At 41.1% G+C, this 72089-nt stretch overlaps 2 protein-coding genes across 2 annotated transcripts in view; one reads left to right on the forward strand and one right to left on the reverse strand.

Moving 5' to 3' along the window:
- The first annotated feature begins 5793 nt into the window (after window positions 1-5793).
- On the forward strand, window positions 5794-49956 carry LOC110493884 (vesicle-associated membrane protein-associated protein B). Its single transcript, XM_021568444.2, has 6 exons — window positions 5794-6093; window positions 13059-13211; window positions 46670-46773; window positions 47859-47939; window positions 48873-49055; window positions 49601-49956. The coding sequence occupies exons 1-6, from the start codon at window positions 6036-6038 to the stop codon at window positions 49754-49756; spliced, it is 735 nt and encodes a 244-aa protein (XP_021424119.2). The 5' UTR covers window positions 5794-6035; the 3' UTR covers window positions 49757-49956.
- Window positions 49957-66206: 16250 nt separating this feature from the next.
- LOC110493885 (protein APCDD1-like) overlaps window positions 66207-72089 on the reverse strand; it is a 13891-nt gene continuing 8008 nt past the window's right edge. Inside the window, exons 2-4 of the mRNA XM_021568446.2 lie at window positions 69111-69288; window positions 68280-68799; window positions 66207-67973 (exon numbers count right to left, since the gene is read on the reverse strand). Coding sequence (XP_021424121.1) covers window positions 67206-67973; window positions 68280-68799; window positions 69111-69288 — 1466 coding nt within the window. The 3' untranslated portion in view covers window positions 66207-67205. The remainder of the gene's footprint in view (window positions 67974-68279; window positions 68800-69110; window positions 69289-72089) is intronic.

Consider the following 72089-nt stretch of genomic DNA (forward strand, 5'->3'; position numbering starts at 1 on the left):
GCCAGCCCTCTGGCTATATATATACACTTCAGGTATGTGTATCACTGGGAGATGGTTCCACATTGCAGTTTGAATAGTGCTGAGGGCTAGTCATTTTTGTTATTTCAAGTAATCCTGTGTTACATGCATGTTATGAATTCACTACATGAAGTGACAATTGTTTAGGGGATACCTAAATAGGTGCACCACAAAGCTGTGTATTGGGACTGTGACTCTTCCCACATTTGCAGATATGGTTTACAGACACACCTACTGACATACAGACACATCATTTTTTTTTTTCACCTTTATTTAACCAGGTAGGCTAGTTGAGAACAAGTTCTCATTTACAACTGCGACCTGGCCAAGATAAAGCATAGCAATGTGAACAGACAACACAGAGTTACACATGGAGTAAACAATTAACAAGTCAATAACACAGTAGAGAAAAAAAAGAGAGTCTATATACATTGTGTGCAAAAGGCATGAGGAGGTAGGCGAATAATTACAATTTTGCAGATTAACACTGGAGTGATAAATGATCAGATGGTCATGTACAGGTGAGAGATACTGGTGTGCAAAAGAGCAGAAAAGTAAATAAATATAAACAGTATGGGGATGAGGTAGGTAAATTGGGTGGGCTATTTACCGATTGACTATGTACAGCTGCAGCGATCGGTTAGCTGCTCAGATAGCAGATGTTTGAAGTTGGTGAGGGAGATAAAAGTCTCCAACTTCAGCGATTTTTGCAATTCGTTCCAGTCACAGGCAGCAGAGAACTGGAACGAAAGCTGGCCAAATGAGGTGTTGGCTTTAGGGATGATCAGTGAGATACACCTGGTGGAGCTTGTGCTACGGGTGGGTGTTGCCATCGTGACCAGTGAACTGAGATAGGGCGGAGCTTTACCTAGCATGGACTTGTAGATGACCTGGAGCCAGTGGGTCTGGCGACGAATATGTAGCGAGGGCCAGCCGACTAGAGCATACAGGTCGCAGTGGTGGGTGGTATAAGGTGCTTTAGTAACAAAATGGATGGCACTGTGATAAACTGCATCCAGTTTGCTGAGCAGGTCATCTTAGGTTTCATTACATACAGTCGAGAAGAACTACTGAATATAAGATCAGCGTCAACTCACCATCAGTACAACCAAGAATATGATTTTCGCGAAGCGGATTCTGTGTTCTGCCTTTCAACCAGGACAACGGAATGGATCCCAGCCGGCGACCCAAAAAAACGACTCCGTAAAAGAGGGAAACGAGGCGGTCTTCTGGTCAGACTCCGGAGACGGGCACATCGTGCACCACTCCCTAGCATTCTTCTCGCCAATGTCCAGTCTCTTGACAACAAGGTTGATGAAATCCGAGCAAGGGTAGCATTCCAGAGGGACATCAGAGACTGTAACGTTCTTTGCTTCACGGAAACATGGCTCACTGGAGAGACAGAGGAGATCGGAGGCGGTGCAGCCAGCGGGTTTCTCCATGCATTGCGCCGACAGAAACAAACATCTTTCTGGTAAGAAGAGGGGCGGGGGCGTATGCCTTATGGCTAACGAGACGTGGTGTGATCACAGAAACATACAGGAACTCAAATCCTTCTGTTCACCTGATTTAGAATTCCTCACAATCAAATGTTGACCGCATTATCTACCAAGAGAATTCTCTTCGATTATAATCACAGCCGTATATATTCCCCCCCAAGCAGACACATCGATGGCTCTGAACGAACTTTATTTGACTCTTTGCAAACTGGAATCCATACATCCTGAGGCTGCATTCATTATAGCTGGGGATTTTAACAAGGCTAGTCTGAAAACAAGACTCCCTAAATTGTATCAGCATATCGATTGCGCAACCAGGGCTGGAAAAACCTTGGATCATTGTTATTCTAACTTCCGCGACGCATATAAGGCCCTGCCCCGCCCTCCTTTTGGAAAAGCTGACCATGACTCCATTTTGCTGATCCCTGCCTACAGACAGAAACTAAAACAAGAAGCTCCCATGCTGAGGTCTGTCCAAAGCTGGTCCGACCAAGCTGATTCCACACTCCAAGACTGCTTCCATCACGTGGACTGGGATATGTTTCGTATTGCGTCAGATAACAACATTGACGAATACGCTGATTCGGTGTGCGAGTTCATTAGAACGTGCGATAAAGATGTCGTTCCCATAGCAACGATTAAAACGTTCCCTAACCAGAAACCGTGGATTGATGGCAGACTAAATAACTTTTTTGCCCGCTTTGAGGACAATACAGTGCCACTGACACGGCCTGCAACGAAAACATGCGGTCTCTCCTTCACTGCAGCCGAGGTGAGTAAGACATTTAAACGTGTTAACCCTCGCAAGGCTGCAGGCCCAGACGGCATCCCCAGCCGCGCCCTCAGAGCATGCGCAGACCAGCTGGCCGGTGTGTTTACGGACATATTCAATCAATCCCTATACCTGTCTGCTGTTCCCACATGCTTCAAGAGGGCCACCATTGTTCCTGTTCCCAAGAAAGCTAAGGTAACTGAGCTAAACGACTACCGCCCCGTAGCACTCACTTCCGTCATCATGAAGTGCTTTGAGAGACTAGTCAAGGACCATATCACCTCCACCCTACCTGACATCCTAGACCCGCTCCAATTTGCTTACCGCCCAAATAGGTCCACAGACGATGCAATCTCAACCACACTGCACACTGCCCTAACCCATCTGGACAAGAGGAATACCTATGTGAGAATGCTGTTCATCGACTACAGCTCGGCATTCAACACCATAGTACCCTCCAAGCTCGTCATCAAGCTCGAGACCCTGGGTCTCGACCCCGCCCTGTGCAACTGGGTACTGGACTTCCTGACGGGCCGCCCCCAGGTGGTGAGGGTAGGCAACAACATCTCCACCCCGCTGATCCTCAACACTGGGGCCCCACAAGGGTGCGTTCTGAGCCCTCTCCTGTACTCCCTGTTCACCCACGACTGCGTGGCCACGCACGCCTCCAACTCAATCATCAAGTTTGCGGACGACACAACAGTGGTAGGCTTGATTACCAACAACGACGAGACGGCCTACAGGGAGGAGGTGAGGGCCCTCGGAGTGTGGTGTCAGGAAAATAACCTCACACTCAACGTCAACAAAACTAAGGAGATGATTGTGGACTTCAGGAAACAGCAGAGGGAACACCCCCCTATCCACATCGATGGAACAGTAGTGGAGAGGGTAGTAAGTTTTAAGTTCCTCGGCATACACATCACAGACAAACTGAATTGGTCCACTCACACAGACAGCATCGTGAAGAAGGCGCAGCAGCGCCTCTTCAACCTCAGGAGGCTGAAGAAATTCGGCTTGTCACCAAAAGCACTCACAAACTTCTACAGATGCACAATCGAGAGCATCCTGGCGGGCTGTATCACCGCCTGGTACGGCAACTGCTCCGCCCACAACCGTAAGGCTCTCCAGAGGGTAGTGAGGTCTGCACAACGCATCACCGGGGGCAAACTACCTGCCCTCCAGGACACCTACACCACCCGATGTCACAGGAAGGCCATAAAGATCATCAAGGACAACAACCACCCGAGCCACTGCCTGTTCACCCCGCTATCATCCAGAAGGCGAGGTCAGTACAGGTGCATCAAAGCTGGGACCGAGAGACTGAAAAACAGCTTCTATCTCAAGGCCATCAGACTGTTAAACAACCATCACTAACACTGAGTGGCTGCTGCCAACACACTGACTCAACTCCAGCCACTTTAATAATGGGAATTGATGGGAAATTATGTAAAATATATCACTAGCCACTTTAAACAATGCTACCTAATATAATGTTTACATACCCTACATTATTCATCTCATATGTATACGTATATACTGTACTCTATTTCATCTACTGCATCCTTATGTAATACATATATCACTAGCCACTTTAACTATGCCACTTTATTTACATACTCATCTCATATGTATATACTGTACTCGATACCATCTACTGTATCTTGCCTATGCTGCTCTGTACCATCACTCATCCATATATCTTTATGTACATATTCTTTATCCCCTTACACTGTGTATAAGACAGTAGTTTTGGAATTGTTAGTTAGATTACTTGTTGGTTATTACTGCATTGTCGGAACTAGAAGCACAAGCATTTCACTACACTCGCATTAACATCTGCTAACCATGTGTGTATGTGACAAATAAAATTTGATTTGATTTGATTTGAGTAGAGTATTGGAAGCTATTTTGTAGATGACATCGCCGAAGTCGAGGATCGTTAGGATAGTCAGTTTTACTAGGGTAAGTTTGGCGGCGTGAGTGAAGGAGGCTTTGTTGCGGAATAGAAACTACTACTATGGCTGACCCTGTAAAAACAACACATTGTCAGTGCACCTATCCATATGTGACAAGCATCAGTGTGTAGAAGGGAGATTCCTATATGTGAGAAGAAAAAGCTGTATGTGTTAACTGTAGGATTACCCATGTGCTGGAGTGTCCAGTGAGAGAAAGGCAGTTTGAGCCGGTTGCCAGGATCAGAGTAGTACAGAAGGTGTCGTATGCTGAGGCAGTGAAGAGAGTAGTAGAGGAAGATGGGTCCAGAGCGAGGGATCTTAAGAGGCTCCCTGTGAGTAGGCCGAGGCCAATAGAGAGGGATAGGAATAACGTGTTTCAGTAAGACTGTGTTCTTAGCGTTCATAGCCATGATTATCAACTGTACCGCAGAAATGGAATGGAATCACAGAAAATAGATTTTGTGGTGGCAGCTGCAGAGAAGTTCTTGGGTGTACGAGATTTTACTGCAGAAGAGTGTGTTGAACGATAGTATCCCATCCTCCCAGGCTGCCGGCCTGGTGTAGGATCAGATAGGGCCAAGTAGTGGAAAAGCGGTGAGGTTTTAATGGGTGTAGGGTTATTCGATAGGAATATTTTTCTTCCCTTATCCCCATCCTATTCCCCTCCCCTTTTTGTATAAATACAGTAGGTGGCGGTGTATACACCTTAGTTGGATGCGATCCGCCAATAAATTTAAAGGAGAAGAATACTCCCTCTCGCTTGTACCACAGAGTTTCTAAACTTGTACTGCCTGTACTTACCTACAGTACTGTCTCTGCCTGTACTCCTCGCATCCCCGCTTCACTCCTCATAGAGAGCAATAGTAATGGTGTATTTTTGTTAGCACTAACTCTGCCATGGTTCTTTGGACGAAGCCTATGTGGAAATTAATGGAGTTTTTGGATAAACTAAGAAAATAAGGTCTGTGGTAAACACAGGCTTAGGAAATCTTATAGGTTTTGTTCTATGAGATCATCTTCATCAGCTAACGTCACTTTTTGTGAATTTTTAAGCATTAATGTAATCAAAAGAAGCACAATAAAGGCTTCATAATTCATAAAGGTCATGTTAACTGACTGATATTATCTCGTAGAACAAAACATATAAGATCTCCTAAGCCTGTGTTAACCTCAGACCTTCTTTTCGGCGTCCTAAACCCTATTCTTTCCCCATTCATTATTCATTTTCCCCATAGGAACGGCTGAACGAACCAGAGGTAGCCTTACCTCATTTCCGTTTTTAGGACTACAAGCTTGCGAGCTATATAGAATTTTGATTACACAAATGCTTCAAAATTCACAAAAAGTGACATTAGTTGATGAAGTTTATCTCATAGAACAAAACGTATTAGATCTCTTAAGCTTGTGTTTACCACAGACCATCATTTTTGGCGTTTATCCCAAAACCCCTCCAAATAACCCATTAATTTTCCCATAGGCTTTGACAAACGTACCATGAAGGAGTTAGTGCCTACAAAAAGACGCCATTACAATTGAGTGGCTATGCAGGGTCAGTGACGTCGCACGAAGCCTCTCTCACTCTCACTCCCTTCCTGCTGCATCATCATCATCATCATCATCATCACAACAGCCGCTAGTAGCACCCTGTCTAATTGCGGTGACCGGGGGACTGGATAGGCATAACTAATTAGCATAATACTAACTCTAAACATAACACTAGTTAACATCACCATAACAGAGTAATCTACGGAAACCATTTACATTGAGCTACCCCCTTGGAACCGCTGGGACATGGCCAGGCAAGATCAGGTCCTGCTCTTGGAGCCACAGCACGAACTGAAATTCCGAGGTAAGAGACTGAGGGGAGGGCCCAACTCTGAAGGGAGGGGGGAGGTAGTAACAGGCCCAGCGTAATGAGGGGGGGCACATCATTCCCTTCATTTGTAAAATCTTAATAGTGAATTAAGGAGGATAATCATTTCGAATTAACATTGACCTGCGTTCCCTAGCTAGCCAACGTTTTAGCAAGTTTACGTTACCTTGACCAGGCAGGCCTGCTGGAAAAAAAAGCTAACTAACGTTGTAACTGCAGCGCCCTGACAGGTCTTTGGCGCTATTAATAATGTCTAGTTGACCTAGTATTTTAACTACTTAGCTAACGTTGGTGCATTATGTTTCACGTGCATTGTGGAATAGCGTTCCAGTAGGCCAGTCAGTCGTTTTATTATCGTGCTTGACTGACAACATAATGTCAGTGTAGGTAGCCCTTTGAGCTAGCAAGCTAGCAATGAATGCCAGATGATTGCCCCTACTTTCAAGCATAATGATAGCACGCTAACAGTAGTTTGTGTCCTAGCTAGCGAGTAGCTAACTTGTTCATTCGCTAGCTGTCATTCTAATGGCTTGCCAGCTTTCAGGTGGAACTAGGCATGAAATACCATTTATATCTGGAGGTTTTTCTCATCGGTGACCAGGTGTGGTAAGGAGCACAATATGGCTCAGGGTGCTATATGGACAGTTTGTACTGAGCATCCTAAGAATTACAATGTGTCCAGGTACATATGAATTTATTGACCCACTGAGTAAGAGCTTCTGTATGTTTCCTGAAGCATTATCACTAATTAATTTTAGGTCATTTTTGAGATCCAAAATAATAAATAGCCTTTCATCTGTACCTGTTGTATTAGTGCCTTTCTACAGACATTTTGAGATGCCCCACGGCCTTGGTAGACATGTCAAGCCAATATAATCCATTGCTATAACTGCCCTGCTTGTTGTGTGGGTAGGCTCTTTATTTGTCTTGGCTCATTGCAAGTGACATAATTTTTGTTTTACTCATACCAATATTTAAATCACAAGAAAGTCAAGACTTCTGTCAGGCAATGCACAATCATAGGCCTCTCCTATAAGCCTGTTGTTATTATTTTTGTTATTTAGGGGTCCTCTACATGAAAAAGTTTGGGAACCCAGGGCCTAAGAAATGATTTCCAATATATTTCCTTTAAATTATGGCCATATTTCGAGAACATTACAACACACCTGAACTAAGCTTTTCATTTATACATTTTTGATTAGGCCTACTAGTAGTGATTTTCTATGTATAGCCTAGTGGGGTGAGTAGTCTGAGATGGAGGTTGACATGGGAGTGAAAATCCATTCCCGTCTTGTCAAATTTTCCCGTACTATCCTGATCTCGCAACAGTTCTATAATCCAGGAACTTTCCTGTCCCATCCTGATAAAAATCACTCCCGTCCCTTGCTCATTTTTACATGCAGAAATCAGAAATATCTTCCTCCATTAGCTGCTCGTCTGGCTGTCCCCTGCTCGTCTGTCTGTCCCCTGCTCTGCATGTGAGTAATGTTACCCATAGATACTGCTCTGTTTGGCTGCTGCTCAGCACTCACGAGATAGTTTCCTGCCCTGCACACACAGCTGATAACAACCACATTACAAGATTTTGGCAGTGAAGGCAGCCGTTCTACTTACCCAGAGTCGGATGAGCTCAATTCCAGTCTTGAAGACTTCATAATTCACTGACGTACAGTACATTGGTAAAGTAGTGACAGCGCAGTGGCCATGGCTGTAACTGGAGCGGGACATTCGAGTGAGCAGATGGAAGGGGGGAATTTACAATTTATTTGTGATAGATCTGTATTAAGGTAAACTATATTAGGCCTACACACAGTTTATTTTTATGAAATGCTCCACACATGGCATATTTATAAGCATGTCAGTTTCCATTGCGCTGTAACACTTAATTGATTGTGATTCATTAAAGTCTTTCTGGACAGAGAATCAAATCACCTAGCATCTTAGGCTAGAATTGCCCATTGAAAGGTAGGCCTTTGGTGACAACAAATTCTGCTGTGGTCCTTTTGGGCTCAAGTGTTCACCAATGAGCTAGAGCATCTTTAAACACTACCGGTCAAAAGTTTTAGAACACCTACTCATTCAAGGGTTTTTCTTTATTTTTACTATTTTCTACATTGTAGAATAATAGTGAAGACATCAAAACTATGATATAACACATATGGAATCATGTAGTAACCAAACAAGTGTTAAGCAAATCAAAATATATTTTATATTTGAGATTCTTCAAATAGCCACTCTTTGCCTTGATGATAGCTTTGCACACTCTTGGCATTCTCTCAACCAGCTTCATGAGGTAGTCACCTGGAATGCATTTCAATTAACAGGTGTGCCTTAAGTTTATTTGTGGAATTTCTTTCCTTCTTAATGTGTTTGAGCCAATCAGTTGTGTTGTGACAAGGTATGGGTGGTATACAGACAATATCTCTGTTGGGTAAAAGACCAAGTCCATATTATTTCAAGAACAGTTCAAATAAGCAAAGATAAACAACAGTCCATCATTACTTTAAGACATGAAGGTCAGTCAATACGGAAAATGTCAAGAAGTTTCTTCAAGTGCAGTCGCAAAAACCATGAAGCGCTATGATGAAACTGGCTCTCATGAGGACTGCCACAGGAATGGAAGACCCAGAGTTACCTCTGCAGCAGAGGGTATTCATTAGAGTTACCAGAGTTCATTAGAGTTACCAGCCTCAGAAATTGCAGCTCAAATGAATGCTCCATGAAGTTCAAGTTACAGACACATCTCAACATCAACTGTTCAGAGGAGACTGTGTGAATAAGGCTTTCATGGTCGAATTGCTGCAAAGAAACCACTAAAGGACACCAATGATAAGAAGAGACTTGCTTGGGCCAAAATCACGAGCGATGGACATTAGACCAGTGGAAATGTGTCCTTTGGTCTGGAGTCCAAATTTGAGATTTTTGGTTCCGGCCGCCATGTCTTTGTGAGACGCGGTGTGGGTGTACGGATGATCTCTGCATGTGTATTTCCCACCGTAAAGCATGGATTTGTTATGGTGTGGGGGTACTCTTCTGGTGACAATGTCTGTGATTTATTTAGAATTCAAGGCACACTTAACCAGCATGGCTACCACAGCATTCTGCAGCGATACGACATCCCATCTGGTTTGCGCTTAGTGGGACTATTTGTTTTTCAACAGGACAGTGACCCAACACACCTCCAGGCTGTGTAAGGGCTATTTGACCAAGAAGGAGAGTGATGGAGTGCTGCACCAGATGGCCTGGTCTCCACAATACCCAGACCTCAACCAAATTCAGATGGTTTGGGATGAGTCAGACCGCAGAGTGAAGGAAAAGCAGCCAACAAGTGCTCAGCATATGTGGGAACACCTTCAAGACTGTTGGAAAAGCATTCCAGGTGAAGTTGGTTGAGAGAATGCCAAGAGTGTTGCAAAGCTGCCATCAACGCAAAGGGTGGCTATTTGAAAAATGTCAAATATAAAATATGTTTTGATTTCACACTTTTTTGGTTGCTGCATGATTCCATATGTGTTATTTCATAGTTTTTATGTCTTCACTATTATTCTAAAATAGTAAAAAATAAAGAAAAACCCTTGAATGAGTAGGTGTTCTAAATTATTTGCCCGGTAGTGTAAATCAACTTAATCTGTAAAAATGTACATTTGGAACTGCACATTCAAGGTACCAAACAGTCTTGCTCTCTCTTAAAACACACCCTTCAGACAACATGGCAGCATCAAATATATATCCTTCAGAACTCTATTTTTGTCGCTGCCAGTTTTTCTGCCAGTTGGAAAGTATCCCAAGGCACTTTCAGGAAGTTGTAGATCAACTACACAGGAGTTAGCTGAATGAGTTGTTTAATTGAAAGCAATGTTTCACCAATTGTGAGGTTCTGAATTTCACCTCTGTCTTGACTCAGTGTGCAAAGGGAAGTGTCAGTTGCTGTGGACATTTGTGGTGTGGAACTTTATCTAGAATCTTAGTGTATGTGCTAATTCTGACTGAGGCAGCTCACTTCCACATTTCCATTCACAATGCATCCATCTTTCCCTCAAATGCAAGGCCTTCCTCCTCTATACCAGCTAGAAGGCAGGTGTGTTTTATTTTGGTAGCCTGAAATGGAGTCTTTCAGACCCTGATAATTTATCATCCCTCGAATCTCTCATGTTCTTCCTTTTAGTGCAAAGTGTACTCTGAGGTCCTGTGGAATGTTTTAAGGCTAGTTTGTAAATCCAGTTGAGGAGTTAAATCCTGTACAGCTGTATGTTGCTCAATGTCATATGGCCAAGTGCTTTCCGAAGGCTTTTGCTTCCTATCAAACTGGTTTCACAGAAACAAAAGTGTAGCTGACCTGAGTCATTCTGTTGAGGATATCATTTTGTGGTCTGGCTTGTGAGTTCACCCACTTAATGCAACCATCATGATTCAGAGTTGTAAAACAAAAGTGGTTTGATATTGAGCAATTCCACAACAGGCACGTGGAATTACAATGGAAGGTCACTCTTCAGTGAAACAACTCGGGTGGTGCAATATCATTTTGAAATCAGATTTGACTTAGTGTTGGCATTCCTGTAGGCTAGCGTTCTCTGTGAGGTACTTGATCAAGCTGGGTGTGAACTTGAAGTCTGTCTGTGCAGAGGGATTTGACAGAGATGGCTAAGTAAAGAAAGGATCTGGTTGGATGTAGTGGCGTGAGGCTAGTAGTGTTCCTTCCTACGCCCCTGTTGCCTCAAATATCCTCTTGTTCTTCAAGGACAGCCATTAGCCTACCTTGTCTAGGCTATTTGTAGACTATTAGAAACAAATTGAAGGTAGTTGGATTCCTTAGCGATTCAAAGTATTCCACATAGTTTTGACCAAATGAAATAAAGAAATAATATGTTACAATATACCAAATTAATTTGATCTATTTTCACTGCATCTGGCTGGGTTACCGTTACAACCAGCTACGTCCTTCCTAATTCTCCTCCATAGCCGACTTTTCTTAAGATAGGGGCCCAGGCTACATGTTTTAGACTATACGGTTTAAGCAACTTTTTATTTTTGATGGGCCTAATAAATTAAAAAGGCCACATTTCTGTCGCTGTGGCACCAGTGTCTTCGTTCAAGATGCTACTGATGTTATTTCTCTACAAGATCTTAGGCATTCTCTTAGATGCCACTGAACCTAGTATGCCTAGGCCCATGTTTTATTGTTCTGTAGCACGAGAGCTATTAGTCATAATACAACTGATAGCTAATCCTTTCTTGAAGTTAAAAAGCTGCTCTTGTATTACTCTTGTTTATTTATTTTTATTTTTTAAGAGGACTTGGATATTGATTGTTCATTGTTCGCTACCGCCGCGGAATTAATGGAACTCTAGACAAAGGACCCAAGGATGTGGTTGGCATGAAAACTGTTTTCTAATTAGGCTAGTCATGGCCTTAATAGCATCAGCTGCTCTACTTATTAAAATCAAGGGGAGATGTGTTTGACGTGACACAGTCTGTGCTTTCTCTTTGAACGTTTTTGACAGTAGCAAGAATGGTTGTTATTGACTGATATTAGTGAGGTTAGTATAGTGAGGTTACTGTATTATTATTCAGGCAATGACAAAAGGCTGGGGTTGCAATTTGGTGTGCGCTTCTGGCCTAATGTGTCAAGATCCATACACCTCAAACGTGTGAATCAATCAAATTTATTTATAAAGCCCTTACATCAGCTGATGTCACAAAGTGCTGTACAGAAACCCAGCCTAAAACCCCAAACAGCCAACAAGCAATGCAGGTGTCGAAGCACGGTGGCTAGGAAAACCCCCCTAGAAAGGCCAGACCTTAGGAAGAAACCTAGAGAAGAACCAGGCTATGAGGGGTGGCCAGTCCTCTTCTGGCTGTGCTGGGTGGAGATTATAACAGAACATGGCCAAGATGTTCATAAATGACGAACAGGGTCAAATAATAATAATCACAGTGGTTGTCGAGGGTGCAACAGGTCAGCACCTCAGGAGAAAATGTCAGTTGGCTTTTCATAGCCGATCATTCAGAGTATCTCTACCGCTCCTACTGTCTCTAGAGAGTTGAAAACAGCAGGTCTGGGACAGGTAACATGTCTGGTGAACAGGTCAGGGTTCCATAGCCGCAGGCAGAACAGTTGAAACGAGTAGCAGCACGGCCAGGTGGACTGGGGACAGCAAGGAGTCCTCAGGCCAGGTAGTCCTGAGGCATGGTCCTAGGGCTCAGGTCCTCCAAGAGAGTGAGAATTAGAAGAAGCCTAGCCCCAGATAATAATTTGATGATTAGGACTACTGCCATTTCAGTGAAGCCGTCATTGTTGGGATGTGGGTCATTAACACAGTTCATTGATGTCCCCAGTGAAAAGCATAGGCCATTATAGCTCAAAAGTAGGCCTGCTATTCTTTTTTTTTGAAAGACTAGTATTCAGACTTGTTGTCCTTAAGATATGTTCCTCTACCATTGCGTAATGTGAATCGCTTTAATCATGATTTTTGTATTGTTACTTCCCTTTCTCTCTTCAAACTCCCCCCTTCCTCAATGGCGATCCAGCACATTTTTATGCCTTTGATGTGTTGATTCAGTAACCCTATTCATTTGATTAGCCCATCATGTTTTCTCTACAGTTTGCATCTTTCACATGCAGTAGTCTGTCTGCTTGTGGCAATTTTATACTCTTATTTTTCTGTCATCGTTACCACCCATGAATCCAGATGTTATAGAATGCGATAGCCTTGTGCCCCTCACTGCCCCTCACTGTCTCAAAGCAAAGAATGAGGCATGCCCATATTGGTAAAATCCGCTAGTGGCAGTCTTGTTAGATTTCTATTGTGTTTTAAAATTGTAAAATGCTATTACTGACTCTACCTTTTAAGATAGTCTCCAATATTTTCTCTGTCAGTGTATAAGCCTACCTCTGTAAAGTTTTTATTTTTATTTGATAAAACCTTCTTCTCCCACCACAGGTCCCTTCTCGGATGTGGTCAACACAACCTTAAAGCTCTCCAACCCCACAGACAGGAATGTGTGCTTCAAAGTCAAGACGACAGCCCCGCGCCGGTACTGCGTCCGGCCAAATAGCGGTGTCATCGACGCCGGCACCTCAATCAACGTCTCAGGTACGTACGTATATGTTGATCTCACCAGGACGTACGGTAGCAAAATTACGTAAACTTAACCAAAGTTCCCAGGTTTTGCATAAATCCTGGTTGAAGGAATTGTGCAACCCTACCAAGCCAGGGAGTTTGTAGGCCTGAATGAGTGCTATGGTTTACAACCATTGTCCATGTATTCCCTATTTAGATGTTACTAGCAGGTACTATATGTCAGGTCCTTCCTAACCTACCTTGTGTTTGAGTGAGGCGTCTAACACTAGAATTACTTTTTTAAATTACTCTGCCATTTTTAAAGTCATGTCCCCCCTGTCCTTGACTTATCCTAAATAAGTCTATTCAACACAATATCGTTGTTAGAATCTTGATATCAGAGTTTTAGGAGGACATTACATTTTTTTCTCCCTGCCCTCCTTTCACCCGACAGTTGGCTGCCATCTGACAATGGCCCATTAAAACTACACCTAAACTATATAAAAAATTATTTCACACATAGGCCTATAATAAAAGATGAAGGCTGAAGAGAAGATTAAATTGACAGTAGTCAAATGTGACAATATTATCAATTGTCTTGTGAATGAAGAGACTGTGCAGGGTGTGTATTTGACAAAGGGAACTGCGCTTACCATAACTTTTTCAAATCATCCTACAGAGGTTCATGCAGTTCAAAAAGAGCAGATTCTAAGGTTTCTAAAACACCTACATTTGCCAAACAACTCGCAAAATTGAGCGGATTAATTCTATTTAAAAAATAAACAAGTTGTAGAATGACGCAATTTCACACGTGAGCACACACGGCAGTATATAACCCATTTTCAGAATGAGAGAATTAGGGGAAAATTAGGTGTTGCTTATTAAACAAGTGGATTCAGGGATCAAGTGTAGCTGGAGCTGGGCCTGGCTTAAGCTGGATGCCACTATTGAGGTGAAAGGATAAAAAGGGGTATGCCAGGTGTACTCTCTGCCTGAAAGAGATCAATTATGCCAACAAAGGGTATCCGGCTCTGCTGGCACATTGTAGTGTGTGTGTGTGAGAGAGTGAGGGGGGAATATACTATTTTTTACTCGGTGAACGTTATTTTCGCACACAGGTAGCCTTGTGCACTTGATCGACTTTCTACTTTAATTAAGACAGCCTTTTATAATAGAACACGTGTTCTATTATAAAGGCTGTCATGGCTAACTGCAATATGACGAGTGTATTGTTTTTTTCTCAATACTTACATTTTTAGTTAGGTTCACAGTAACCACTTTTTATTTTACACACAGAGACTGATCATGTAGATCATATTCTTTGTTGTTTAATTAGTTAACCTGCATTTCCCCCTAACAGGGATGTTTTTGCATGTTTCAGTGCAAATAAAAAGTGTCACCTTTTTGGGCCCTCACCAGTTTGCATCCCTGAGTTTTTCAATTTAAGTAATCCATTACTTTGACAATATTATTTCCCTTTTTCTTTGTTGGTGCAAATGAAAAATAAAAATCTCCTTATGTTCGCTGCGGTTCACCGTTATCTATCTAGTCTTCTGCTGTTGATAAAAACAGTGCAATTTTTTTGAGGAATTACTGAATTACAGTGGGGCAAAAAAGTATTTAGTCAGCCACCAATTGTGCAAGTTCTCCCACTTAAAAAGATGAGAGGCCTGTAATTGTCATCATAGGTAGACTTCAACTATGACAGACAAAATGAGAAAAAAAAATCCAGAAAATCACATTGTAGGATTTTTTATTAATTTATTTGCAAAATATGGTGGAAAATAAGTATTTGGTCACCTACAAACAAGCAAGATTTCTGGCTCTCACAGACCTGTAACTTCTTCTTTAAGAGGCTCCTCTGTCCTCCACTCATTACTTGTATTAATGGCACCTGTTTGAACTTGTTATCAGTATAAAAGACACCTGTCCACAACCTCAAACAGTCACACTCCAAACTCCACTATGGCCAAGACCAAAGAGCTGTCAAAGGACACCAGAAACAGAATTGTAGACCTGCACCAGGCTGGGAAGACTGAATCTGCAATAGGTAAGCAGCTTGGTTTGAAGAAATCAACTGTGGGAGCAATTATTAGGAAATGGAAGACATACAAGACCACTGATAATCTCCCTCGATCTGGGGCTCCACGCAAGATCTCACCCCGTGGGGTCAAAATGATCACAAGAACGGTGAGCAAAAATCCCAGAACCACACGGGGGGGGGGGGGGGGGGCTAGTGAATGACCTGCAGAGAGCTGGGACTAAAGTAACAAAGCCTACCATCAGTAACACACTACGCTGCCAGGGACTCAAATCCTGCAGTGCCAGACGTGTCCCCCTGCTTAAGCCAGTACATGTCCAGGCCCGTCTGAAGTTTGCTAGAGAGCATTTGGATGATCCAGAAGAAGATTGGGAGAATGTCATATGGTCAGATGAAACCAAAATAGAACTTTTTGGTAGAAACTCAACTCATCGTGTTTGGAGGACAAAGAATGCTGAGTTGCATCCAAAGAACACCATACCTACTGTAAAGCATGGGGGTGAAACATCATGCTTTGGGGCTGTTTTTCTGCAAAGGGACCAGGACGACTGATCCGTGTAAAGGAAAGAATGAATGGGGCCATGTATCGTGAGATTTTGAGTGAAAACCTCCTTCCATCAGCAAGGGCATTGAAGATGAAACGTGGCTGGGTCTTTCAGCATGACAATGATCCCAAACACACTGCCCGGGCAACGAAGGAGTGGCTTCATTAGAAGCATTTCAAGGTCCTGGAGTGGCCAAGCTAGTCTCCAGATCTCAACTCCATAGAAAATCTTTGGAGGGAGTTGAAAGTCCGTGTTGCCCAGCAACAGCCCCAAAACATCACTGCTCTAGAGGAGATCTGCATGGAGGAATGGGCCAAAATACCAGCAACAGTGTGTGAAAACCTTGTGAAGACTTACAGAAAACGTTTGACCTCTGTCATTGCCAACAAAGGGTATATAACAAAGTATTGAGAAACTTTTGTTATTGACCAAATACTTATTTTCCACCATTATTTGCAAATAAATTCATTAAAAAAACCTACAATGTGATTTTCTGGATTTTTTGTCCTCATTTTGTCTGTCATATTTGAAGTGTACCTATGATGAAAATTACAGGCCTCTCTCATCTTTTTAAGTGGGAGAACTTGCACAATTGGTGGCTGACTAAATACGTTTTTGCCCCACTGTATTTAAAGGAGAAGTTCTTTTTATTTTATATTTACAACCAAATCTAAATGCTTGATGTAAATTGCATGTTATAGAAGGGTCCATGTACCTTTCTTGTGATTTCTGTTGTTTTTGATAAACTTACCCCAAACAGTGAATCACTTCCTCCTCATCCTTGTGCAGTATGTGGGTCCTGAAAAATATGAACAAAGGCTCCAAATAAGGCCTTTTAGAAACTGCAACACTCTCAGTATAGTGATGCAGGTCTTTAGATCAGTGGAGGCTCCTTAGAGGACGAAGGGGAGGTCCATCCTCTTCAGTGAATTTCATAAAAATAGTGAAACATTAAAAAAGCTATCCTTTTTAGATAATATTATACCAAATAATTGATTCAAAAACACAGTTTGCAATGAAGGTCTACAGTAGCTTCAACCGCACTCTGTAGGGTAGCACCGTTTCGTTTCTGTCCTCCTCTGTGTACATTGACTTAAATTCAAAACCTAGGAGGGTCATGGTTCTCACCCCCTTCCATAGACTTACACAGTAATTATGACAACTTCTTGAGGACGTCCTCCAACGTATCAGAGCTCTTACAGCATGAATTGAGATGTTGTCAGCATAAGCTACAGCTAGCAAGCACTGCAGTGCATAAAATGTGGTGAGTAGTTGACTCGGAGATAGAGACAGTAGTTGAACAGTTTTAACAAATGTTTTTATTTAAAAATTAAGGAGAAGTGGGAGAGAGCGCTAGCTATATATATATATATATATGTGTGTGTGTGTATTTTTTTCACTTAGCTAGTGAATGCAGCGAACTAGTTTAGCCTACTCAAACACCTGGCTCAAACGGAGAGTGATGCTATGTTGGCTATGGCTATCCAACACTGGAACTCTTCCAAGTCAATGTAAGCTTTTGGTAACTACTGATCTTCTTGCTAATTGTACACCTGTACTGCATGATTGTAGTGTGTTTACTAATGCGTTAGTTCTAGTAGCTATGTTGAATATGACGTTAGCCTACATTGTCATCACCATATTTGCTGTGTGTAGCGGATATGGTGTGGCTTGAAAATGTTTTATATCCTGGTCACAGACAGCGGATGTGTTGTGCACTGAAGTCCACAAGCGAAGGGAAAAGGTGAGGGAGAGGAGGAGAGTGCATGGATGCGAGTTGGAATTATACAACGAACAAAAATTATCATGCTGTTTGTATGTGGCTGCTATGAAAGTGAACTGCATTTGCATGTGATCAGGGGTGTATTCATTCCACGGATTCTGTTAAATCGTTTCTTAAACGGAAGAAAACTGAACAAAATTTGGATAAACATACCTGAATTTGTCCAATAGAAACTCTCATTTGCAACTGTTGGACTAATTATTACACCCTAGATCAGCTAGATGCAGGCAAGAGTGCAAGGCGGTATTGGATGTGTCACTGTTACCTTGATTTCTACATTTTCTCTTGACCTGTGCACCTACATTGTAAACTTTCATTCATAAGCTAGGTTGTACCAACCTCGTGATGAGTATAGGGACAATTAGAGTATCATGTCTACCTTAACTAGTAATCCGGAGCCTAAACTACGGTATGATGGTATTTTTATGTTTTTGAATAATAAAAGTTCTAAATGCTCTTTTATGAGTAGTGTGTGACCCTGGGGTGGCAACACATACATTCTAAGTGATCTCAATGGTTTGTTCTCCATTCGGATTGTTTTATACTGTACAATTCAATTTAAAACTAAAATAAGCAAGTAAAAAGTTTTTTATTTATTTTTTACATCCATCCAAAAATCTTTACAGCTCTTTTTTAGATTCAGTGTGAAAGGGGGAAAATGTCATGCTTTGATCTGGTGGAAACATTATAAAATGGGCCTATCCCTTGCGCAAATATCCTACAGCTGTGTCTGTCTGGAGCTCACTGGGGCGAGAATATTTTGGCATAATTGGCAATGTCAATAGAAGTTACTTTTAGAATTTTGATTAACCACATTTATTTTGAGATACAAATACTTTATTTTAAACTAAATGAAACTGTTCCACAAAAAGTTATGACAATCACAACTGGCACGCAGATCGGTAGACATGTTAAGATAAATTGGCCCTCCAAATGGAAAAGGTAGCCTATTATCGGCAACTTCAGGAGCTTAACGGCAGAATATTTGGAGGAACAGGTTTTTTCCTTCTGGTTAGGCTATCTTGATCTCTGGCTCCCTCTTGAGTCATGTTTAATTATTTAATCACAGTGTGCTTAAAGCATCAGACAAGCTCATTAGCCTACATATGTCTATGTAGGGAAAAATACATATTTAACAGATGACTCTCGATCTACCAATGTTTTTATTTATTTTTTCAGGGACAGCCCTAGTGGGTATGCTGACCATTGCCACTGTGGCCCCTCATGATGTGTTCAGATTTCTTGTGGCCCCCACCATCATAATTGCCCATCCCTCACCTAGGTGAAGACTGAATGTGGCCCCCACGGCAAAATTAGTTTGACATCCCTGCACTACTTGGAATCAAGATTTATTCAAATTTTAATACAAGTGATCCTCAGTAAAAAATAATAATATTGAAATCAGTTGAGAATCCAGGCAGTTCTGCAGAACATTTATGCAGACAGAACATCTCATTGCAGTGCTTTCTGTTGGCTAGCGGTATGGCCGTCTATATTTCTCCCTGGGCCAACAGCTGTGTTCTCAAACCGGTGCCGTTCATTGAAGGAGACAACTCTACCCAGAGCCTTCCTGGCTTCATTAACACGGCTATTTGCTGCCACAACATATTTTTTACCAGTCGGACTGCAAGTCAGCAAGGGGATCAGTAGTGGGCGACAAACAACCCCCGTTCAGACAGTCACAGTACCCTGACAGAGGCTTTTCCCTATAATTGTAAACAGCGCAGCACAAAAGGCAATGTGGAAATCCACTTTGGCTAGACTGAAAGGAAACATTTTGCCACAGGATACCTAAAATCCCTAATGTGTCATTTACAAGCTTAGTTGGTGATCCACATGGAGCTTTTGAAGTGTGACCCCCGCAAAACGTTTGTTAAACGCACACCACAGAAGTGCTCAACTTGATTTGTATTGTGCTGCGTTGAATGGGAAACTATGTAGCATGGATGTCTCAATCAGAGAAAGGGGCCCTTGTGTCAACAAATGTATCTACTGTGTGTCAAAACCATAGGTCTTAATTGTCTCAAAGGCCTTTTAAACCCAGCATTCTACAGTAAGCTTACTTAAACATTCTTATATTGCAATTCCTGTCATTATGGCTGGCCATAAACAACTTTTTCCTTCATGTTATTGTTCCATATTATTGTTGTGTGATCCAATAATGACAGCATGCTCTAAATAGTCTCCTCATCAAGGTGTATATCCTTATCAAGGGTGATAAAGTTGCTTAATGAATCATCTTACTCCATTTGTATGATATTTCTTCTTTCAAGTAACAAGATGTATCCACAACTCCCGAGCGTTTTTTTGAGATGCACAGTTTATTGAGACGCGTGTCTCTGCACCTCTGAATCAGAGGTGCAGGGGGCTGCCATAATCGACATCCACGTCTTTGGCGCCCAGGGAACAGTGGGTTTAACTTCCTTGCTCAGGGGCAGAATGACAGATTTTTACCTTGTCGGCTCGGGGATTCGATCAAGCAACCTTTCGGTTACTGGCCCAACGCTCTAACCACTAGGATACCTGCCGATTTGGTCAAACAGTAAAGTACATTATCCTCATGATTCCTGTAATGAAAGTGTCTGCTAGCCCCAAAGTTCAGTAAAGTATACGTTGCCTGGTCTTTGGTCATCTGGTCCCAAAGCAAATACCATAGCCAGCAATACACTCCTAACCCCCCGTAACCAGTGAGTACATAAAACATAATCCATTCAGGCTGCAAAGGCATCGGTTTCCTCCTAGCTTTAATGGCTTTCCTTATTATTAATAAAACACAATTTCCACCACCATGCCAGGGTGGCTACTGTGTTATGTACAGTGTTCAACCAATCACTTTCCACCAGTCTGTTTACCCCTGCTGTACACAACGTCCAGAAGTAGCTAACCCCATATCATGGTGGTGGAACATTGTTTTATTAAGACGGTATGCATTTTTGTATTTTTTTTGTGGCCCTTCTTTAAATCTACTTGAGGAAGACTTTACAGCCTGATAGGACGTTTTATGTACAATCCGGTCCCCAGGGGACACGAGTGTATTAACGGCTGGGCTGATTGCATTGATACCTAGAGGAAATACACAATGTCAAGAAGAACTACGCCCTCTAGAGGTCTCGGTTCTAAGTGTCTGCTTACCTGACACTGTACCCGTTTCACTGGGGCCTGCTACTTTGTCAAGCGAACCACTCTCTCTTCTTTACACCCCAAAAAAGTGCCTGGGTAGAAAAAAGTGTCCTGAGTTGTATAACATTTTTAAAATCCAGTTGGATAGAGGATTTTCTCAGCTTGTTGTAGGTGTATTTTAGTGATGGGGGAAAAATCAATAGTTACATATATGTGACCGACCGCTGAAATCGGTGTTATTAAGCAAAAATTGCTACAATTTTTATTTATTTTTTTCATTGGATAAAAGTAGACTCAGAGCTGCAAAATGGTATATCATACATTTTTGGGGAAGTAATTTTGCTTTGGAAGTTGAAAAACTTGGCCTTTGAATGTTTTGGTACTACTACTAGAGAGCCCTTTGTCTACAACCATTCAGCATCGCTCCCACCCTCTTAAGCTTCAGCCCCACCCATCTCTTTAAGCGTTGATCCGAGCATTCTGTACTAACAACACCAGTCAAGCACCCAAGCTTGCTAGCTACTTCCAGACACAAATGAGAGAACATTACTTGCCCTAGCGAAGCTGGTTAGGCTTTTATGTTATCCAGAACGTTGGTGACTGCAACTGTGTTGTCAGATTGTCGGTTCGTAAATTCAGAGCGTTTCGCTCTCGGAGTGTTCAGAGCTCACACTGGCCAATTTGAGAATCGCTCGCTCTGGCCAATTTGAGAATGGTTGACCTGAACGTTCGGACCTGGCAGTCAAGCACCCAAGCTAATATTGGCTAGCTTGCTAGCTACTTCCAGACACAAATGAGAGCACCCCACTCAGACCATTTTATTCGCCCTAGCAGAGCTGGTTAGGCTGTTATCCAGAGCATTGGTGACTGTAACTGTGCATCTGGCAACAATTTAATTACTATTTTTTGCCAATGTTGACTGACACCGGCCCTATTCAACGGGTGTTGAGCATTCCTAAATTCAACAGTTTTCTGTGCTCTGGCACACTCAGATGAGTCTTTTGTTAACCTGTTAGAGCTCTAGGGGCGCTATTTCATTTTTGGATAAAAAACGTTCCTGTTTTAAGCGCGATATTTTGTCACGAAAAGATGCTCGACTATGCATACAGTTTTGGAAAGAAAACACTCTGAAGTTTCAGAATCTGCAAAGATTTTGTCTGTAAGTGCCCCAGAACTCATTCTACAGGCGAAACCAAGATGATGCATCATCCAGGAATTAGCAGAATTTCTGAAGCTCTGTTTTCCATTCTCTCCTTATATGGCTGTGCTTGCTCAACGAATGAGCCTACACTTTCTGTCGTTCGCCCAAGGTCTTAGCAGCATTGTGACGTATTTGTAGGCATATCATTGGAAGATTGAACATAAGAGACTACATTTTCCAAGTGTCCGCCTGGTGTCCGGCGTCGAATTCGGTGCGCAATTGCCAGCTGCTTCTACTTTACCATTTGATTCAGGGGAGAAAGCATGTGTCCAAGAACGATGTATCAATGAAGAGATGTGTGAAAAACACCTTGATGATTGATTCTAAACAACGTTTGCCATATTTTCAGTCGATATTATGGAGTTAATTTGGAAAAAAGTTCGCGTTTTGAGGACTGAATTTTCGGATTTTTTTTGGTAGCCAAATGTGATGTATAAAACTGAGCTATTTCTAATACACAAGGAATCTTTTTGGAAAAACTGAGCATCTGCTATCTAACTGAGAGTATCCTCATTGAAAACATCAGAAGTTCTTCAAAGGTAAATGATTTTATTTGAAGGCTTTTATGTTTTTGTTAATGTTGCGTGCTGGATGCTAACGCTAATGCTAACGCTAAATGCTAACGCGAAATGCTAACGCTAGCTAGCTACTTTTACACAAATGATTGTTTTCCTATGGTTGAGAAGCATATTTTGAAAATCTGAGATGACAGTGTTGTTTACAAAAGGCTAAGCTTGAGAGATGGCATATTTATTTCATTTCATTTGCGATTTTCATAAATAGTTAACGTTGTGTTATGCTAATGAGCTTGCTGATAGATTTACACAATCCTGGATACAGGGGTTTTTTCATAGCTAAACGTGACGCAGAAAACGGAGCGATTTGTCCTAAACAAATAATCTTTCAGGAAAAACTGAACATTTGCTATCTGAGAGTCTCCTCATTGAAAACATCTGAAGTTCTTCAAAGGTAAATGATTTTATTTGAATGCTTTTCTGTTTTTTTGTGTAAATGTTGCCAGCTGAATGCTAATGCTAAATGCTACGTTAGCCATCAATACTGTTACACAAATGCTTGTTTTGCAATGGTTGAGAAGCATATTTTGACAATCTGAGATGACAGTGTTGTTAACAAAAGGCTAAGCTTGAGAGCTAGCATATTTATTTCATTTCATTTGCGATTTTCATGAATAGTTAACGTTGCGTTATGGTAATGAGCTTGAGTCTGTATTCACGATCCCGGATCCGGGATGGGGAGATCAGAAAGGTTAAGACATGTAGCTAGCTGGGTAAACAATGAACCATAATCCCAACTCATGACGTTACTACCCTGCATGAATCTGCAGGTAACTAACCAACCAGGTTCAATATTAGCTAGCTAGTCAAGCAAATGGCTCTGAGATATGAGTAATAAGATCATACGCATAACGTTAGCTAGCGAGCCAGCCAGCCAGCTAACATTAGCTAGCTAACAGTACACTTTAACTTGAAATGAAACTACTTTGGGAAAATTAGAAATGTTTAATATCTGAAAATTTGACTATCTAGACTATCTTACCTGTGGTCTGAAATAGATTTTCTAGCTGGTAAATGTCACTGCAACAACTGTTGATATCCAGAGTGAATTCTATTGAAATGGATAATTGCATAGTGGAGTCTTGTTAAGACATATAGTTAGCTAGCTAAACAATTAACCATAATCCTAATTCATGATGTTACTACCCTGCATGAGTCTGCATGTAGCTAACCAACCAGGTTCAATGTCGGCAAGATAACATTAGGCTATAACTAGTCAAGCAAATGGCTCTGAGATACGAATAATAAGATCATACACGTAACGTTAGCTAACACGCTAGCTAGCTAACAGTACACTAACTTGAAATGAAACCACTTTCTGTCGTTTGAAACGTGTACTATCTTAATGTAGCTACCCGTAAACATAATGGATGGACACGTCTCCTGTCGGATACCATGGCTACCCTTAGTTTGAAGATGTAATCCGGAGACTGGGGTTTTCTCCATCTCCTTAGTTATCATACTCGAATTCCACTGATTTCAAAACTCGGTCCTCCAGAAAGTGGAGAGCATACACTTAATGTTAGCTAGCGAGCCAGCCAGCTAACATTAGCTATCTAACAGTATAATTTAACTTGACATTAGGCTTATGCAGTTTTACTACGCGATACATTTAAAAAAAAGCCACATTAGACAGGATTACATAGACATACTGACCAGCTCAAATAGATAGAAGCGTGCTATATGGCAGATCAATCCAAACTCATCTCTCGGCATGTCCAGCCCACTCATTATCTCAGCCAATCATGGCTAGCGGGAAGGTTGCTAACTTTTTCTGTGGCTAAACCAACTAGGCTTGTAATTTAACAATTGTATTAGTATTTACAGATGGCATACAAGTTTGTTAAGGCACATGAAAGGTCACGTTAGATAAGGGATTTCAGCCAAAAAAAACGCATTTTGATTAAAAAAAAAAAAGTTTATGTTCAAACGGCTCCCCTGTGAAGTAGTGACCCGCAACATATGCCTAGTTACTGAAAAGTGTCACATATCAACATTATTTTTTTCTAAGCAGCATTGGCTAGCGCTAGTCAGCTGTACCTGCGCTAAAACAATGGTATTTTTCATCCTATAGCATGTTCTGCATCTTTTTTTAAAATGGTGAGCCAACATGTTTTCCACACTCATGCGTGCATACATTTGATGTTTTGCGCCTCGCATACATTTTGTGCCACACATACAGTGCCTTGCGAAAGTATTCGGCCCCCTTGAACTTTGCGACCTTTTGCCACATTTCAGGCTTCAAACATAAAGATATAAAACTGTATTTTTTTGTGAAGAATCAACAACAAGTGGGACACAATCATGAAGTGGAACGACATTTATTGGATATTTCAAACTTTTTTAACAAATCAAAAACTGAAAAATTGGGCGTGGAAAATTATTCAGCCCCTTTAAGTTAATACTTTGTAACGCCACCTTTTGCTGCGATTACAGCTGTAAGTCGCTTGGGGTATGTCTCTATCAGTTTTGCACATCGAGAGACTGACATTTTTTCCCATTCCTCCTTGCAAAACAGCTCGAGCTCAGTGAGGTTGGATGGAGAGCATTTGAACAGCAATTTTCAGTTCTTTCCACAGATTCTCGATTGGATTCAGGTCTGGACTTTGACTTGGCCATTCTAACACCTGGATATGTTTATTTTTGAAACATTCCATTGTAGATTTTGCTTTATGTTTTGGATCATTGTCTTGTTGGAAGACAAATCTCCGTCCCAGTCTCAGGTCTTTTGCAGACTCCATCAGGTTTTCTTCCAGAATGGTCCTGTATTTGGCTCCATCCATCTTCCCATCAAATTTAACCATCTTCCCTGTCCCTGCTGAAGAAAAGCAGGCCAAACCATGATGCTGCCACCACCATGTTTGACAGTGGGGATGATGTGTTCAGCTGTGTTGCTTTTTCGCCAAACATAACGTCTTGCATTGTTGCCAAAAAGTTCAATTTTGGTTTCATCTGACCAGAGCACCTTCTTCCACATGTTTGGTGTGTCTCCCAGGTGGCTTGTGGCAAACTTTTAAACAACACTTTTTATGGATGTCTTTAAGAAATGGCTTTCTTCTTGCCACTCTTCCATAAAGGCCAGATTTGTGCAATATACGACTGATTGTTGTCCTATGGACAGAGTCTCCCACCTCAGCTGTAGATCTCTGCAGTTCATCCAGAGTGATCATGGGCCTCTTGGCTGCATCTTTGATCAGTCTTCTCCTTGTATGAGCTGAAAGTTTAGAGGGACGGCCAGGTCTTGGTAGATTTGCAGTGGTCTGATACTCCTTCCATTTCAAAATTATCGCTTGCACAGTGCTCCTTGGGCTGTTTAAAGCTTGGGAAATCTTTTTGTATCCAAATCCGGCTTTAAACTTCTTCACAACAGTATCTCGGACCTGCCTGGTGTGTTCCTTGTTCTTCATGATGCTCTCTGCGCTTTTAACGGACCTCTGAGACTATCACAGTGCAGGTGCATTTATACGGAGACTTGATTACACACAGGTGGATTGTATTTATCATCATTAGTCATTTAGGTCAACATTGGATCATTCAGAGATCCTCACTGAACTTCTGGAGAGAGTTTGCTGCACTGAAAGTAAAGGGGCTGAATAATTTTGCAAGCCCAATTTTTCAGTTTTTGATTTGTTAAAAAAGTTTGAAATATCCAATAAATGTCGTTCCACTTCATGATTGTGCCCCACTTGTTGTTGATTCTTCACAAAAAAATACAGTTTTATATCTTTATGTTTGAAGCCTGAAATGTGGCAAAAGGTCGCAAAGTTCAAGGGGGCCGAATACTTTCGCAAGGCACTGTACATTTTGCGGCATGCATACATTTTATGCATGTTATTTGCATGACTGATCATGCGCTCTCTTGTCCTTCTGCAGCAGACAGTGAGCAATATGTTTGGAACATCAAATCGCAATACATATAGAATCGTGAGAATCGCAATACATTGTATTGGCGGCTAAGTATCGTGACCATATCATGAAGTCCCTAGCAATTTCCAGCCATTTTAATCTATCTCAATATTTAATTCATGGCGAAAATGAAAACAAAGCACACAAATATTGTCTGCTATCGCTATGAAAATAAATAAATGTGACACTGAGCGTTCGTGACTAAGTCATTTTTTTCATCATTGTATGATGCAAGGAACCACTTTACAAAATATTATTAATTATTTAATTAATATTAAAGTATTATACCATAGAGAATACGACACAAATGTAGTCTACACCAGGCCTTCAATTGTGTGGCCGTAATGCCCCCTCCCCCAAAAAATCCATACCTTGCGGCCAAAGTGACCATTGTGCCCTTGGGTTGAATTTAATTATTATAATTCCCAGCTGCCAGTTGCCGTGCTCCGAATCACTTTTCACTCGCATGGCTCTCTCAGATATCTCAATTCTTATTAGCCAATACCAGTCTCGTAATCAGGTCCTTATCACAGCGCCGAAGTACATATCGGCGCTGTGGCACACGTTGTATTCTTATCGAATTACGAGGCACACGTTGAAGATGTTAGAATAACTGCCACAGGTACTTTTCCAAAATCTAGTAAAAAAAACATTCTGTGCAAGAAATTCATACGGATACAACTGTGGATGTAGAACTGGAGACGAGTGGGAGTGGAGTTGCTGGGTGGGGGATAGAATGCCAGTCAAAGATAAAATACAAAGTCAATATACCCCCCCCCCCACCAATATTTTTTTTAAATTAACATGTTTTGAATGACACTGATGGGAAACGCTGTTATATACAATGCCTACTAGCCTGAGGCTGATGCTGTGCAAGTGCTTGTATGCGCATACACACACACTCGCTCTGAATGGGAGTGTCTGCTAGATTACTCAATGTAATGTAAATGTTGAGCAGCTTCACTGCAGGTGGATTGTACATTTTAATATTCAATCAAAGAAATATGATAATAAAATAAATCCAAAACAGAGTTTGGGACAGTTGTAGATCCCAAATTCATATAACCATTGTACATCAAAAAAAGTTTCAAAGCAATGAGGCTGATGCAACAGATCAGAACGTTTAGCTTAAAATGTTGATAAACTATTTCTTCATATTAAAAGTGCAGCATTGTACACACGGCAGTAAGCTATACGTATGAGTATTCTAAAATGTAATTAGCGGGAAAACACCATTCTCAAAAGCTCACCGCAAATGCGAATGGTATCATATGACAGATGAAAATATCCTTTTGAAATTTTTAAAGAGGGATGATCTAAAGATTCAAAAATGTAATAATGTAATAATATATATATATATATATATATATATATATATATATATATATATATATATATATATATATATTATTTGAGATTAAATTTAGACCCCACCACTCGCCATATATATATTTTTTGTAAATAAATAACTTTAGATAAAAGTAGACTCTAGAAAATTGTTTATCATGCACTGCATTTGAGGAACAATGGGAAAGTAATTCTGCTTTCAAAGTTGTTTAACTTGTAACTAGAGGTCAACCGATTATGATTTTTCAATGCTGATACCGATTTATTGGCGGACCAAAAATGCTGATACCAATTTATATATTTTTGTATTTTTGTAATAATGACAATTACAACAAAGAATAAAAGTGCTCATTCAGTTAACTTTAATATAATACATAAATAAAATTTAAATTTAATCTCAAATAATGAAACATGTTAAATTTGGTTTAAATAATGCAGAAACACAGTGTTGGAAGTAAAAGTACAACACAGTGCCTTGCGAAAGTTTTCGGCCCCCTTGAACTTTGCGACCTTTTGCCACATTTCAGGCTTCAAACATAAAGATATAAAACTGTATTTTTTTGTGAAGAATCAACAACAAGTGGGACACAATCATGAAGTGGAACGACATTTATTGGATATTTCAAACTTTTTTAACAAATCAAAAACTGAAAAATTGGGCGTGGAAAATTATTCAGCCCCTTTAAGTTAATACTTTGTAACGCCACCTTTTGCTGCGATTACAGCTGTAAGTCGCTTGGGGTATGTCTCTATCAGTTTTGCACATCGAGAGACTGACATTTTTTCCCATTCCTCCTTGCAAAACAGCTCGAGCTCAGTGAGGTTGGATGGAGAGCATTTGAACAGCAATTTTCAGTTCTTTCCACAGATTCTCGATTGGATTCAGGTCTGGACTTTGACTTGGCCATTCTAACACCTGGATATGTTTATTTTTGAAACATTCCATTGTAGATTTTGCTTTATGTTTTGGATCATTGTCTTGTTGGAAGACAAATCTCCGTCCCAGTCTCAGGTCTTTTGCAGACTCCATCAGGTTTTCTTCCAGAATGGTCCTGTATTTGGCTCCATCCATCTTCCCATCAAATTTAACCATCTTCCCTGTCCCTGCTGAAGAAAAGCAGGCCAAACCATGATGCTGCCACCACCATGTTTGACAGTGGGGATGATGTGTTCAGCTGTGTTGCTTTTTCGCCAAACATAACGTCTTGCATTGTTGCCAAAAAGTTCAATTTTGGTTTCATCTGACCAGAGCACCTTCTTCCACATGTTTGGTGTGTCTCCCAGGTGGCTTGTGGCAAACTTTTAAACAACACTTTTTATGGATGTCTTTAAGAAATGGCTTTCTTCTTGCCACTCTTCCATAAAGGCCAGATTTTGTGAAGAATCAACAACAAGTGGGACACAATCATGAAGTGGAACGACATTTATTGGATATTTCAAACTTTTTTAACAAATCAAAAACTGAAAAATTGGGCGTGCAAAATTATTCAGCCCCTTTACTTTCAGTGCAGCAAACTCTCTCCAGAAGTTCAGTGAGGATCTCTGAATGATCCAATGTTGACCTAAATGACTAATGATGATAAATACAATCCACCTGTGTGTAATCAAGTCTCCGTATAAATGCACCTGCACTGTGATAGTCTCAGAGGTCCGTTAAAAGCGCAGAGAGCATCATGTCACGACGTAACGTACAGTGTCAGAGGGGTCCGTTTTTTCCACATTTTTTTTCTAATAATATGGATCCATTACCATGTCAATCAACGCTTGAATAGAAACGTAGCTTACAACCTGGATTTTGATGCCTACACAGTCGCTACAGTCCCATTGGTTGTCATTGCAGCCTATTTTGAATAACGCGGTTATGCAAAATGTGTACGGAACACTTTTAGGCGAGTTGCCTATCACATTTAACAAACCAAACTCTGAAATACCGTTATAGAAGGTAAAGTAAAATCCCAAACCGGTCCATGCCTCAATACCAGTATATAGTAAAATACGGTATACCGCCTAGCCATACCTGGAGGTCCATCCATATGTAGTAAGCTCAACACAGAGTGCATTGGCCAATTCATTGACAACTTCAGCTTTAGCTTGCTAAAATAGAGAGGGTGAAGTTCGTAACATGGCTCGAGCAATTCATGAGGTGCTGAAAACCCCCCATTATTCTTGACCACTGAGAATAGGCGCATATCCGTGGCTATAAACACACCTATCGCTCTTGTCATTTCTTTGGCCCGGTCAGAATCAGCTGCGAAGGAAGCTTGAATGCAGAGGGAAGACAAAGTTCCGTCTTGCTCCGGTGGTAGGAATACTGGGGTGATGTCGGCGTAAATGTGTCAACATGTTTGAGTTGTTGGCAGCTGCATAGGATGTTCTCGTTGAGCAGTGGCGACATACTCTCTCTGCCCATTGCTGTTGTAATCTACTGGGAAGCCAACATTTTCCCAAACTGGAGATTTAAACAATGATGGAGAGAATCCTCCTGGTTTGTCGACCCCACCACTCGCCATCGTACAGAACTAGTTCCCGGCTGTGCCTTACAAAAGGACAGTTTGCAATGCGCCAATTAAGATTTAGAATTTTGATTACAACATGCGTATAGGCTGTAGTTGTTTTAACGGAATAGCCTGAAATTGTTAGTTTTTTTTTCCAGCTCCGATTTTCTCGAGGCATATCCTATAGGCCAAGATCCCCATACCAAACAATTCAGTACTAACATGTGTATCGTTACACCCGCAGTAGACATCCTCTGTCTTTCCATTGTGAATGGATCCACTAGCAGACTGCTTGGGAGATTTTGAGGTTGAGATTAATAATTACTACTGTAGTTTACTGGGGTCTCCAGGGACCCAATTAATTACAGGGAGGGAAGGAAAGTACTTCTAACTTCCTTTCCTTCTTCTAATGGCTCCATTTAATCAACAACCAGTCAGGGAAAACTAGCAAATGAGCATGTAATGTTTTACTACAGTACGTTGGCTACAATTAGCCTCTCTGAATGTTGGCCCCCGTATGAAGATATTCATATACAGTGGGGCAAAAAAGTATTTAGTCAGCCACCAATTGTGCAAGTTCTCCCACTTAAAAATATGAGAGAGGCCTGTAATTTTCATCATAGGTACACTTCAACTATGCCAGACAAAATGAGAAAAAAAAATCCAGAAAATCACATTGTAGAGTTTTTAATTAATTTATTTGCAAATTATGGTGGAAAATAAGTATTTGGACAATAACAAAAGTTTCTCAATACTTTGTTATATACCCTTTGTTGGCAATGACAGAGGTCAAACGTTTTCTGTAAGTCTTCACAAGGTTTTCACACACTGTTGCTGGTATTTTGGCCCATTCCTCCATGCAGATCTCCTCAAGAGCAGTGATGTTTTGGGGCTGTTGCTAGGCAACACGGACTTTCAACTCCCTCCAAAGATTTTCTATGGGGTTGAGATCTGGAGACTGGCTAGGCCACTCCAGGACCTTGAAATGCTTCTTACGAAGCCACTCCTTCGTTGCCCGGGCGGTGTGTTTGGGATCATTGTCATGCTGAAAGACCCAGCCACGTTTCATCTTCAATACCCTTGCTGATGGAAGGAGGTTTTCACTCAAAATCTCACGATACATGGCCCCATTCATTCTTTCCTTTACACGGATCAGTCGTCCTGGTCCCTTTGCAGAAAAACAGCCCCAAAGCATGATGTTTCCACCCCCATGCTTCACAGTAGGTATGGTGTTCTTTGGATGCAACTCAGCATTCTTTGTCCTCCAAACACGATGAGTTGAGTTTTCACCAAAAAGTTATATTTTGGTTTCATCTGACCATATGACATTCTCCCAATCTTCTTCTGGATCATCCAAATGCTCTCTAGCAAACTTCAGACGGGCCTGGACATGTACTGGCTTAAGCAGGGGGACACGTCTGGCACTGCAGGATTTGAGTCCCTGGCGGCGTAGTGTGTTACTGATGGTAGGCTTTGTTACTTTAGCCCCAGCTCTCTGCAGGTCATTCACTAGCCCCCCCCCCCCCCCCCCCCCGTGTGGATCTGGGATTTTTGCTCACCGTTCTTGTGAACATTTGGACCCCACGGGGTGAGATCTTGCGTGGAGCCCCAGATTGAGGAAAATTATCAGTGGTCTTGTATGTCTTCCATTTCCTAATAATTGCTCCCACAGTTGATTTCTTCAAACCAAGCTGCTTACCTATTGCAGTTTCAGTCTTCCCAGCCTGGTGCAGGTCTACAATTTTGTTTCTGGTGTCCTTTTGACAGCTCTTTGGTCTTGGCCATAGTGAAGTTTGGAGTGTGACTGTTTGAGGTTGTGGACAGGTGTATTTTATACTGATAACAAGTTCAAACAGGTGCCATCAATACAGGTAACGAGTGGAGGACAGAGGAGCCTCTTAAAGAAGAAGTTACAGGTCTGTGAGAGCCAGAAATCTTGCTTATTTGTAGGTGACCAAATACTTACTTTCCACCATAATTTGCAAATAAATTCATTAAAAATCCTACAATGTGATTTTTCTGGATTTTTTTTTCTCTCATTTTGTCTGTCATAGTTTAAATTACAGGCCTCTCATCTTTTTAAGTGGGAGAACTTGCACAATTGGTGGCTGACTAAATACTTGTTTTGCCCCACTGTAGCACAGGATTAAAAGGAGCTCTGTCAGGACCAGTTTAATTCTGTAGTTCAAAGAGTGAGTTTTTAAAATCTTATTTGACAGTTGGGACTTATTTTAGGTTATTCAATGTCCCTTTGAACCCAAGTTGGATGGCGGCGCAAATTGGGGCTGACTGCAACAGGACGCTCTGTCTGTTTCTGGTTTGCGATATTGAACTCGCTTGAGGTTTTTCATACTTCGGGAAGAATTGCATGTGCCATATATATATCAGACCCGTCCTAATAGCCACATCTGAGAGCGCAAGCACTGACTTTGTAATTAAGAGGTAACTTGTTATTAATGAAAGTTATCCTCCCGAAATCACGCACACAGTCTGCATTGATGTTAAATGCGCAGCCCTTTGAATCCGAACACGCTTCTCTTAAGAGTAATGAATAGGAGAAAAATATTTACCCATCAATACCCATTTTATTCTCTGCAAGAGCAGTTGAGACGCCGACCTAAGGAAGAGATCATTGTAAATCATTGAAGGAGCTTGAAAATATATTTTGGTCATTGGAATGACATCAAATAACACTCCATTGGAGGATGTGACGTGACGATGGGTTAAAGAATATTCAGACTCAAACCTGTTTTTTGTTAGGCCAATATGTAACGTTACAAAGAAAAACAACTAAGCTGTTAGAAATATTGCTCCCAGGGGTGTGTTCTGTACATCCATCAATGTTTTGCAGTCATGGTAACACGAACATGTTGTGTCCAATGTGGCACCTTATTCCCTTTTTATGTTGCACTACTTTTGACCAGAGCCCCTATAGGAAAAAGTGGTGCACTATAAAATGAATATAGTGCCATTTGGGACGTACCCATGGCCATAAAGTACCTAATATATGGGCATTTAATACTTAAAATACTTCATACTTAAAATCTCCTTCTAATCCGAGCACTTCAACTGGAACACCGAATTAGGGAAATGTGCTGAAGAGTGATTTCATGAATTGCCAACATTTCATTAACATACAGTGGGGAGAACAAGTATTTGATACACTGCCGATTTTGCAGGTTTTTCTACTTACAAAGATTGTAGAGGTCTGTAATTTTTATCATAGGTACACTTCAACTGTGAGAGACGGATTCTAAAACAAAAATCCAGAAAATCACATTGTATGATTTTTAAAGTAATTAATTTGCATTTTATTTTATGACATAAGTATTTGATCACCTAACAACCAGTAAGAATTCCGGCTCTCACAGACCTGTTAGTTTTTCTTTAAGAAGCCCTCCGGTTCTCCACTCATTACCTGTATTAAGACTGACTCCAACCTCTCCACAATGGCCAAGACCAGAGAGGGTGTAAGGACATCAGGGATAAAATTGTAGACCTGCACAAGGCTGGGATGGGCTACAGGACAATAGGCAAGCAGCTTGGTGAGAAGGCAACAACTGTTGGCGCAATTATTCGAAAATGGAAGAAGTTCAAGATGACGGTCAATCACCCTCAGTCTGGGGCTCCATGCAAGATCTCACCTCGTGGGGCATCAATGATCATGCGGAAGGTGAGGGATCAGCCCAGAACTACACGGCAGGACCTGGTCAATGACCTGAAGAGAGCTGGGACCACAGTTTCAAAGAAAACCATTACTAACACACTACGCCGTCATGGATTAAAATCCTGCAGCGCACGCAAGGTCCCCCTACTCAAGCCAGCGCATGTCCAGGCCCGTCTGAAGTTTGCCAATGACCATCTGGATGATCCAGAGGAGGAATGGGAGAAGGTCATGTGGTCTGATGAGACAAAAATAGAGCTTTTTGGTCTGAACTCCACTCGCCGTGTTTGGAGGAAGAAGAAGGATGAGTACAACCCCAAGAACACCATCCCAACCGTGAAGCATGGAGGTGGAAACATCATTCTTTGGGGATGCTTTTCTGCAAAGGGGACAGGACGACTGCACCATATTGAGGGGAGGATGGACGGGGCCATGTATCGCGAGATCTTGGCCAACAACCTCCTTCCCTCAGTAAGAGCATTGAAGATGGGTCGTGGCTGGGTCTTCCAGCATGACAACGACCTGAAACACACAGCCAGGGCAACTAAGGAGTGGCTCCGTAAGAAGCATCTCAAGGTCCTGGAGTGGCCTAGCCAGTCTCCAGACCTGAACCCAATAGAAAATCATTGGAGGGAGCTGAAAGTCCGTATTGCCCAGTGATAGCCCCGAAACCTGAAGGATCTGGAGAAGGTCTGTATGGAGGAGTGGGCCAAAATCCCTGCTGCAGTGTGTGCAAACCTGGTCAAGAACTACAGGAAACGTATGATCTCTGTAATTGCAAAAAAAAGGGTAGCCTAGTGGTTAAAGCGTTCAAACCCCCGAGCTGACAAGGTACGAATCTGTCGTGCTGCCCCTGAACAGGCAGTTAAGCCACTGTTAACTGCCTTATTGAAAATAAGAATTTGTTCTTAACTGACTTGCCTAGTTAAATAAAGGTAAAATAAAAATATCAAGTTCTGCTTTTCTGATGTATCAAATACTTATGTCATGCAATAAAATGCAAATTAATCACTTAAAAATCATACAATGTGATTTTATGATAAAAAATTACAGACCTCTACATAATTTGTAAGTAGGAAACACTGCCGATTTTGCAGGTTATCAAATACACTGCTCAAAAAAATAAAGGGAACACTAAAATAACACATCCTAGATCTGAATGAATGAAATATTTTTATTAAATACTTTTTTCTTTACATAGTTGAATGTGCTGACAACAAAATCACACAAAAATGATCAATGGAAATCAAATTTATCAACCCATGGAGGTCTGGATTTGGAGTCACACTCAAAATTAAAGTGGAAAACCACACTACAGGCTGATCCAACTTTGATGTAATGTCCTTAAAACAAGTCAAAATGAGGCTCAGTAGTGTGTGTGGCCTCCACGTGCCTGTATGACATCCCTACAACGCCTAGGCATGCTCCTGATGAGGTGGTGGATGGTCTCCTGAGGGATCTCCTCCCAGATCTGGACTAAAGCATCCGCCAAGTCCTGGACAGTCTGTGGTGCAACGTGGCGTTGGTGGATGGAGCGAGACATGATGTTCCAGATGTGCTCAATTGGATTCGGGTCGGGGGAAGGGCGGGCCAGTCCATAGCATCAATGCCTTCCTCTTGCAGGAACTGCTGACACACTCCAGCCACATGAGGTCTAGCATTGTCTTGCATTAGGAGGAACCCAGGGCCAACCGCACCAGCATATGGTCTCACGAGGGGTCTGAGGATCTCATCTCGGTACCTAATGGCAGTCAGGCTACCTCTGGCGAGCACATGGAGGGCTGTGCGGCCCCCCAAAGAAATGCCACCCCACACCATGACTGACCCACCGCCAAACCGGTCATGCTGGAGTATATTGCAGGCAGCAGAACGTTCTCCACTGCGTCTCCAGACTTTCACGTCTGTCACATGTGCTCAGTGTGAACCTGCTTTCATCTGTGAAGAGCACAGGGCGCCAGTGGCGAATTTGCCAATCTTGGTGTTCTCTGGCAAATGCCAAACGTCCTGTACGGTGTTGGGCTGTAAGCACAACCCCCACCTGTGGACGTCGGGCCCTCATACCACCCTCATGGAGTCTGTTTCTGACCGTTTGAGCAGACACATGCACATTTGTGGCCTGCTGGAGGTCATTTTGCAGGGCTCTGGCAGTGCTCCTCCTGCTCTTCCTTGCACAAAGGCGGAGGTAGCGGTCCTGCTGCTGGGTTGTTCCCTCCTACGGCCTCCTCCACGTCTCCTGATGTACTGGCCTGTCTCCTGTCTTCTGGACACTACACTGACAGACACAGCAAACCTTCTTGCCACAGCTCTCATTGATGTGCCATCCTGAATGAGCTGCACTACCTGAGCCACTTGTGTGGGTTGTAGACTCCGTCTCATGCTACCACTAGAGTATAAGCACCGCCAGCATTCAAAAGTGACCAAAACATCAGCCAGGAAGCATAGGAACTGAGAAGTGGTCTGTGGTCACCACCTGCAGAACCACTCCTTTATTGGGGGTGTCTTGCTAATTGCCTATAATTTCCACCTGTTGTCTATCCCATTTGCACAACAGCATGTGAAATGTATTGTCAATCAGTGTTGCTTCCTAAGTGGACAGTTTGATTTCACAGAAGTGTGATTGACTTGGAGTTACATTGTGTTGTTTAAGTGTTCCCTTTATTTTTTTGAGCAGTGTACTTGTTCTCCCCACTGTACATTGACTTTGAACATGCACATTTTGAATGGTATTTTTTTTTATTTTCCCCCACCAATCAAGTTGTGTACAGGCCTGCCCTGATTCAGAAAAATAATTTATTCATGAGTCAACTAAAATAGCTGTTATCTTATCTACAGGTTAATGAAAGCCAGAGACAACAACGTTATAGACAACCTTGCTGTGGTCTGGAAAGGGATAAAGTAATATGAAGTCCTACATGCATATGGAGCGATTTCCGTGCCAACAGCATTTTTTTTTTCTCCCCCCTAATTTAGAATTTGTATTTGGGTATTGAATTTAAAAGCATTTCGCTACACTCGCATCTGCTAATCATGTGTATGTGACCAATAATTTTGATTTAAATTTGAATGTAATATTTTTGAATATGTAATGCACAAATTTAATCATTGAATAAAACATTTAACTTGTATTTCATGATTTGAAACTGAATTGAATTAATATTACATTTCAGTTTTAAAATTCAAATTCATTGATATATTCTGTTTCAACATGGTAGATATTGCATTCAATGTATGTGTATCAAGTTTACAAACTGTCATTTAAAGTTGATATAAGTTTCATATACTAAACTTACGTTTAATGCGTTCAGATTCAGTTCTAAAATACAGTGCTCTAAATTCAGATTCAAAACCAGAGACATCCTGGTACTTTGCCAACCAGGAAAAGTAGAGGAGAACAGATAGAATCAAACACTCTTTGAGGTCTGAAGCCAATGTGGCATGTTACATATATTTTCATCCTATGAATTTAGCTCTAGCATTTAAACCGTTTTGCCTATAAGCTATTCCTAAAAGGGCATCTGTTTAAGTTTTTTTAAACATTTTAATATTTGTAGCTACTTTTTTAAGTAAATACCTGCAGTCAACTTGTGCAATATGTTAGAAGATAAAGCAGTTTGCATTCTTCATTTCACCTGTCACATTATTTGACATTATGAAGCTTACCGTAGTTTCCCAGAACAGTTGAGTCAGTCACATGTTTGTTTGTAAATAGCACAACTGGAAAAAGCGAGAGCAGGTGAGTCCAACTTGTGTATTGATGGGTCACGTTTTATATTGAAAGTCAAGTTTTTTTTGCCTCAGTAGAGTGATCAGGGACATGCCACTATAGTTTTCCTTCACAGAAAATACATTAATGCAGCACATTCAGCAGAAAATAGCATAATTTTAATCCAATGACAACAGAAGTGCAACACTATTTGGCTGGCAGCCAGGCCAATTGAGGCTAATTGAGTGTACAATGAAAAAGCAAGGTGTTTTTGTGGCCCCTTATTGTAGCCCCTTATGTACTAAGCTGGTAGTACCGTAAATCCTGTAATGATGATATGAACATCTGGATACGCTGTTACTTGCTTAATGGGTAGGTTACTGCTTCCACCAGATTCAGCTCATACTGAGACTCAAACTCAGAACCTCTGCCTCGCAAACACACGACTGCCCTTGTGAAGCATTCCAACCCACCGCGCTATTGAAAAATACCTTATTCAATTGTGCAAGGGACGACACTTCAGGCTGATGAGTGAGTTGCACAGATCCCCATCTGCTACATTCACCCCCCAAACTCAGTCCACAGTGACCCCAGTGGTTGAGCTCAGCACAACTGTAGATCCGTGTCCAGTGGCACCATTGTAAAGGGCGTCACGCTGCCTGCATAGCGAGTACCGCTTTCCCATCTACTACACTAATACAAGTCTTCAAGATCCAGCAAGGTTACTCATCAAAACAGTGTGGTTTAGTGATCCATGATTATGTGATGAGCAACCTGAAGACGTGTTAGTTTGACGAGTTAGTTTCAAGTCTCCAGCAAAGGTACTCATTGTAAGGGTAGTGTGACTGACTGGGTTAAGACTGTGTTAGTCTGTTGAGCTGCCTAGGCATTGGTCCTGTTACTTGGATGGAGTTCTTCAAGGAGGAGGTCAAAGGGGGGGTGAAGTGTAACACCGGTGGTTCGGTGACCACACTCGTGTGATGAGTAATTTGCTGAGACATGAAACGTTGCATTATTTGGTGCACAGGAGACCTGGGTTAGAACCTCATCAAACTAGCATGTCTTCGGGTCTAAGGCAAGGTTGGTCATCACATGCATGGATCAGCAAACCACCTCTGTTGCACTCTCATTAAATTGGGTGCACAGATCCTTCTGCTTCTCTTTGCCACTGAAAGTGTTGTTGTCCAGTAGGCCGGATTTCGAAACCCAGTCAGTTATATTGGTGCTGTGATCTCTGAGTATCAGTACAAAAGGGCGTGAAATGGAACTGAGGTGGTTCGATGAGTAACCTTGCTGGAAACTTGAAGACTTGTGTTAGCTAAAGCCCATAGGGAAGAGTTCAGGAAGCTAAGTGGGCTAACACAGTCTTGTGACATGCAGAAGACATGGTTCGAACCCATTCAGTCACAAGAGCAAGAATAAATAGTAGGGATGTAACAATTCACCAATACACATCGGTCCCCAGTTCAAATGTTGAGTGCAAGACCTCAAACCGATCTCAATGTAGCATGCATCGGTCAGAAAAATCTGTTAATGTTACGAATTGCGGGGTTCACAATATATTTTGCTAATATACTTTATTTTTATTGATCTGAAAATAAGTCATCTTTGTGACAACTGATGTGTCCCCTCCTTCAGTGTCGAACTAAGTATGTAACTGCGTTGACAGTCATTGATCGCCTAGTCAAACTGTGCTCTATGTGCTGCTTTGCTTGCTGACCAAAGAGAGGTAGGTGTATTCCTGATCAGGAATATCTGCGTGTCACCTTCAGCATTCAAATGCGTGTAAAATGGCTTGTGCAATATTAGGCTTTATTAGTTGAGTGACAACCAATTTTTCTGCTCGGTTGTTATCAAATGCGCTGTTGAAAATTTGTGTTTTACCGGAATAAAAGCTACCAGAGGCCCAACTCTTATCTGGCTATAAACTACCTGATGATCATAGCTTAGCATAAATTAGATTTTACTTTGTTCAGGTTCACAATCAGCAATTGTTTTGGTAGTTTTGCTTTAAACAATCAGTGTATATAGTAATTTTTTTATATACAGGATAAAGTTAATAATTTCATAACGAGGACAGCAATCACTTTTGCGAGCGGCACTGTATGGCCATAGCCGGAGGAGAAGAGAAACTCACTCCGTAAAAATGTAGGGGGTGAAGTCCAAAGTTGTGCTATATATTCATTGGTTATGGCATAGATAATATTTTTTCAGATAAATATTAATACATTACTATCTCAAATGCTTTTAATTAATCTTCAAAAATGAAAAGTAATGCTTAAATTAATATATAAATAAATATATAAACCCAACATGTAACAATTTCAAATATTTTACTGAGTTACATACTGTACAGTTCATATAAGGAAATCAATCAATTGAAATAAATATATTAGGCCCAAATCTATGGATTTCACATGACTGGGCAGGGAAGCCTTGCCCAGCCAACCAGAATGAATTTTCCCCCACAAAAGAGCTTTATTACAGACAGAAATACTCCTCACTTTCATCAGCTGTCCAGATGATCCCGCAGGTGAAAAAGCCGAAAGTGGAGGTCCCGGATTGGCGTGGTTACACGTAGTCTGCGATTGTGAGGCCGGTTGGACCAAATTCTCTAAAACGGCTGCTTATGGTAGAGAAATTACCGTTAAATTTTCTGGAAATAGCTTTGGTGGACATTCTTGCAGTCAGCATGCCAATTGCATGCTCCCTCAACTTGAGACATATTTGGCATTGTGTTGTGTGACAAAATTTAAAATTTTAGTGTGGCCTTTTATTGTTCCCAGCACATGGTGAACCTGTGTAATAATCAGCTTCTTGATATGCCACACCTGTCAGGTGGATGGATTATCCTAGCAAATGAGAAATGCTCACTAACAGGGATGATAACAAATCAAAACCTTTCATATAAATAAGCTTTTTGTGCGTATGGAACATTTATTTTATTTAATCTTGAAAAATGGATCAACGCTTTACTTGTTTATATTTTGTACAGTATAATTAGTGATTAATGGGAATTTCAGATCAAAAGTGGGGTGACAAAGGGCATACATTGCACCCCCTAATCTGATAGTGGGGTGGTAGATGCCCAGACTCCCTTGTGGTTCTGCTCAGGAACCGAAATACATAATTTACACACACACACATACACAGGGAGGTCCGCTCAGACGGATCCAGCTCAGAGAGGCCCAGCTCATGAACTCAATCAGCAGCAGATTTGAATTTAGAATTGAAAATGAATGTGGAATGAGACAGGGCTATTCAACTATTCTTATGTGGGCCAAATTCAAACGCTAAAGCCAAATTCAATGGAAGACAATAAAATCAGCATTCCACACACCTGAAGGTACCACGCTCATCTGTACAAACAATAGTACGCAAGTATAAACACCATGGGACCACGCAGCCGCATACCACTCAGGAAGCAGACGCGTTCTGTCTCCTAAAGATGAACGTACTTTGCGAAAAGTGCAACTCAATCCCAGAACAACAGCAAAGGACCTTGTGAAGATGCTGGGGGAAACAGGTACAACTGCACATGGGGACAAAGATTGTACTTTTTGGAGAAATGTCCAGGAGGGACTGGTGCAATTCACAAAATAGATGGTATCATGAGGAGGGAAATTATGTGGATATATTGAAGCAACATCTCAAGACATCAGTTAAAGTTAAAGCTTGGTCGCAAATGGGTCTTCCAAATGGACAATGACCCCAAGCATACTTCCAAAGTTGTGACAAAATGGCTTAAGGACAACAAAGTCAAGGTATTGGAGTGGCCATCACAAAGCCCTGACCTCAATCCTGTAGAAAATTTGTGGGCAGAACTGAAAATGTGTGTGAGCAAGGAGGCCTACAAACCTGACTCAGTTACACCAGCTCTGTCAGGACAAATGGGCCAGAATTCACCCAATTTATTGTGGGAAGGTTGTGGAAGGCTACCCAAAACATTTGTCTCAAGTTAAACAATTTAAAGGCAATGCTACCAAATACTAATTGAGTGTATGTAAACTTCTGACCCACTGCGAATGTGATGAAATAAAAACTGAAATAAATGACTCTACCATTATTCTGACATTCGACATTCTTAAAATAAAGTGGTGATCCTAACTGACCTAAGACAGGGAATTTTTACTTGGATAAAATGTCAGGATATCTTATTTTACCTTTCATGTAGTTAATGCAGGTCGTTTAGTATTCAACAACCTGACTCAACAGAGAAGAATGCTATTTATGTCAGCTAACGGGACACCTACGTAAATATCCAGTGAAATTGCAGAGCGCGAAATTCAAAATAATAAATCGTCATATTAAACATTCATGAAAAATATTGACTTCTTGTTAATCCAACAGTGTTGTCAGTATTCAAAAAGGCTTTACGGCGAAAGCATATCATGCGATTATCTGAGGACTGCGCCCCACACAAATACTTATTCAACCAGCACAGGCGTCACAAATAGGGATTAAATAAATCACTTACCTTTGAAGATCTTCCTCTGTTTGCATTCCCAAGGGTCCCAGCTACACAATGAATGGTTGTTTTGTTCGATAAAGTCCTTTATATCCAAAAAAGTCTGTTTCGTTGGCACCAATGATCTCAGTAATCCACTCGTTCAACATGCATACAAACGAATCCAAAAAGTTATCAGTAAAGTTTGTCCAAACAAGTCAAACAATGTTTCTAATTAATCCACAGGTACTCTAATATCTAAATAAACTATAATATTTAAGACGGAGAATAGTATGTTCAATAGGGAAGATAAATAACGAAGAGTGTGCACCTCATTCACGCGCCAACAAGACTACTTTTCTAATGAGACCCCTTGGAGTTCTTCCAACTACTTGCTGCTCATTTTTCAAAAAACAAGCCTGAAACCCTTTCTAACGACTATCTCGTGGAAGCCATAGGAACTGCAGTCTTGGTCCTATCTATTTGTATTTCCCATAGGCTAGCACTGAAATGGCCTGTGACCTCAATAAAATAATAAAATTCCGGATGGATTTTCCTTGGTTTTCGCCTGTCATATTAGTTCTGTTATATTCAGACAATTTTTTTCAGAGTGTTTTCTATCCAATGATACCAAATATATGCATATCCTAGCTTATGGGACTGAGTAACAGGCAGTTTACTTTGGGCACGTCAGTCATCCGAAATTCCGAACAAAAAACAGTCTCCAAAACAGTTTAAATGCATTTGGCAAAGGTGTATGTAAACTTCTGACTTCAACTGTATATTCATGTCACCAAATAACTGACTAAAATACACTGTTTTGCAATGGTCTATAGTAGCTCAACAGCACTCTCTCGGGTAGCACCATGGTATAGCCGTAGGACAGCTATTTTCTGTCCTCCTTTGGGTACATTGACTTCAATACAAAACCTAAGAGGCTCAGTTCTCACCCCCTTCCATAGACTTCCGTAGGACGTCATCCAACCTATCAGAGCTCTTGCAGTATGAACTGACACCTAGTCCTTCCAATCAAAGGATCAGAGAATGAATCTAGTACTGAAAACATAAGCTACAGCTAGCTAGCACTGCATAAAGTGTGGTGAGTAGTTGACTCGGAGAGAGAAAGACAACAGTTTAACTAATTAAAGAGAAGCAGCAGAGCGAGAGAGAGAGCTAGCTGTATTTCGTTTGATTTTTTTTCTTCATATTTTACCTTTCACTTAGTTAATGCAGGTCATTTAGTATTCAACAACCTGACTCAAACAGAGAAGAATGATATTTATGTTATCTAACTGGCAAATGTTTTCAGTTTTATTTATTTATTGCCATCGGGACCCGCCGGTGTAACTGCTAAACTGCTTGCTGTACATGGATTGGCTTGTGGGTGCACTAACGCTTTAGTTCTAGTTTGTTGACTATAATGTTAATATGGTGACATAATATGGTGACAACCAGGGGTTGGAACCGGTTCAGGGAACAGAACCAAAAAAATGGAAAAAACAAACATTTTCAAGGAACAGAATTAGAACCATTATTATTTATTTTTTTTCAACTGTTTTTTTCCAGTCCCACAAGAAAATGCAACAAAGTGCCTATGCAAAGGCCCTCTGTCCGCTCCTCTGTAGGTATAATTATGTGGGCCTAATTCAGATGATGCTGTCATAACAACATCCCCTGCACTTCAAGCCAAGTGTCCTCCTCCACCCTCTCTCGCTCTTGCCCCAAAATTTCAGTCGCACCCTACACTCGTCTGTCCAATGTACAGTGGGGCAAAAAAGTATTTAGTCAGCCACCAATTGTGCAAGTTCTCCCACTTAAAAAGATGAGAGGCCTGTAATTTTCATCATAGATACACTTCAACTAAATCCAGAAAATCACATTGTAGGATTTTTAATGAATTTATTTGCAAATTATGGTGGAAAGTAAGTATTTGATCACCTACAAACAAGCAAGATTTCTGGCTCTCACAGACCTGTAACTTCTTCTTTAAGAGGCTCCTCTGTCCTCCACTCGTTACCTGTATTAATATCACCTGTTTGAACTTGTTATCAGTATAAAAGACACCTGTCCACAACTTCAAACAGTCACACTCCAAACTCCACTATGGCCAAGACCAAAGAGCTGTCAAAGGACACCAGAAACAAAATTGTAGACCTGCACCAGGCTGGGAAGACTGAATCTGCAATAGGTAAGCAGCTTGGTTTGAAGAAATCAACTGTGGGAGCAATTATTAGGAAATGGAAGACATACAAGACCACTGATAATCTCCCTCGATCTGGGGCTCCACGCAAGATCTCACCCCGTGGGGTCAAAATGATCACAAGAACGGTGAGCAAAAATCCCAGATCCACACGGGGGGGGACCTAGTGAATGACCTGCAGAGAGCTGGGACTAAAGTAACAAAGCCTACCATCAGTAACACACTACGCTGCCAGGGACTCAAATCCTGCAGTGCCAGACGTGTCCCCCTGCTTAAGCCAGTACATGTCCAGGCCCGTCTGAAGTTTGCTAGAGAGCATTTGGATGATCCAGAAGAAGATTGGGAGAATGTCATATGGTCAGATGAAACCAAAATATAACTTTTTGGTAAAAACTCAACTCGTCGTGTTTGGAGGACAAAGAAGGCTGAGTTGCATCCAAAGAACACCATACCTACTGTGAAGCATGGGGTGGAAACATCATGCTTTGGGGCTGTTGTTCTGCAAAGGGACCATGTATCAATTACACGGACGACTGATCCGTGTAAAGGAAAGAATGAATGGGGCCATGTATCGTGAGATTTTGAGCGAAAAACTCCTTCCATCGGCAAGGGCATTGAAGATGAAACGTGGCTGGGTCTTTCAGCATGACAATGATCCCAAACACACCGCCCGGGCAACGAAGGAGTGGCTTCATAAGAAGCATTTCAAGGTCCTGGAGTGGCCTAGCCAGTCTCCAGATCTCAACCCCATAGAAAATCTTTGGAGGGAGTTGAAAGTCCATGTTGCCCAGCAACAGCCCCAAAACATCACTGCTCTAGAGGAGATCTGCATGGAGGAATGGGCCAAAATACCAGCAACAGTGTGTGAAAACCTTGTGAAGACTGACAGAAAACGTTTGACCTCCGTCATTGCCAACAAAGGGTATATAACAAAGTATTGAGAAACTTTTGTTATTGACCAAATACTTATTTTCCACCATAATTTGTAAATAAATTAATTACAAATCCTGCAATGTGATTTTCTGGATTTTTTTCTCTCATTTTGTCTGTCATAGTTGAAGTGTACCTATGATGAAAATTACAGGCCTCATCTTTTTAAGTGGGAGAACTTGCACAATTGGTGGCTGACTAAATCACTTTATTGCCCCACTGTATGTTAAAAGCTTGTCTGCTCCTTAGCAAGCTGCTCAATCTGCACTGATTGGTGAAGTAATTTAATGTCGCGCTAAATTAAAAATATATACTGTATATTTAAGAGTTTTAAAAAGGAACGCAAAGGAACGATATAAATCGTTATTTTTGGGGGGTTCAAACCGATTCAGAACTTTATTTTGCTGGTTGGAACAGTGTAACGGAACAAAAAACCCTGGTGAAAATAATGTAGGCTGTGTAGTAGTTATGGAATGAAAGTTTGGCTTGGAGAGGTTTTTGTTCCTGGTCACAGACAGCTGTTGTGTCATGCACTGAAGTCCACAAGTGAAGGAAAAAAGTGAGAGGAGGAGATTGTGTAGATGCGGAAAGGAATTATACAAAGAGCAAAAGTGATGATGCTGTTGTATGTGGCTCTTATGAAAGTGAACTGTGTGCGAGTGTATTCATTCCGCCGATTCTGTTGCAAAACGTCACTGTAAGCAAATGGTGAGGAACCTATCTGAATTTGTTGAATAGAAACTTAAAAAAATTAAATAACTTGTTTTAGTTTTTGCAACTGTTTGGACTAATGATTACACCCCAGATCAGCTAGATGCAGGCAATAGTGTGCAAGGCGGTATTGAATGTGTCATTGTCACCTTGATTACTCAAATTTTTGGCTCTCGAGCTGTTTATTATGAACTTTCATTTGTAGGCTAGATTGTAGCAACCTAATGATGTGTATAGGGCAAATTAGAGTCAAGTATCATGTAACCTATCGACGTTACATTGAGCTGGGTGGATTGAATATGAATGATAGTCATCCAATTTGCTGTGTTAGAAATAAGAAAAAAAATCCCTCATCTTAAACGGCACCGACTGTCACTGTTTTAACATGATCGTTTGTAAACTTGATACACAGACAATAGAATATTGAAACTGAATATATAAATATGGAATTTAAATATTCAATTGAATTTTAAAACTGAATGCAACATTTATGAATTCAATTTGTGCATTACAAATTCAATATCCTAATACAAATGAAAATTATGGAATTGAAATACAATTTCTGTTGGCACTGAAATCGCTCCATACATGCGCACTACTCAGCTAAAGTGGCGTTCTGTTGCCCGAATACTCATAGACCTACAGAAGGTTGTCTTCATTAGGGCACATCATAGGAAAAAGTTTTAAAATTCTAAACAAAATATGTGTTTAATGGATAGGTCCAGGCAGTCCCCCCCTTTTTGTCTGTTTTCTTCCATTTGGTACCTAATGAACACAATTGTGTTAATGTATTTGTGTCTTTCTGCTGTGCCCTGTATTCCAGTGATGCTGCAGCCTTTCGACTACGATCCCAACGAGAAAAGCAAACACAAGTTCATGGTGCAGTCCATGTTGGCTCCCCCCGAAATGACGGACATGGAGGGAGTGGTGAGTGTGTCCCATCACCCATCCTCACACACGCGCACACACACACATACTAGAGAAGAGATGCACCAATATGAAAATCTGGGCTGATAATAATAACAGATATTTACCTGACCACATACGCTCTTATGGCTGATATATCATCCATACCTGATCATTTTCTACCGATATAACGAATATATTGTGCACACCTGACAATTATCTGCTGATACCAATATGACTGATATATTGTGCATACCTCACACACACACACACACACACACACACACACACACACACACACACACACACACACACACACACACACACACACACACCCCATAGGGCTAGGCTGATATCTGGGTTCTAAGGTCACACCCTGAGGAAGATAAGGACAAAGAATTGGTAGCGGATCAGTGACCCTAGGCCCACAGCCTGGAAACATTCCTTTTAAGTGAGATTTTTTATTTTTTTACCATTCAAACAAATTTTTACCCTCAACCGAACGATTTGTCCTGTCTGAACTAGTTTCATTTGGCCAGACCTAGCAACAAACCATACAAACAGTGCATGCAATATTCACTGTCACCGCTTTGTGTGTGGTCTTGTTCTCTCTCACACAATATCTGTCTGTCTTTCAGTCTTGTTTGCATGCAGTAGTAGGCCTAATCAATCTCTTGTGGGCTTTCTCTGTAGTGACAGGACTCTTGAGAATTTGGTTTCATATTGCGATTAAGAAACACACACAGGAATGGTGAGAAACTAGACACCACCGAGCCTGAAATCAAGCCGACGCTTTTGTCAAGCCCTCTTGATTGTGACAGAACAGAAAGGTTAGATAAACACTTCACACAAGTGGAGGAGAACAATGGGAAACAAATCTCACTGCCGGTAAACCACTGTCCAGTGTGGTTTCCCTTGCCATTGCTGACAAGTCTTGGCTGTGGTCTCTCTCTCCCTCCATGTTTCTCTTATTTGTGGCCTGTGGATATGGCAGTTGGTGCAGACGGGGAGATGCTTTTTCAGGCACTACCTCAGGCCCAGCTGTACCTCTCCCTACTCTAACCCCCCATTTTCTCTCTGTCTCTCTCCACCATGTCTGTCTGCAGTGGAAGGAGGCAAAGCCAGAGGAGCTGATGGACTCCAAGCTGAGGTGTGTCTTTGAGCTTCCAGCGGAGAACGAGAAAACGGTGGGTTCCATAGTCTCTCTCACCTCGCCCTCTCCGTCTTCTTCTCTCTTGCAGTGTTTCTATATGTACTTGTCTCTCTTTGTCTTCCTATCTCCCTCCCTCGGTCTTTCTCTTTATTGCTTCTCCCTCTTTTCTCCTTCCCTCTTTCAGTGCTCCTCTCTGTTCTCATCTCCTTCTGTCATCCTCTCTTTCCTCTTCTGCCTCTCACATACACTTATTTTTCTCTCCACCTCAGCCATTACACGCCTGTACAACTGGTGATTAGGTCGAGTGGAGAAAATCCCTGTCGGCCTGTCATCGGGACAATGTGCCGTGGAGAAGAGGCAGAGCTCCCCTTGCCAAGCCCCAGCCATAGCCATAGTTCCCTGGGCCACTCACTTGTCACACACAGTTTATTATTGTTCTGATTACTCTGCAAACCACACTCGGCTCTTAGGAGATCATTTCCTCCCGGGATGAGCAGAAAATATAATCCCCATAAACAAAATGAAGGGGAAAATGTGCTTGGGCTGTTTTTTTTGTGAATTATGAACAGCGAGATACAAAAGCTGGTTACCATTTTCACTCCAAACTATGTGGCACAACGTTGCTGCTCCCAGCCATGTATCTCTTTTTGGAAGCTCCCCGGGTGGATTTGGGGATTGTGTGTGTGTGTGTGGGTGGGTGGGTGGGTGGGTGGGTGGGTGCCCGTGCGTGCGTGCGTGCTCCCTCTATGTGCGCTTGTGTGCACCTGCCTCCCTGTGTGCGTGTGTACGTCATGACTATAATCACTACCAGCCGGGCCTGCAGCTGAAGAAGTTACCAGATGCAGTTTGTAACATTCACCTTCTCCATATTGATTCCCAATTGTATGACATCACATCTTAAGTATGTTTCTGCATATGTACCGAGATGTTCAAATAAACTTAAACCCTCCTACCCCTCCACCCACAGCACCATGACTTGGACGCCAACAAGATTATGTCGTCCAACCTGCTCAAGTCGGAGTCATCCACACTGTCCATGAAGTCCATGAGCTCCACCCTGGACGATGGCGAGGTGAAGAAGATCATGGAGGAGTGTAAGAGGTTGCAGATGGAGGCACAGCGGCTACGGGAAGAGAATAAACAGATCAGGGTAAGTTATGCTGTGTCCCAAATGCCCCCCTTTGTAGGGAAAAGGTTGCCACTTGGGATGTGGCTGGATAAGTAACCCCTATCAAATTCACTGACCGGGATATGGATGCAATGACTCCATCAATGGCTATGTATCAATAATTTAAGAGTTAAAAATGTATGACTCAATCCCAGATTGCCTCTTTAAAGAGGAAAGGCGACGAGTCTGACTCAGAAGCAACCCACTTCCCGGCGCCCGCCACCTCCCCTTTTAAGTAGTGCCAGAGGCGGAATGGCTCTTGGCAGCTCCCGTCCCGGGGCTCAGATTAAACTAACAGAGACCCCCACCCGCTGTTGGGAAATGAAGTGTGTTAAAAGCTGGCGCTTGGCGGAGTCCAAAGGGGCTTTGGTGACGATTTAGGATGAGGATAATACTGATGGTCATTCCCCCCCTCTTTCTCTCTTTCTATATATTTTTTTCTCTTTCTCCATATCTACCTCTACCCCCACCTCCCCATATCTGTCCCCCTCTCGCTCTTTTCCTCTCTCTCTGTCCCCCCTTTCCAGGAAGACGATGGCCTGCGGATGAGGAAGAGCAGCATGATGTCCTCCCAGCACTCCTCCCATTCCATGGTGAAAGAGGAGGGGCTGAGCCTGCGCACGGTGGCCCTCATCGTGCTCTTCTTCGTGGTCGGAGTCATTATCGGCAAGTTGGTCTTGTAAGAGCGAGTGTCAAGCGAGAGACGGCCAACTGCATGCTTTCGGGGGATTGAAACAAATGACGGATTTGGGATTTTTGGTATTCAGAAATGCCATATCAATGGGGAAGTTTTGAAATCGTTCACTTATGTACTAATAAAAAAAGGAGATACAAAAAAAAAAATCCATCATGTTATGAACAAACCAACGAGAGAGTTAAAAAAGCATAATCATTCTGGCCTTCCTCCCAAATACTTGCACCACCGATACAAGATGACGAGTAGGAGGAAGAAAAATGCAGATCATTAACCAGGTTTCCATCCAACTTTTTTTATGCGAGTAAAGTACGTTGGATAAGTGTCACGACAAGCCGGATGGAAACAGCAAATTTGTCGGTAAACTTTCCAAATGTCGACAAACCAAAATACACTAGACAAGGTGGGATCTTTTTGTGTCAGTGAGAAGGTGGTGGAGATGCCTTTATGCACAAATATTGATATAATAACCATCATTTCGAAGTAAACTTGGAGTCACTCGATGATCTAGTATGTGGTCCTCCGACTATGACTCGGGAAAGCATTCAGTTTATTAGGCTACAGATGAAATAAGTTATGATGAACTTCACAGGGTGGTGAAAGTGCAAGGTGATGAGCTTGATGCTCCTTTCCAATAAATAGAGGGGGTCTTATTCTGGTGACATGATCATTGATGCTTGGCTGCCGTATGACAAAAATAATCTTGCTCTTTTGTCCATAATAATCTCATCATGTAGTAAGCTTTACCCACACTGTATCTGCAAGATTTTGGCTAGACTGCACGTGCCAAGACCAGAGTGGGCACATTCGCTAGGCTATGTAACGCAACAGTTTTTGTGACAAAACCATCAGTAGATTTGAAAATGCGATGGAAACCTATTAAAAAATATATATATTTACAGTATATTCGGTACATGGGGAATTTAACTGCAAAAGTTATTTTTATGTGCCCTATGTCATCAGCACAGCCTTTTATCCGTCAATTTGATGGAAACATCTCTGGTGGGAAAATGAGCATAATTTTTTTTATGCCGATTTTAGAATATTCGCATGATTATCTGTCGCCAATTGGATGGAAACCTAGCTATTGATAGTAATTCAAAGCAAAGGATTTTCTAAACACCGGTGGGTGCAGTTGAGTCAGTTTGCGTTGTGTGAATGTCCTTTTCACATATTGTTTATTTTTCCCAGAGGCCAGAGGCATACTCAGTGTAAAGAATCGATAGTAACCCTCTAGTAAAGTGATGCAAGGTGCGCAGCACTCTTTTTGGCTCACCTACTGTAGAAAATGATTGACAGAGATGCTTCAGAAAGTAGGTAACCCCACCTATTTCTGAAGCATCTCTGTCAATCATTTTCTACAGGAGGTGAGCCAAAAAGAGTGCTGCGCACCTTGCATCACTTTACTAGAGGGTTACTATCGATTCTTTACACTGAGTATGCCTTCGGCTTCTGGCAAAGAGGAATAGCTGCTGCTTTGGCAAAAGCTAATGGGGATCCTTGTAAACCAATAAAACCAATACACACAGGGCTATTGTCAACCAAACTGACTCCTCCAATCAGGCTTTGCATAGACCGGTGATTGGGGAATACCCTTAATCGATACAGCAACCCCCCCCCCTCCCCCTTATGTTTGTCCAAGTGAGAACATTACCCCTCCCCTTTGATTGCAAATACCCAAGTTGGAAGTAGATTCTTGATTGCATGCGTCCATAAAAGATTATTACTTTTTTGGGACATTTTTTATTTAATTGAATTGCTTTTATCATTGTGATGTTTCTTTTCAGCTGTAGGTTTGCACAACTCAATCTTCAGATTATTATTATTATTATTATTATTGTTGTTTTTTTGTAGCGTTTTTATGATTTGAAAGTTGTTGTTTTTTGTAGGGATTGAGGCATTATTTAAAAAATAATGCAGCTAAATGAACTCCGGGTCGGTTGGGACTGGGTTACTGGATGTAAGCCTTTTGCCTTGTGACCGCTATTGGTAAGTTATTCTATGGCAGGAAGGAAGTGACGAAATGGGAGAAAAGGTGCATGTAGAAGTGAATTAGTTTTGGTGAGGTCTAAACCAAAAGTAATGTGCAATACTGCTGTCAGATTTAGGCCTGTGAGTCGTATGTCAGGGATATTGGTCTGTTTCTTCTTTTTTGTTTTGTCGGGTTTTTTCCTACTCCAAGCCCATACATTTGTTGATCTTGTCAGGCAAATGTATGTGAGTCATCATTTGAATGGTTTATGCTGTCTGTTCACCGTGCTGTGACAGTCCACTTAACTCTTAAAGAACACTTCTCCAACTATATGGTCATTGTCTTCATCAGCCCCACTACAGTCATCATCAATAGGTTTTGATGCTTGTTTATTTGTTTCTCATTGAACTGTTATACCCATCACTGCACTGAAGTCATGTTAATTTGAATGCACTATATTCTCAAGAATGCTTTTTCCCAGTATCTATCAATGTAACTGTTTTGTTAGTTAGCCAACTCACTGCGTTTAACTCACACAAAAAATTAAAGCACACGAAAGCTATATCCTGAAGGGACCATTCTTTACTATTTAAACATTTTGTCCTTAACAGGATTCATGTCATACACTCAATTTATTTCATCTCACTGTTGCCTATTACGGATTAAAGAATGGATAACTTGCAGATGGAGGTATAGAGTTGAGGAAAGCGAGAGAGTGTAACCTACTGTATCTATCTACGTGTGAGCGGAGTGAAGGATAACTTGCTGCTTAGGGAGAGGGCAGAACAGGCCTGAGCTAAGTCTTCCTGACCGTGAGTCACAGCTCGCTGTGTAGTCACGTGAGTCACGCGTTAACCAGGCTACCATCCCAGGAGTTGTGGAAACACTACAATTGACCTGTCCTGGAGTATCTGACCATCACCGTGATCGATGTAAACAGTCAGGCAACTGTTTTGTATGTATATAAATATCTAAGAAAAATGCATATTCCTAGTCAAGTAGTCTATGGTGTATAAAAACCAACCTTGTTGGACTATGTAGCATCTTAATAAATTCAATGAATAAACCCTCTACCAAATTGTGTGAAGTTATTTCCACTTTGTTCAACGAGCCATCCGGCCCATACTCCATCTGACTGAGGAAGATGAGTACAATACAGCCCTGTTGACAGGTTTCATCTAGCTAACACATTAGGTTGTCACAAGTCAGTTCAAATGTTTCAAATGTCAAATAATTTCTTAAATATTTGAGAGGGGGAAATGTCAGCATCTGAAATTAGCATTCCCCTCGCAGCCAATACATCACCACTGATATCTATGGCTACATTAGTGAGCTTGTTCATTTTTGCTTTATTTGGCTGCGGTTAATTTATTTTTTACTTTGAAAATAAGGTTTCCTTCTGGTAATTAATGACCACTTGGCCTTTAAAGTGTGTTAAATAAGAAGTTGTTTTATTCATATTGTATCTTTAACACCCTGCAAACTTTCTGTCAGCACTTGAGCTTTCGGTAGTTAAGCATGAGTTCAGTGAAGTGTGCTCTCAGGACGTCCTCTGAGGTGCACCTGGAGTCTGTAGCAACTGTGGAGTTTAAGTTGGTGGGGTTTAGGTACATCTGGAGACACCGTTGTTGAAATTACCCCTTATTAATTTAAGTGTTTCTATTCAGCTTGGGAATTGTGTAATTTCCAAGAAAAATCACAAAGGAATGTTCTCAACTGTGATAATGATAATCGACCGCATGCGATGTACCTGAAAGTGGGAATCAGAAATACCCCTTAGCATTGCCACGGGGTTGATGTGACAATTTTCCATTGAAATGTTTATATACACTTAAAGGAGGAATTTACACCAGAATACTTGTCATAGAGATTTAGGAGGAAATGGATGGTTTCCAATAAGTCCTCACAGACTCTGACCTTATGCTAGTCTGGTGGATGAAACACTACAGACGGTTTTTACCCACCGTGACCACAGATGTTCAGAGTTTTGGCCCTTGATTGGGTAAGTTGCAGTGTACAGCATGGCTATTTGAATGCTGGCAGACTGACAGAGTGGTTCCCAGAAAGTGCCCGTCTATGGCTAAATTGCCTTTTAGGCCTGAATTATCTCAATCCCAAATTAGGTTGTGCTAATGTCGAAACCCCTAAGCAAAACTCTAGGTAGCTTGCTGACGCAATTTATATTTAATAATATTCAAACAAGAAAGATTAAGGTTATACAGATGTAACTGTCCTCCAAGAAAATGTATCCTCTGTAGGATGAGACAATGAGGTGTGTTGCAGATCAGGACTGTATCCACTTGTGCTCCAGTTTAATGGTTATCCTCCCCCTCGAGGGTTGTGACTTCAACAACACTGCGTAAGATTACATGGATAGTCAGATTTATGATAAGTTTGTTTAAAATGTTTACATGCTTTGCAAGAACAACCAATTCACTAATAATCCTGTTTATATGAATACATCTGAAATCCGGCTGATGAAATAATAGCTGAAAATCGGCAATTAAAATAAACATTCTACTTACGTTTTTTTTTTTTTGCGAAGCCTATATGATTCTGAGTTTGGACATATAAAGTTTGTATGCGAAAACTATTTCTAAGATGCATACTTAAAATGTTTCAAAACTCACTTCGCTCACACATAAGAAGAAGGCTTACACTACCGGTGCTGGCACATGCACAGATTAAATACACCTCTGGAATTCCGATTAAGCCATTGACATGTCTTAATAATTCAAAAGATTGCTCAGAAAACCAGCTGTTATTCTTACTTTGATTTTGACCTCACCGATTAAGTAAATCAGAGTAGTGTTTATAGGACTATTGGTATAATATCGAATGATTCATGTGCATTTAAACTGACTCACTATCTCTCAACTCTGCATCAAGCACACTTATTCCCCATCAAATAAGTTTCTTGGTGTTAACTGTATACCATAATTAGTGTTGGCAAAGAACGGACTATTGTTTAACTTTTGCTCAAATTCATGGAGAAAATAATCCTGCTTCCAACAGCTTGAGCAACAAATAAACTAGCATATGTTCAGCTTTTATTTGTTTTTCCTTGCAGACCTGTAAGCTTAACCGTGAACATTTTGAACGGCCCTCAAGGCAGAAATATTTTGACAAAGAAACAGATTGCATACATACAACCCATTTCAACCTGTAAATATGGTCAAGTAAAGACCATGTTAAGTTCTTTGTGCTGAAGCTTTCTCCAGTAACATTAACAGTAACAGAGCCCTCACAATAGATTGCTATTTTAGGGGTCCTTCAATCCACAAAGGTTGATCTTGTTTCTCAATCAGAGACAACAGTACTGGCTTGTTGACTAGTGGGACCTAATAGATTTGTTGAGAGTAACTTACTGAGGGTTTCTCTTCCATTTTTCCAGATGAACATTAGGTCATGATATACAAGACCCTGCTCCTGGCAACCAATGAGACGAGTAGAGTACGCCTAGTGCAGCAGCTCTGTGGTCGAACACTGCACTTTCTTCATTTGTTTCAACGAGGAAAGGAGTTTACATTTTATAATAGGAATGCATTCTCCGAGCCAGAGAAGCTAACATACATATTTTTATGGGAAGCTGTAGCTCATATACGCACAAAAATAATTGGATTTTCTTTTTTAACTGAGCTTGAAAGTGTGAGAGAGGAAGTCATTGATGCAAACAGTGACGTAAAGCTTTTCACTACTTTGGCTTTGTTGTAAGGGTTAATGTATGGCCTCTGCTGCATATAGAGGATTAAAGGCTGCCAACCATAATGAATATGTGAGATGCTACAAAAACAATTTCAGTATTGTTGGCCCTTGTTGCACATTTTTCTCAGTAGTCTACAATCAAAAGACGGGATGAAGTATTCTCTTACGAGGGCATTAGTAAGACAAACCCACTGAAATGGTTGAGGTTTGGAAGTTTGGAAACCCTGTTTTGCTGAAAGAAAACCTCAGCATTGTTTTGTCTTTTTTCCACTTATTTTAAGGAGCATTCTTTTCCTGTAGTAATGCAGAAAGTATGAGACTTATCTGAGACCCCACTTCAGAATCCAAACTTTCCCACAGTTGGTGAACCTCTCCAGAAAATTGAATGTCTGAACACATTTTTAGATGGCATTGCGCATCAGTTTGACAGTTACAATGGCATCACAATGGAGTTCTGGTTTTGCTAAGCTTTCATCCTAAATCAACCTCTCAACAAACTCTGCAGCCAACATTGGACACAATGACACATGTACCTGGAAGCATTCGGGGCGCCGCTGTTTCACCAAATGGGAATCTGTTCAAAAATGTTGTTTAAAAAAAATATATATATGTTTAATGATGCCTTTAACGAGCCACTGCCTTGATTGCAAACAGTTTGGCCCGTAATTTGCCCTTGCCCGCCGCTCTGTTTTTATGACGTGCAACAGAAACCGCAAACAGATTGATGAAAAAGCGTTCGTTCCCCCCCCTCTTCTGCCCTTCCTCAAACATCACCACCCTCCACTCAGCCAAACCCGTACACAACCAGGGTGGATCCATTTGTTGTTATTGGCCCAGTGGTGGAACATGGATTTAGGAGGCTTTAGAGTCCATTTAATGACAGATCCTGCACATTAGTGTTCTGATAAATATCAGTCATCTTTTCTCTATCCCGCCCTCTCTCGGTTTTTCGTTAGATTCTCAATCCAAGACTGGAGTACACTTGCTCAAACCCGAAAGATTACCTCATGGGGCTAGCAGCCACCATCACTATTCTGACGGGAGTTAATCAGAACAGTATGTTGCCTTTGGAAGTACCTTATATGCCTCTTTTCTCCTCTTCGACTTTTTCTGCACCAGCGGAGCCAGCTACCATCTTTTGTCCGTTCTTTCACAGAACAGCTACAGTCGTCCTATTTTATTATTCTAATGCTGACTTAACAATAATATAAATGGACAGGTCAACTACCAACCAAAATGATAATCGTCACAGTATCTATAAATTATATGGATAGAGGCGAATAGTGAGAAGAATTTAAGATTTTCAACATTAAGTTCGGAGAGAGGAACGTTTTGCAAACAATTATTTAGAGTTCGTCTGACCCATAGTTAAATTAATAGGAACATAGTGCATTCTCTATGGTGTATAGTCTTTCTCATTCAGACAGTCTAATAGGCGGTGGGCTGTAGCAAGCTATCTGCTTTAGTTTTCAAGATGATTGATCTCTGTTATTGGAGGAGCTGTTTTTTTTCTTCATATTGTGTATATGTATTTCTTCTGAACACATTTCCGTTTGTTGGCAAAAAAAATAATAATAAACGTACTTTTATGTTCGCTAGCTGGAAATGCAAACATCGCAGAGTAGTAAACTGTGAAGCAATCAAAACCTATGTACTATCCATCTCTGCTGATCACGTTCTCCGCAACTAAGGTAACTTAGTAGACAGCTGGAGAGAGATCTCTGTCCAACAAACTGCTGTCAAGTAAATATTTTTTGTTGTTGTAATCTATCTAGTTATAGAAACATGATACCATCAATGATAGCTGTACATTTACTCCCAATTTCGAACACAGAAACCTTAGTAATGTAGCTAGATGGCTAACTAGTTACAACAAGTAGATATGCTGCTAGCTAGCAGGTGCAGATACTAGCTAGCATGTCATTCCCGGACAATGAGTGCTTTAACTATCAGTTCATTCCAAATAATAATTTAAGATTATAGCTTATATATTCATCAAGGCAGGACCCACTAATTTTATCCATTCATTCATACTGACAAATAAGAAATGCCACATTATCCCTGTCAATAGTTGGAGTAGGATGATTGTATAGCACCCGGCCTCTGACCGTCAATGTTCATTTTCAGAAAAGATGAGTGTCACAGGGTTGATGCCTAAGTGAGTACATTGCATTCAATGGGTGGAAGATGACTATCACAGTGTTGTTGCTTATGTCAATAGGAAAAGATGTCACGGTTGACGTGTCTGTCAATACATTGCAGTCAATGGGAAAATGTAAGTGTCACAGGGTTGATGCCTAAGTGAATACATTGCATTCAATGGGGGAAGATTAGCATCACAATATGGAAATATTGTTTATTTGATATATTTAACCTTTTTAACTAGTGTAGGCAAGTCAGTTAAGAACAAATTCTTTTTTACAATGGCGATCTATATCGGCCAAACCCAGACAATGCTGGGCCAATTGTGTGCCGCGCCCTATGGCACTCTCAATCACGGCCTGTTGTGATACAATTTGGAATCAAACCGGGGTGTCTGTAGTGACGCCTCAAGCACTGAGTTGCAGTGCCTTAGACCGCTGCGCCGCTCGGGAGCCAATAGAGAAAGGAATCACAGACAGGACACCCTATTCTCCCTCCCTCCCTCTCTCTCTTCTGTCTCTCTCTGTCCTATCTCTCGACAGACAGACATATGAACTCAGACAGAAAGACAGGGTTAGGGTTATGGTTAGGGTTAAGCCAAGATGTTGAGATGAAGTGAGGGTAAGGGTTGAGCCAGGAGTTGATATGAAACTAGGGTTGGGGCTAGGTTTTGGGTTGAGCTGGGAGTGGACATGAAGCTAGAGTTGGGGTTGAGGCTAGAGGCTAGGTTTCGGGTTGTGCTGGGATGGGGACATGAAGCTAGAGTTAAGGTTAGGGTTGAGCTTGGAGTGGACATGAAGTTAGGGTTAGGGCCTCAACTAGAGGTCGTCTGATTATGAATTTTCAACTCCGATACCGATTATTGGAGGACCAAAAAAAGCAGATACTGACTAATCGGACAATTTTTTAACAATACTGAATGAACACTTATTTTAACTTAATATAATAAATCAATGAAAATAAATTTAGCCTCAAATAAATAATGAAACATGTTCAATTTGGTTTAAATAATGCAAAAATAAAGTGTTGGAGAAGCAAAAGTACAATATGTGCCATGTAAAAAAAAGCTAACGTTTGAGTTCCTTGCTCAACATGAGAACATATGAAAGTTGGTGATTCCTTTTAACACGAGACTTCAATATTCCAATGTAAGAGGTTTTAGGTTGTAGTTAATATAGTATTTATAGGACTATTTCTCTCTATATCATTTGTATTTCATATACCTTTGACTATTGGATGTTCTTATAGGCACTATAGTATTGCCAGTGTAACAGTATAGCTTCCGTCCCTCTCCTCGCCCCTACCTGGGCTCGATCCAAGAACACATCGACAACAGCCACACTTGAAGCAGCGTTACCCATCGCTCCACAAAAGCCGCGGTCCTTGCAGAGCAAGGGGAATAACTACTCCAAGTCTAAGAGCGAGTGACGTTTGAAACGATATTAGTGCGCATCCCGCTAACTAGCTAGCCATTTCACATCGGTTACACCAGCCATTAGGCTGATAGGCTTGAAGTCATAAACAGCGCTGTGCTTGCGAAGAGCTGCTGGCAAAACGCACGAAAGTGCAGTTTGAATGAATGCTTACGAGCCTGCTGCTGCCTACCATCGCTCAGTCAGACTGCTCTATCAAATCATAGACTTAATTATAACATAGCACACAGAAATACGAGCCTTTGGTCATTAATATGGTCGTTTATTATTTCAGTGAAATACGGAACCGTTCGGTATTTTATCTAACGGGTGGCATCCCTAAGTCTAAATATTCTTGTTACATTGCACAACCTTCAATGTTATGACATAATTACGTAAAATTCGGGCAAATTAGTTTGCAATGAGCCAGGCTGCCCAAACTGTTGCATATACCCTGACTCTGCGTGCAATGAAAGCAAGAGAAGTGACACAATTTCACCTGGTTAATATTGCCTGCTAACCTGGATTTATTTTAGCTAAATATGCAGGTTTAAAAATATATACTTCTGTGTATTGATTTTAAGAAAGGCATTGGTGTTTATGGTTAGGTACAGTCGTCCAACGATTGTGCTTCTTTCGCAAATGCGCTTTTGTTAAATCATCCCCCAGCATTGCATCGATTATATGCAACGCAGGGCAGGACACACTAGATAAACTAGTAATATCATCAACCATGTGTAGTTATAACTAGTGATTATGATTGATTGATTGCTTTTTATAAGATAAGTCTAATGCTAGCTAGCAACTTACCTTGTCTTCTACTGCATTTGCGTAACAGGCAGGCTCCTCGTGGAGTGCAATGAGAGGCAGGTGGTTAGAGAGATGGACTAGTTAACTGTAAGGTTGCAAGAGTGGATCCCCCGAGCTGACAAGGTGAAAATCTGTCATTCTGCCCCTGAACAAGGCAGTTGACCCACCGTTCCTAGGCCGTCATTGAAAATAAGAATGTGTTTTTAACTGACTTGCGTAGTTAAATAAAGATTAAATAAAGGTATAAAAAAAATCTGTAAAATCGGCACCCAAAAATACCGATTTCCGATTGTTATGAAAACTTGAAATCGGCCTTAATTAAATCGGCCATTCCGATTAATCGGTCGACCTCTAGCCTCAACCCTAACCTTAATCCAATTAATAATAAATTAATGTACCCCTCCCCCCACTACATGGCCTGACCTAGAGTTAATGTTATTTTGAGTAACATCGGCAGAAGGGTTGAACCAAGATATGGAGATGAAGCGAAGCAAAGGTTACGTTTAGGGTCATGGTTAGAGTTAGGATTGAGCTTGGAGTTGATATGAAGCTAGGGTTAGGGTTAAGGCTAGGTTTAGTATTGAGCTGGAATATGGACATGAAGTTAGGATTAGGGCCTCAACCCTAGCCATAACTCTAACCTTAGTCCAATTAACAATTAATGAATGTACCCCTCCCCCCACTACATGGCTGAAAGGTAGACCTCACTTGAAGCCTGTTATGTGCTTTTGAGTGACAACCGCAGAAAGGTTGAGGCTAGAAACAAAATTCACCCATGGGATTGTTCAACAGACCCTCCCGATGAACGCAAGCCTATATCTGAACATGTGAATTTGACTCTTCACAGTGGAAACTTGGTCCCATAGAGAACAAGGCTTTTCTTTCATAGACAAGCATTACCAACAGCCCTCACATAACCTGTTGACTGCGATTGAGCTAGCTAAACGTCCTTGTAAACAACCAATCGTGACCTTATGGGGATGCCCTGTATTGAGGTTCAGCTTCCTGTGGAAACAGGATGTGCCTTAATTCATCCTCAACATGGTCCTTCATTCTCTCTGCAGTTACACAATTTCCCACTTCTGCTGAGGAGGGTACATTGTGTTAATGGCCGGCTTAACTGTGAGCATTCTAATCAAATGCATCAAAATAGATATTGCTCTGTGTTTTACTCTGAGTTATGCTCCAAAAGTTGGAGATGCATAGCAATGCCTAATGTATGAGCCATATGACAGTTAGTTCTCAAATAGCAGCACTCCTATCCAGTAACTGGGCAGTCAAACTTGGACCACTGTTTGGAAAGCTTCTTTAATGTAAGAATCCCACCTTTACTGTAGTACTGAGGTGACTATTTTATCTTAAGGATTAATAATTGAATATGACATGAAAATTAAACATGATTAATAATGATTATGACTCATTTCAAAATCATTATTTATGACGAATTATTAATTTCATTATTAATTTAATTTTTTTCTTTTGAAAGTTTGGCATTAATGTATCATGATATAAATTATTTATCATGCAGTTCAATGGTTAATCAATACAAACATCTAGTGCAAATATTTAAAAAGAGAAAGAAGCTCCAAGGACAGACTGTACATAAAAGATAAAAACAGACACGCGTATGCAATAATTACAGCAATATCTTCCTTTTTAATATCAAAATTAGTAAATCAATGACAATAAATATGGTTTGTATGTCTTCTCTCTACAATGAGTTCACCAGTGTTATATTGGAGGATATTGGGCAGCAGTACGCTTGTGGGCACTCCAACATTGTGAGGAAAATGTATAAAAGCATTCTGAACTAGGGTCTAATTAGTGCACTGGTCATGTCTGGTTTTCTTCCTATCAAAAATGGACACATTAGATCAGGACCAATGAGAATATTTTCTTCTTGTTGACAAGACGCAAGTTTGCGTTTCCTCCATGATATCCAGTTCCTGATTTGCACAACCTGAAGTCGATTGGAATGTCTGTTGCTTGTGCTTTGAAGGTATTGGTCAATATTGGTCTTGTTTTTTTGTGCTTTGTTTGTTAGAAAATATACTGCATTATTGGTGGAATTCCGACCCGAGTTAAGTGTGCGTAAATGGAACATACAGTACTTCCCTTTTTATGCACTTTTCTCTACCCGTATTCTGACCTTAAAGTTAAGCATGAGAATAGCCTGCTATTCACCAGCTATTTGTTTGGGGTGGGGATCAAATAAATGAAGGTGTTGCAGAGGTATCTAGAGATACGCTGTATTCTGACCTTGACTTAACTAATAATTCAACCACATTTACCTGTGAGGAAACCATGAATAAGGTCTAGCGAACCTACTGGTTCCAAGTGGAAAAAGCATCTACTAGATTTTTTCTGATTGAGATAACAACATTCTCCATGCACTGTAATTTATAACTTAATTAGAGCTTGATAAATGAGTAATCAGTTGAATAAGGCACATTTAAATGTAACTTTTATATCTATTTAACCTTAAAATCGCTGGAGAGAAATGTGAAACCAGTCATATGCCAGAAAACTGAAGCATATAAACTTTCCCACATTAAAGTTTATGAAATGCCGTGCCTTTTTACAGAATTTAAATTGTATGACCTTTTAACTTGCAAGGATGGCATCCTGGTCTCATAGACTAGACGTAACATAGTAAACGTAAATCCTGGACACTCAAATTAGAATGATGTATTACGTTTGGTAGGTTACACAAGACAAAAGGTTACTTGAGGCAAGCATTTTAGTGAGGTGGGTGTATAATGCAAACATCTAGCAACCCAAAGGTTGCATGTTCAAATCTCATCATGGACAATTTTAGCTAATTAGCAACTTTACACCTACTTAGCATGTTAGCTAACCCTAACCTTAACCCCTAGCTTAGCTAACGTTAGCCATCTAGCTAACTTTATCATTAGCCACCTAGCCATCAAGCTACATTTAGCCACAACTAATTTAATTGGTATCACATCATATATATTCCAAATTCGTAACAGATCATACGAAATGGATGATGGGCATCCACCAATTAATACAGTGCCTTCAGAAAGTATTCACACCCCTTGACTTTTTCCCCATTTTGTTGAGTTACAGCCTGATTTTTTAAAATGTATTAAATTGAGATGTTTTGTCACTGGCATAGACACATACCCCATAATGTCATAATGTCAAAGTGGAATTATGTTTTTCAAAATGTCTACAAATTAATACAAAATTAAAAGCTGAAATGTCAATAGTTTAATGGCTGTGATAGGAGAAAACTGAGGATGGATCAACAACATTGTAGTTACTCAACAATACTAACCTAATTGAGTGAAAAGAAGGAAGCCTGTACAGAATAAAAATATTCAAAAAAATGCATCCTGTTTATTTACTAGGCAAGTCAGTTAAGAACAAATTCTTATTTACAATGACAGCCTACCGAGGAACAGTGGGTTAACTGCCTTGTTCAGGGGCAGAACAACACATTTTTACCTCATCAGCTCAGGGATTCTATCCAGCCGAACGCTCTAACCCCTAGGCTACCTGCCACCCCTGTTTGCAAACAAGGCACCAAGGTAATACTGCAAAAAATGAGGCAAAGCAATTCACTTTTTTTGTCCTGAAAACAAAGTGTTATGTTTGGGGCAAATCCAATACAACACATTAAGGAGTACCACTCCCAATATTTTCAAGCATAATGGTGGCTGCATTATGTTATGGATACAGTATGCTTGGGGAGTTTTTCAGGATAAAAAAAAGAAACGGAATGGAGCTTTTTGGACCAGAATCTCTCTTGGCAGAATCTGTTTTGAAGCTGAATTGGACTATTATCGAACTTTGCATCTATGTCCATATGGTTAAAAGTAATTTAGCTCCATCATGTCTAACTAGCATCCACTTTTCATATTTTGTAAACCTATTTTTTCCTACCATGTTTTTGTGTTAGGATTTGTATTTAGTAATGGACACTTTTTTTTTTACATAGAGGAAAACCTGTCTCAGTCTCCTTTCCACGAGACACTGGGAGATTAATTCCCCTTTCAGCAGGACAATAACCTAAAACACAAGGCCAAATCTACACTTGAGTTGCTTCCTAAGAAGACCGTGAATGTTCCTGAGTGGCCGAGTTACAGTTTTTACTTAAATCTGCTTGAAAATCTATGGCAACCATTTAAAAAATGGTTGTCTAGCAATGATCAACGTTGAGCAAACATTGTACAATCCAGGTGTGCAAAGCTCTTAGTGACATACTCAGAAAGACTCACAGCTGTAATCGCTACCAAAGTGGATTCTAACATGTATCGTCTCAGGGCTGTGAATACTTATTTAAATGAGATATTTCTGTGTTTAATTTTCGCTATATTTGCTAACATTTCTAAAAACATGTTTTCACTTTGTCATTATGGGGTATTGTGTTTAGATGGGTGAGAAATCAAATCTATTTAATCCATTTTGAATTCAGGCTGTAACACAACAAAATGTGGAATAAGTCGAGGGGAATGAATACTTTCTGAAATGTATCATACTAATTAGAGTATTCCGGATTTACATTTACTATGTTACGTCTAACCTTGAGTCCAGGTTGGGGATAAACACTCTCAAATGTCTTTATTTTAGGCTACCCCGACTTTCTCAGTTTCCTATTTTCCTCATGTTAAATATTAGCCACTATCAGTATCGACCGTCAGTAAGCCTAATAACCACACATTCAACTGCCAATTTACTGTTAGTATCCGTATCGACTGTCAGTAAGCCTAATAACAACACAAATTCAACTGCCAATTCACTGTTAGTTCCCTTCAGTTGGTATATCCTACATTATCATTCCAATTAATTACATTGTTTTGTTTACCTTCATTTGCTTCCTCTGTAAACTCCATTACGGATCATTAGTAACAGTTGAGAATATTGAAAAGGTAGGCTAATTAAATAGTTATGGGACTGAGCACAGACCAAGCTGTAACGATGCATGGCTTGTAATCACACAATTTCATGGTTAATACAGGCAATATACGATGGTATAGCCTACTATTGTACAGTATTCTCCCTAATATAATTATATGTACACTAATCTTCCAACATTAACATGGGTTGAAGATATGAATGTGGCAACTTTCGGGATGAACCAAACCATTCTACATTTTTTACGAATCAATATACAGTACCAGTCAAAAGTTTGGACACACCTACTCAAGGGTTTATCTTTATTATGACTATTTTCTACATTGTAGAGTAATAGTGAAGACATCAAACTAGGAAATAACACATATGGAAGGAGTCATGTAGTAACGTGTTAAACAAATCAAAATATATTTTATATTCTTCAAAGTAGCCACCCTTTGCCTTGATTACAGCTTTGCACACTCTTGGCATTCTCTCAACCAGCTTCAAAGGGTGGCTACTTTGAAAAATATAAAATAAATGTTTAAACATTTTTTGGTTACTAAATGATTCCATATGTGTGTTATTTCATAGTTTTGATGTCTTCACTATTATTCTACAATGTAGGAAATAGTAAAAATAAAGAAGAACCCTTGAATGAGTAGGTGTGTCCAAACTTTTGACTGGTACTGTATTTTGTGCATAAAGGCTCTCCAAACCTGTTTTTTTTTAAATTTTTCATAGATTATTTCCTAAACCTAAATAATCTACAAAATCAGAATATTTTCAATCTACCAATTGGCGCTAAAACGGATATGAATATGCATGTATTTAGATGGCTTTCTCGTTGATCACTAATATTCGTAGCCCGTTCTCGCAATATGTTCTAGTGAGTCTGTTGACAAAATTCTAACTAAAAGGTACACCCTATTTAAAGGGATGGCCAGGGTTGGGTAGGTTACTTTCTAATTGTAATCCATTACTGTTACTAGTTATCTATCCAAATTTGTAATCAGTAACATAACTTTTGGATTACCCAAACTCAAACAGTGTTACTTTTAGATCACTTTCCCCTTAAGAGGCATTAGAAGAAGACAAAAATGTATGATATCAATTGAACGACATCTTTTGCAGGATAAATCAATGTTAAAGTTTACATAGCTGGCCATATATGAATGTTAAATTTTACTTTATGGGTTAGTTATGTAGGTTTCTTATAGCCCATCGCTTTCTACTACATATGATAAATAATACGATTAAATCTTTACATTAAAAAGTTATTCCAATAAGTCTTATACTTAATTAATCTTCAAGAATAGGACTTGGAAATATGGAAATCTAGATTAGCCAAATTGTTTTACCTGAGCATGACCCCAAAACTAAGGATTTATTAGCCAGCCCAACTCTGTTGTTTATGATTTTGTTGTCATGGAGGACTGATTGGGCTCATTGATTCGAGTTGAAAAATAAATGCTGCGCTCATGGAATGGCATGCTCTGAGCACTACTGAAGAAAAAAAGCGCCTTTTTTCAATGCTGATTTGAATGTCATTGAGCGAACAGATTTTTCCGAAAACATCCTTTCTGAATTTAAAAGTAATCCTCGAAGTAATCATCTAGTTTTTCAAAAGTATCTGTAATCTGATTACAATATTTTTTTGATGGTAACGTAATGGATTACAGTTATCGTTTTTTTTTTAATCCCCATGTAATCCATTACTCTCCAACCCTGGGAAATACTTAACATAAATGTACTGAAAACCCATAGAGATAGATAGAGAACTCATATTTTTATCTGTGCCATCATAGCGTCTGTGATAGCATGTTTTACAAGCATTTCGCTACACTCGCATTAACATCTGCTAAGCATGTGTATGTGACAAATAAAATTTGATTTGATTTGAGCATGGGCGGCTCCATTGAGGTTATCTCCGTTTTGAAGTAGTCTATTTTCTTCTTTATGATTGGCTGATCCCTCCTGATGACCTGGTTGGACATAACTCTAACAGGGTCACCAGGAGGGATCAGCCAATGAAGTTGGAAGTCCCACCAAGTTGACTACATTAAAATGGTGGAAGCCCTCAATGGTGCTGCCCATGTTTATATGGCCTTTTGGCAGCTAGAAGCCTCTATAATTCTCTATGTGAAAAACCTATTGAATGAAAATTCCATGAGAAAATCTGTTGGCCAGCAAGTGGGGAGGGTTTTCATTGGATTAATTACATTTATTGGGAGCGCGGAAGGTAGCCACACCTGCAGAGAGCGTTACGTGACAGAATAAGGTAAGTATGAATACCAAATACTGAGAAGTACATAGGAAACGCACGCCTTTCCTAAGTCTGAATCTGCCACTCTTTAGAAAAGGAACGCTTATGTGGCTTAAACATTTGCCAAAAGGCATCTCCGGTTTAAAAGAAAACAAAATGAGACACATATAATATGATAGATATGCAACATGGATACACTGACTGTCTATGTACAGTTTTCTTGAAGATGGCTTTGGCCATTGTGTGTTCTTCTCCAATGTTCAGTTTGTCTCTAGAACACACAGTACCAACCCCACAGTAAAGAGACCAGTACTAGGACAAAGAAAGGGAGCCGTGGTAGGTTATTGGTTCCACTAGCTGCTAGCTTGAGCTGGTTGGTGTGGCGTTGCGACGTGGGGGTGTCTTCCTCGCAACAATGCACCAGGGCGGCCTGGTAAGACGTGGGCCTCTTCTGGGGCCGGTCAGGGCTGGAGCCATCCGTCGGCCTCTCCCCGATGAACAGCAGAGTGCGCCGTCGATGGTCCAGCTCCGTCTTGAACAGCTCATACTCCTTGTGTGGCAGCTTGATCCCCAGGACGGTACACCCATCCGTGGGGGTCACGTCCTGCTCCACTCCCACCTCCCACCCCCCCGCCTTCCCGCAGCTGCCCCGCCTAGTCTCGTTGAGCACCCTGGCCGTGGCGCCTTCCAGAACGGTGACTCTGGCCCGGGTTACCTTGAAGACGAACTCAGTCCCTCCCGCCACTTTGGCTGAGGGGCCTCCCTGGGCGTAGTGGCCTGAAGCCCGCAGGGTGAAGGTGGGCTGGCTGCAAGTGGGTTCCGAGTAGTGGCGGTAGAGGCCTTCCCAGGAATGCTCATCTGGGCGGAAGGTGAAATCTCGGGTGAGGAAGAGGACGGCGGGCCGGGCTTCACAACGTTGGCTCACCCATCGGCCGTCCAAGGACAGAGGCGTTGCTGCAGGGATATGGGGTAACACGGGGGGGCGCTGTTCTGAGGCCCGGAACAGCAAGGCACACGCTGGGCAGGGGTGGATGTGGTGCTGGTAGAAATAGATATAGAAAGGTTAGGGTTATACAGTAGAACTGTCATCCAAAATGCCAGGCTATTATGAAGCCTAGTATAATATGAAGCCTTGTATTGACCATAAAGAGTATGCTTGTTTGGAGATTGGGACACTGTTTTATGTTTCAGTTAGTTAGTTTATCACTGGAAGGTATTCAGCATCAGATGAAGAATGGATAGAGAGAGAATTACCAAATTCACTTACAATGTCTTGAAATACATTTGAATAAAATCCCTGCCTTGATCTATATGTATCTTATTAATGGGGAGTCCGTAATCTCACCATAGCATTCTGCAGTGGCTGTTGGTAGCCCATTGGTCGATAGTATGTCCTCTGGGTCCAGTCTGTGTGCACGTCCCCAAGGAAGAGCTCCTGAACCAGACCTCCATGGGGCTGATGCTGGGTCTCCACTCTCACCAAGCCCAACTCCATCATCGAGTACCCCGAGGCACCCAGACAGTCCCTCCCTGCCCGGGCATTGTACAGCTCGTATAGGCGCCCGGGCACCATGCCACCCAAGGTGAGGCCCACACACACGGAGGGTAGACGGGCTGCCAGCTGGTGCATTGCGCCTGGGCTGTGGATGACAATGCCCACTTTGTGGAGGTGGTGCTCCGTCTTGGTGGCACCCCGGGTGATCCAGGAAGCCTGGCGCAGACGGAGCTTGCCCCGGACCACCAGAGAGTATGCGGGCTCCTCGCACCCACTGTCAGTGTAGTAGTGTTGCAGGGCTTTGAACAGGTGGCTTGGGTAGAAGGTGTAGGAACGGGTCAGGAACTCAGGGCCAGGCCGAACTTCACATCTACTTGGGAGAAAGAGGTTGAAAGAGGTCAGTTCCATTTTAGCAACTAACTGGATGGATGATTGTTTGATTTGAATGAAATGTGATGAAATAATGATGAAATAATTAATTATCTAGGTGTCAAACAACAACCTTCTGAATCACCTTTAGGCTCATTGACCGAGCACACCTCCACAAAGACAAAAAAAGGTGACAGTTGTGGAAGAGTTTCCCATATTCATCATTATATTGCAATGGACGTGATAGACATAAATGGTACATATTCCGGAAATAGCCTGAACCGTTCTAAACTTTATTTGGACAACACTTGCCTTGTTGACACCCAGCTGCCCTCCAGTCTTGGGGGAATGTCGGCTGTGATTCTGATGCCATCCTGCAGGTGGGGATACTGACACTGTGGCTCCCATTCCAGGCTAGTCGTGTGGTTGGAAAAAGATCCAAAGAGGGCTATGGGTACCTCCCAGAGCTTACTACTCGACACAAGATCAGCTAGAACCAAGAAAAATAAGAACACTCCCGGTTATCACTCTGTCAATCGGATAAACACAGTTTATTTTTACCCCATACTATTTATACGAATCAGAAACACAAAATAATATGCTTAGAAGATGATTATCAACCTCGTCCATCATAAATCAGGGGTTACACACAGAATAACTAATAGCCAAAGGAAGATATTCACTCCCTGGGTTTTTCAGGTCCAAACAAGATTTGGTTGACTGGAAGCAGTTTGAGGGTTCACATTTCTGTAACTGTCCATGTAATGAGATGTGATGGGCTCCATTACAGGCCATATATAGATTTGAATCAGACATTGGCCACATCCACCAAGAGGACCTTTTCTAGGTTTGACACATCTATCAGTCAGCAGCTGAGCTCCAACTCCAACTCACATTTTCCCGAAATTGAAGTTTTAGACATGATTTGACACTTTTTATGTACTTTCACTGTGTTGGAATTATCATAGCTCAATCAAGAGTAGCACACACTAACATGACAGCATGGTACATTTACTCCTATCAAAAGCAATATATTTTACTAAATTTTATCAACATAAGGTATCTGACGCATGTACATCTGCAATCTCTTTCTTTATTTTGACTGCTATAGCCACACATGGTGATGTACCTATGTACTCGTTTATGTGCATCGATTGGCCTGCCTTGGATGGAGCAAGGCCCACAATTTTAACAGAGACCAAGACAATCGTGCCCGAGTTGATTTCTTTGATTGAACCCAAATGATGCGAGCGTGAGGACAGGGAATGATATCCAGCACGAAGATAACTCATTGGTAATAGGACGCTGTGGCTCAGGTTTCAGTCTCCCCAGCCAAATGTCAAACAACAAGGGGATGAGTCCCCATTGACACCCACTAGTTTTCCCTCACCCACCCTGTTCTTTCTCTTTTTCTATATCTGTTCCCCTCTTGTTCTGTCTTCTTTTCCTTTCCCTTAGTCCCTCTTCGTCGCTCTCTCTTTTTTTGTCGCTCTGCTGTCTCTCTCTCTCTCTGTGTCCTTATGTTGTCCCCCCTCTTTCTTTTGCTCTCTCTCTTTCTTTGTCCCTCTCTCGCTCTCCCTTTCTTTGTCCCTATGTACATATTATATTCATCCCTTTACATTTGTGTGTATTTGTGTGTAAAAGGTAGTTGTGGATTTGTTGGATTACTGTTAGATATTACTGCATAGTCGGAACTAGGAGCACAAGCATTTCGCTACACTCACATTAACATCTGCTAACCATGTGTATGTGACCAATAAAATTTGATTTGATTTGTCTTTGTCTGTTCTACCCCCACCCCGGGGGTTGGTGGGCTTTGTCATGGCCCTGTGGACAGCTTTATGGATGTTCTCTGGTTCGGCTACTGGAGGTTCGTCTCTATGTCCCATGTTTGTCCCAGATAAAGCTCACTTCGCTGCCCGAGTCGCCACCAAGGCATCCTACTAGATGGCACTTTTCAGCTACTTCTTTGATTGGAGAGAAACCAATGTTTGCTCAAAATCAGCCAATCTACTTCCTTTTAAATCTTTCGGAGAGTAATTGTACAGCTTTTATTTTCTGTGTCAATGTCAGCCAGGGGATGTTTGTTCCTTAGATGTTGGAATGGTTTCTGCGTGTCATTGAAGCTGCCTTATAGGCATTGTGCGAGACTCACTTAGATACTCTCTCTGCTCAGCATGATGTTTGGTTTGGGAGATTTTTGTCTTGAGGCACTTTTTGGGGAAATAGTGATCAAAGTACATTCGTTAATATACAAAATAATTGTCCAAAGCAGAATAAACATGGTGTTACAACTTCCGCCAAAGTTGGTGCCTCTCCTTGTTCGGGCAGCGGTGGTCGTCTAGCTGCCACGATCTACGTTCTTTTTCCATTTGTTTTGTCTTGATTGTACACACCTGGTTCCCATTATGTTATAATTTATTCCCTATTTAACCCTCTAGTTCCCACATGGTTTTGTGCATGTTTGTTCTTTGTTTAGTGTTCAAGACTTCTGTGAGCTGGTGTGTTTTCCCTGCGTGGAAATGTTGTTGTTTCTTTTTGAGTAAAGTACATATTTTACGCAGTTCTGTGTCCTGCGCCTGACTCCGTCTTAACCGCTGCACATTGACACATGACACATGGTTGCAATTTTCCCTCCCTGAAGATGTATTTGTTTATTCTCTGTCTCCATTATTGGCAAGCACCACCGTCAAATTGGCTAATTTTGTTCCCTAGAGAGGTCTTTGCTGAAATACTAATCAGGATTAATTAATTTGTTCCTCTTTGGTCATCTGACAAGTCTGTTTCAAGTTAGTAGAGAAAATGTGAATCACCACACTCTATTGAATGGACAGGACTTATGAGATATGGATGAAGAATATTTTAGGGTGTAATATTCAGGCCTCTGTTTTGCCAAATCTTTCAAGTGTTTTTCAGGTGAGCAGTCATTCTGTTTCTCTCCTTCCTTGGATCTCATTCCAATGGGACATATGGTTGCATTTACCAAAATAATAGAAGTAAAAAAAAAAAAAATGCTTTATAAAAACTAAATTGTACAACCTGGGGTTTAAATTATTGTACTTAGTCTAAAAGGGGTGTTATTGCATGACTTGTTACAAGGTAATGTAGTAGTTTTATTTTCCACAGGTTTACAACAATCTATTTTTCTTAATTTAGATTATTAAGGTAGTTGTTTCTTAATTCAATGAATACCACTGATTCTTCACCTGTGGTCAGGGGCATATTCTAATTTGTTATTCAGCGACTCCTTGGTTTGCTATGAAGCTTAGGAATGGGGAGACATTTAAACCA

The sequence above is a fragment of the Oncorhynchus mykiss genome, chromosome 17 (assembly GCF_013265735.2).
Source record: "Oncorhynchus mykiss isolate Arlee chromosome 17, USDA_OmykA_1.1, whole genome shotgun sequence".
NCBI lineage: Eukaryota > Metazoa > Chordata > Actinopteri > Salmoniformes > Salmonidae > Oncorhynchus > Oncorhynchus mykiss.

What these genes read in the sequence shown, in the direction of transcription:
- LOC110493884 (XM_021568444.2), top strand. Translation starts at nt 6,036, where the DNA reads ATGGCCAGGCAAGATCAGGTCCTGCTCTTGGAGCCACAGCACGAACTG. An exon ending in TGACGGACATGGAGGGAGTG is followed by an intron (nt 46,774 to 47,858) that starts GTGAGTGTGTCC and finishes GTCTGTCTGCAG; the next exon opens with TGGAAGGAGGCAAAGCCAGA. An exon ending in CAGCGGAGAACGAGAAAACG is followed by an intron (nt 47,940 to 48,872) that starts GTGGGTTCCATA and finishes CTCCACCCACAG; the next exon opens with CACCATGACTTGGACGCCAA.